Source organism: Durio zibethinus, chromosome 9 (genome assembly GCF_047325235.1).
Source record: "Durio zibethinus cultivar Kanyao isolate XHJ-2024 chromosome 9, ASM4732523v1, whole genome shotgun sequence".
NCBI classification, from domain to species: domain Eukaryota; kingdom Viridiplantae; phylum Streptophyta; class Magnoliopsida; order Malvales; family Malvaceae; genus Durio; species Durio zibethinus.
In genome coordinates, this window is record NC_143170.1 from 11,766,098 (window position 1) to 11,838,186 (window position 72,089).

The 72,089-nt window shown below is 27.9% G+C and overlaps 1 protein-coding gene, 1 non-coding gene and 2 pseudogenes across 6 annotated transcripts in view; 2 read left to right on the forward strand and 2 right to left on the reverse strand.

The window, feature by feature from the left end:
- LOC111311303 (tRNA synthetase beta subunit family protein) overlaps positions 1-6,752 on the reverse strand; it is a 15,727-nt gene extending 8,975 nt beyond the window's left edge. For 4 of the 5 annotated variants that reach the window (XM_022910693.2, XM_022910680.2, XM_089765838.1 and 1 more), the window contains exons 1-8: positions 6,551-6,752; positions 4,298-4,369; positions 4,139-4,194; positions 3,957-4,057; positions 3,520-3,649; positions 3,316-3,431; positions 2,343-2,409; positions 1,702-1,743 (exon numbers count right to left, since the gene is read on the reverse strand). In XM_022910693.2, the coding sequence (XP_022766428.1) occupies positions 1,702-1,743; positions 2,343-2,409; positions 3,316-3,431; positions 3,520-3,649; positions 3,957-4,057; positions 4,139-4,194; positions 4,298-4,355 (570 nt within the window). In that variant the 5' untranslated portion in view covers positions 4,356-4,369; positions 6,551-6,752. Of the gene's footprint in view, positions 1-1,701; positions 1,744-2,342; positions 2,410-3,315; positions 3,432-3,519; positions 3,650-3,956; positions 4,058-4,138; positions 4,195-4,297; positions 4,376-6,550 lie in introns of all 5 variants that reach the window. The other variant, XM_022910688.2, reaches the window with a different exon arrangement.
- A 6,832-nt stretch (positions 6,753-13,584) lies between these two features.
- LOC149516800 (uncharacterized) lies at positions 13,585-16,204 on the forward strand (annotated as a pseudogene).
- Positions 16,205-22,576: 6,372 nt separating this feature from the next.
- On the reverse strand, positions 22,577-23,621 carry LOC149516801 (uncharacterized; annotated as a pseudogene).
- A 32,128-nt stretch (positions 23,622-55,749) lies between these two features.
- Positions 55,750-55,856, forward strand: LOC149516802 (small nucleolar RNA R71). The gene has a single exon (XR_016345411.1). It is a non-coding gene; the product is annotated as a small nucleolar RNA R71 (small nucleolar RNA).
- Positions 55,857-72,089: the final 16,233 nt, after the last annotated feature.

The following is a 72,089-nucleotide window of genomic DNA, read 5'->3' on the forward strand; positions in this document are numbered from 1 at the left end:
GTCGTAAGAGCATAACTTGGCAATGATCCTTCTACTAAGAAATTAAGAAAAAGAATAAAGTATGTTTTAACATAGTTTAAGATTCAACAATAAGTTTTCATAGAAGAAAAAGAATGACTCAATAATTGAAATAATTACTATTCAACTTGTAATATTTTATTAGGACTGCCCTAAAAGAGTAACATGCAATTAAAAACAAGCAATCAGAAAATGCTATTAGCATTTAAAACAGAAAATGTATCATTATGTTTTCTTCTAAATTCCATTAATTCCATTGGTTAAAATAAAATTAAATGATTATAGAGATTATCATCAACTTATATAAAGCTAGAGCTGACAAAGCTGACGTGAACCCTAAGACCTGCCCCACACCTAACAAACCCAATTTAACCAAACAAAAACCCGACTTGCTCAATCCAAACTTGAATTGACTAAAAACCAAGTCAACCCAACGCATTTCAAACCAACCCATACTAAACCCAAAAGGACAACTTAAATTGACTATAATTTTATTTTTCTATTTTAAATATTAATTTAATTAAAATCATAAATAAAACAGAAAACTGTTAATCTATCAATAACTTCAAAAGACAATAAAATTATAAAATCTCTTTTATTTAGAGTTGTCTTTCTATCTTCTATATAACTTTTGTTTATTACATGATCCGCTTGATTTCGGGAGTTATGATTGGCATTGTAAGCTGTCATTATTATTCATGGTAAATATAGTTATATGAATGGTAAACTAGATGCTATTGATCAGTGCAATGAAGATGAATATTAACTATCAATCAATCAAAAAGCACTAAAGACTTCTTTTGGCGGGGAAAATATGTTAATATCTGATATAAACTAATTCTAAATTAACAAATGACTTTTAATTTGCTTTTATTTGTCTTTTTATTATCAAATCTAACGTTTTCTTTTATATATATATATATATATATATATATATATGCACACACACACATATATACATATCTTTATCATATCAATATTGGAGGTGTGATACAACCACAAGTTAGCAAAATGAGACTTAAAGGCATTTAGGTTCATAAAATTTGACACAATCCAAATGACCCACCTGAACCCAACCCAATTTTGACTTTAAAAGTCATCAACTTTAACCCCAAATGATCCAAATCTAAAATAAATCCAAAGTGACTCGAAACTGAGATGATCTGAACCTAATGTAACTTGAATTTTCATTGACCTGAAGTGACTCAAATAGTCAGAACCAACATGCCCAAATCCACTTTAAAAATGCACCAATAAAAACAAAAGATACAAACAAGTAAATTAGAGGGGACAGAGAAAGAATATGGCTCCTATTCAATTCAAATAACATTTACATAGGAAAACCAGGCGTTGGTTGCAAACAAGGCAAGTTGTCAATAGTGAATTCTATTGTCTCAAACAAAAGATGGAATACAAATTTTCTGCATAAGCAAGAAACCAAATGAAAAAATATAACCTTTTTCAAGTATATAAATAGAAGCAAGATCAACTTGTGCATTCACGACTAAATTTCCAATTGAAGAAAGTAGAAGGTTTAAAAAAGATAATAATTATTTTCTCTCTCTAATATAAGCTGTGTTCCTCATGACTAGTCGAAATGGAACACACACTTGCAAGGTAGCAATAGGTTTTTCAGTTAATATGTCTATTCTAATAATATCATTCCCAATAATGATAAATTACCTGTTTCAGCGGCACAAAATTTATCTCTGGAGGTGGCAACGCCTGAAATAAACAGACATTTAAGTTATTGCTTACAAGTTATGAATGTGATTATGAGAAATTGACAATGCAATAGGATTATGTCATAAGTAAATTACTGGATCTTAAAAGAAAAAAAAAAAGTTTTCTATGGGCTCAACAATACATAATCAGACAATATCTTATTTATTGGTACTTTAAAGGAGCAGGGAAAAGAACGGTAAAAAAGAACTAAAGAAGTTTGTGCAAGCTGTACGAATTGTAACAATTACCCTGTCAATTGACAAAAAAAATTTATTACTCACATTCAAAGCCAACTTGACAATCCACAACTTGTTTGATGCAAAATAAATAAATAATAAATAAATCACGGCCAATTCAGGAAAATAACTAAAATAAAAAGATCTCGTCTATTGCACAGGCTGCTAGTTGACCAAATCAACAATAGGCATAAGATCTCAGCCTTGGGCTGAAGCGTCCCTTTTCCCCTCAAGGATTGACCTTCAACAGAGGATCTAAAGCATCTTAGGGTATTTCATTACCAACCATTTTAACAATGCATAAAATATTTATCACAAAAGATTCTATCAATAAAATATGTATTAGACTATTAGGATGCCCACCTCATATGTAAAAGGCCCTTGTAGCGTATCCAAGTCATGAGTCCCAATAGCAACTAGGGTTCTTTTCCTAGAACAACAAAGTGAAATGTAAGCTGTACAACTTCAAAAAAATGCATGAAATCTTTGTGCAATAATAATTTGATGCTTTAGAAATTCTTCGAGCATTAACACTCAAGAAGTTAAAAAAGGAAAAACATCTGAACTCATAAATTAATGTTGTGGAAAAATAGAGATTTAGCAGTCATTTCCTCATTGTTGACATTTTAATTTTCAGCAATACAATTTGTTTTCAGAACTTATCAATTTGAATAATTGCGATAAAACAGAGATGTCATTTTCATCTTCACTGAATGCATTTAGTGTAAAGTGGTCATCAAATTTACTTTAAATTCCAGCAAACATAAGAAGCAATAATCCTACCCTCCAATAGGAAGGGGAGATCAATATTTGTGCTGAAACCATTCATAATGGATGACACTTCCAAAGACAACTGTTTTAAAAGCTGAATGCAGCCATAGCTGGACCTATAATAACTGGCCATGTAAGTTCTCATAGATTATTGCAAGAAGAAATGTTCTACATAGAGGCTTACTTAAATTTCTATAACATGAAGAAAAAACTAGATGCATCTTGCATTATTCCAAAATATGTGCACAATTATTCCACCTGTTTTCCTTTTTCTCCCCACTGTATCATCCAAACAATGTAAAATTAAAGTGTTATATCTTATAAGCCACATCACCCCCCCCCCATTAAACACCTAAACAAAACCATAGCTATTCTAGGACTCAGATGAACACATGTAAATATTACCCTTTAATATCAGAGATCAAACGAAATCATTGATTTTTTTTTTTTTAACAGTTCATGCTAATTTATTTTGCAGGTTCAAAGGCAATCACAAGTAGGAAAACCAGGAAAACAAAGGCTATACGGAAAATAGTAAGCAGAGCTACTAGTTGGATAATGTTACCTGCAGATATTTTGGTGCAACTTATCCTGGAGATCAATGAAGCTGTTATATCTTGCTTCATCAAAAGCTATGCCTCTCAAAACCGCACAAACAACAAAGGGACGAATTAATGATGTCTGTGAGCCAAGCAAAATGTGTGACGCTATCCGTAACATCCAAAAAAATTGCAATACCCAAAATTGATTTTTCAACCTGCAAAGTTACCTCTTTTTTCACTTGCATTTTAAGCATTGATTCCTTACTAATGTTGGCAACCGTGTATCTAGGTATCTTCTCATGCCCATTGAAAATGCAAAGGGCTTGTGCAAGCCCTTCCAAGCAAAGCAAATCGTACCTATCCAGGAATCAAATAAAACCTTCATTGATGTTTCTTTTTTTCATTTACATGAATTATCAAGTTTCAAGACAAAAAAAAAAAAAAAGAAAAAAAAAGCAATTGAAACATGTTTTCAGGTCAGCCCAATCAGATTAAAGTAAACATAGGCAGCATTCAAGAAGGCTACCAAATTACCATAGGTGTAACCTATTTTGTTCTGCCGAAAAGGGATAATTTTTTTTTCCTAACAATACTAAATTGTTGAAGTCTACCAAAAGAAAATTTTGAAGTAACATCAAATTTTATTAAGATAAGCAGAGGAAACCTGTTTGCAGGGACTTCAATCTTGTAAATGACTTCATCATCAAGACTAGAATTATCGTCCTCCAAGTGCCTCTCTTTCAAAATTATTGCTTTCTCCGTTGTCTAGTTCACAATGCCAATATCCCATCAAATTTCACACATATCAATGGTTTTCCCAAAGAAAAAGTGTAAGAAAAAACTCACCACATCATCAAGTTCAATCCCAAAATTGAAACACAGTTCTTCAAATTCTTCTTGAGCTGAAAAATGTATTATTTTGGTTATATAGTTAAACATTCCAAAAGAGATTTAGTAAGTAAATAGGGGGAAAAAAAAAGAAGAGGTTTTTTAATTAAAACTCACTGTAAGATCTGCCAAGGGCAGCGAAAAGACGATCCCTCGCAACGCTGACAGTAGGCATGGTGACAATGGCGCCTATGTCTCAAGCAAACACAGCCACACAGGGTTTTAAGTATTCAATTTTAAAACATGTTGTCTCTCAAATTTGGAAAATGAGTAAAAGACAAACTGAATCCAGCCACTACCATGACTACTGTTCCAAAAGCCTGACTTTGGTAAATGCCCCTACTAAAAAAATTTTGGCTTAAATATAGTGAAAAAGAAAAAGCTACTCCCTCCCTTTCAAATTTTTAATCCCCATTGAATATTAATTTTAATATTTTTCATAAAATTAATGTTTTATGATTTTTAATGTCAAAATAAGAAATTCTACAAAATAATTTTAGAACATAGAAAAAATAAGTTTTAAGTGTTCAAAAAATATGACATTATCTAGAGCAGTGTTTTAATAACTGGATTGAGAGTCAAACCAATTGGATGCCCAGTTCTCAGTTTAACCAGTTCAATCGACAGGTCTAACTTGTTGAGAATATTGATTTTTTTTAATATTTTTATAAAATTAAAAAATCAGAAAGAAGTAGAAAAATAAAAATATATATATAATTTAAACAACTTTAAAGAAATTTAAAACACAAATTAAATATAATAAAAATTCAAGTACTTAACATAACATGGGCAGAACACAATGAGTAGGCAATAGGGTATAGGGATTTAAATGCCACTTGCGGTCACTTTCGATCATGTCACATTTATTGTGGTTGCAAACATAAAGAAATAGATAGCAACCATCATGCTCATCACGGTCGTATATTTTTTTATGTTTGAACAACTCACTAAAATTGAAGTAAATAACAATTTATCCATGAAAACTCATTTTAATGATATTTAAAATAGTTCATGACATTTTAATTCCCTTATTTATAAGATAAAATAAATTATTATCAATTTTTATATTATAGTTCATCAACCAATATGCATATTTAAAAGTTGTTCACTAACATATCTGTGAATTTGATGAACATGACTACTATAACTACATAAGATTAACAAAAGAGTATCATATGTGAAATTAAGTTTTTTTTTTTTTTTCCAAGTACACCAAATTATGAACATGACTACTATAACTACATAATATTAGCAAAAGAATATTATATGTGAAATTAAGTTTTTTGTTTTTTTTCAAGCATAACAAATTAAGCTCATAAATTTAACTTGATTAGAAAAATAATAGATGAAAGTTTTAACATCTAATATATTTATTAACAAAATACTTGATAACGTAACTTAAATCAGACACCAAAAATGTAAAAACAATTAACAATAACATTTAAAATTAATTCTTTTTTAAATGATACTAATACAAAAAATAAAAATGCATGAAAATAAATCCACTCTTTATCATCTTTAATACCCTCTCAAATCATCCAAAAAGTTTCTCAAAGTTTCCATTTCTCACTAATCATTTGTCTTTCCCTCTCAAGTTTTTCATCTTAAAAAGAAAAAATGGAAAACTAATTTTAACTTTTAAAAGAACACGTGACAGCTTCCCAAATTTCCCCCCTTCTCCTCTGTTTTCTCTCTTCTACTCTCCCAATGCCTCTCGTTGCATTTTTTCCCTCACCATCACACGACAGGGCAGACCCCACCCAATCAACCACCCTTATGCATCACCCATACTAAGATGTTTCTACTCTCAAATCTCATCTCATCTATCACAAAGAATGGAACACAACAGGTAGCAGAGAATGGTCTCATCTCTCTCAAAGAATGGAACAGAACAAGAATGCTGCACCACTGTAACCACCCACAGCTCAGAATTACCAAAACGATAAGAAAAAAATTAATTCTTTCTTTTACCTTGATTGAAGTATAAATATTTCGAGTTTAACTGTTGTGTTTAGGTGGTTTTGTCTCTGTTTTGCTAAGAATTTGCCTAATTTTATTAAAAAAAAAAGAAAAAAACCTATAAGACAGGAAAAATATAACTCAATGGCGTATCTATTTTCCATTATGCCGCTATTTGCGGCCTGGAAACACTGCTACAAGTGTGAATCAACACTCACACCTCTATAGCAGTTGATAACGGTTTCGGAAGTGGCAGCCACTGCGAAATAGCGGCTGCTATTTGAATCCCCATGGCACAAAAACCCACGCCCCCAATTAGCCCTAACACCAAAATTCACAATTTTCAACTTCCAAGTTTGCAAATCTCAAGCTCAACTAAAGTCTAAACTCTAAAGAAAACATGAAGCTCACCTACAGCACTAGTCACGGGCAGATGAATTGATGAAGACTAGAGAAGGAAAGCAAGAAAAGGCAGCACTCAGCAGGCAGAAGCAGGGATAGAAGGCAGCAATCCAGCCAGAAGCAAGGAGCGATGACAGCAACTTAACGATGAGCGGCGGCAGGGCAGCAGTTGATTTCAGTTTCGGTATTTTCTTTATTTAGCTTTGGGTTTAGTCGGCAGGCAGAAGAGGAGAAAGAATAAAAAATAAAAAATGAGTCGCCCTAAATGAAGATAATAATAGAAATTAGGCCCTTTGTTCCTTGGGTTTGGGCCGGGTAGTTAATTGTTTTGCTTTGAGCTTGATGAATTGGGTTGAAAATTTATCCCAAATCTATAATTTTTTGTTTTTCAATCAATCAAAAATTTTGGTTTTATCAAATTTTTTATTAAACCTTTCGCAATTATTTTTTGTTTTTTTAATGGTTTTTTATCCAATTCAAAATCAATCTTCACCCAGCTTAACATATATTTTTGGAAAATGATAAAAAGGTTTCGAATTAAAAATTTAATTATCATTCAAGTTTTTATTATTTATTGTAGTCAATTAAATTATTAAATAACTATTTTCATCAATTAAATCTTTCTTAGGCTAAAATTGATTAACCATCAATGCTCAATCACTCATTTCTTTTAAATCAAGGGTTCAGTTGGGGTAAAAATAAATATTTATGAGTTCAATTACCTAAAGATAGATACTTAAGACTTCAACTAATTCAAAATAAAAAATTTAAAACTTGATTGATTATAATAAAATATTAAAAGTTTAAATAATTATTGAATTTTTTAAATGAATTTTTTGACCTTGTTATCTATATTTTTAAACAAAATAACTTATGATTCTTGATTGAATCAATTCGATTTTCACACACAAAAAATAAAATAAAATAAAAAATAAAACAACAGAAGTATTATTTAACTAGAATAATGTCTTTGCTTTATAGGTTAATTTTTAAAAAGTATAATTGAATAATATTATAAAAAATAAAAATAATAAAAATAAAAATAATATTTTAAAGAATAAGTTTATTTAAGAAATTCTAATTGTTGTATTTTTTTTCTTTTGTTCTAAACATTTTCATAAATAATACTTATATTTCATGTGATTATGTAATTTATAATTTTTTAAAAGATATATAATGCCTACATCTATTATTAGAAGCAAATACGAAGCAAAATTCTTTTTCTTAATGAGAAACTTTTTTAAAAAACTTCGAAAATATTTATTTTACTTGAAATAATTAAATATAAAAATATAATAAAATTAGATTTTATCAAAATTTGATAGTTCTAATAACAAAATTACAAAACAAAATTATACATATTAAATGTAATTATTCATAAATGGCATAATTTATATATCAACTTTGTTCATATAAATATTTATAATTAATACACTATATTATTTTTTTCAAATATTTATATTTTAGTGTAAAACTTAACATTCATTGATGTTCATATAACAAAAACACATAAATTATTGTTATTCTTTAAATCCATAAAATGAAGGTTGTAAAGAATATAGAACTTTGGAGATGTCCGCGTCATCCCTTTTTTTTTGCTTTTAATATTTTTTTTTATTTGTTTATCACATTACACCATTCAATTTTTTTAAATAAGGCGTTTGGTTAAGGAAAATTATAAAAATTTTCCTCAAAATCTTAATTGTAGGTATTTGATCTTCATATTTAGTTCACAATTATCTAATTTATGGGGAAATTTTCAGATTTTTTATAGTATCTAAAATCCTAAAATTAGAAACACACATCTCCCTATGATATTTTAGAATTTTTTATGGAAAGTTGCTTGAGTTTCACATTTAACTTAAATAAAAAACTTATTCTATTTATGTTACCCTTTTGAAAAGAAAGTTTGGAATTGAAATTAAATTTTTTTAAATCAATTATGGCATTTCTTTAAATTAAACGTCGTACTTGCCTTTTTATAAATTTTTTTTATCTTACTATTATGCCATTTGCTAGGAAGAAACCTCGTAAAAAGAAAAACATTGTACTTTGTCTGAGAATATTGTTGTTTCATGTGGTTGAAAGTGCGTATAGAGGTGGTAATAGAGTTTTTCAGAAAACAAAATTTTCATATAAATGAAAGAAATGGTAGGGCCAACTACTTTTAGAAACTATTAGAGAGTTGTTGTTTGAATAAACCTAGGTGTTTAAATTTTTCTTAAATATATATATATGTACCCAAAAAGCATGGAAAGTGGGAGAGAATCTAGAAATTGAGAAAACAAAAATTTATTAAAAAAAAGTAATTATGGCATTTAATTCAAAGAAACACTATAATTAAATTAAGTAAAATTTTAAAATAATCAATTACAGCATTTAATTAAAAGAAACATTGTAATTAAGTATTTTAAATTTTTAAATGAATTCCATTACAATGTTTTTTTTAATTAAGCGCTGTAATTGCCTATATTATCTTTTAAAATTTTACCTTAATTACTGCATTTTTGTATATAAACATTGTAATTGGTACAATTTCAAATTTATAAAATTATATAAAATCTTTTGTTCACTTCAGTACAAAAGCATCATTTGTAGTGTTTATTTTTTTAACGAAATGAAAGGTTTTTCCAAGGTTGTCAAGGATATTATGATAAAAATACATGATTTAATAAATGAAAATTCTCTCCAACCAAACATAAAAATTTCAAAATAAGATGCCCTGAAAATCAAACTTTCCCTCAAATAAATCTAGCAATCTAAAATACGATACAGTGACACGACACAAATATAATACGAAAATAAGACACGAAGGTGACACGACTTAAAATTGTAACAATAATTATATATGGGTTTAACAAAACAAAAAAAATTGTATTTTATAATTTCGTGTTGACATAAATTAGGACACGTAATTTTCACATAAAACAAGATACGAATATATGAATTTTAGTATTTTACACGACACGAATATACAAATCGCTAGGTCTATCCTTGAGTATCACACTTTTTCCTAGATTCTAAAATTCCATGAACCAAACACCCATTACATCTTTAATCAATTTTTCCCTCTCTTATCCCACATTAAGTATTTTTTTCTCATGCAACAAATTCTTCAAATTGATAGAAATATAGAATAACATAGGGCAAGTGAGAACAGTTCATAAGAGACAAACTTTCAATTTCAGCATTTTCACCTAGTTGAACTTTTCTCTTTTCTCATATTTCTTTATCTTTTTCTTCTTTAATGCAATTATTAAATCCTTAAAAAAATTTTGGGTTCATTTTGCCTTTCTTTACCACTATCTAAACTCTTCACTCTCTCACTTTCTATCCAAAAGAAACTAACAATCTCCTCTCCTTCGATTTTCCATTGTCGATCACTTTTTTTCTATCATTATTTGTTGATTTTCTTAATAGCAACTACAAGGCTATTTTTCTCTCTCATTTTATCACCCTTATTGTTGGAAATACTTAGTTAAATAAATGATGGTAAAAACCTTTTCCCTACATGAATTTGCCATTTTTCTTTTAATTTTTTTCTTTTTTTTTTTTTGCAGTAAGTTAAAGTTTATAATATCAAGTTCAATTACCAAAAAATGCAATAATTCTTTTCTATTTCTTAGTTCACATGGTTAGAGGAAAATCACAGTATGTTATCATCTTCAATTAATCTTTGTTTTTTTTTTACAATGGAATGCTAGATAATCTTGGTTCTTGTTTGTTATATAAGTAAAAATTTGCAAGTAAAAGAATTTCTATTCAAAATTATTTGAATTTTATAAATCCTATGTTAATGATTACAAAAATATGAAATCTAGATCTTTGGATTTGTAATTTTGAATTAAAAAAAACATTCTTAGTTCTTATTGTAATTGTTGTAGATAAACGACAACTATTTTTTTCTACATGGAATATTTTATAGCAATTTATTTTTTTAATATTTTTTTTGTTAACATGGTTAAGCTTGGAATTAATCCTAATTTGTGTTCTTGAATAACTTTTTTTAAATTCTTATTGAAATGGCATTATCTATGTGATGCAACAGAGTTACAGGTTTTTTCTTTTTATTATTTTCTTTGAATAACTTATTTGTTTTTTGTATCATGTGCTTTTAAATCTGAAAATATTTTAGATTGAAAATATCATGTTACTTAAAAATCCATTAACTTTGCGTGAAGTTTTGAGTATAATCAAAATACTTTCTAGTGATGTACATATTCATTACTAGTTATGATTTTTTAGGTAAGTTCTGCCTCTAATAATTTTTTTTACTTTACACTTGGTTAGGTTGTTAAAGTGCCTAATGTTAGTTAAAAAGATATTAAAGGCTTCGAGAATTTTAAAATGGAGCTTCAAGAGGTAGTACTATTTATTGCTTTGATTACTTCTTAATTTTTTTTATCTTTTTAAATTTCATTAAAAAATAGGATTAATTTGTTACTTGATATGCATACTGTTCAATATTAGTGAAAAATCTTGAAAAGTTTAAGATGTCACCTTTAAAAGGAGTATTATTTTATGGCCTTCCAAGATGTAGGATAGCTCTTTTGGCCAAAGCTATTACCAATGAATGCTAGGCAGACTTCATTAATTTAAAAGTGTCCAGAATTACTTATAATGTGGTTTAGTTAGAGTGAGGCCAATGTACATGAAATTTTTAACAAGGCTCACCAATTAATTAAATGGTAAAAATATGATTGAATTTTTAGAATATGGGTTCTCATTTGTTTGTTAATTTTTTCTTTCTTACAAATTTACTTTCATAACTATTTATAAAAATAATTAGTAATCAAATATTTTTCTTTTTTCTTGGTAAATCAAAGTTAGCTTTTTTTACTTTTAAAGTTATTTTTAGATTTACGTAGGTAATAGTATTTTATTTTATAGAATTATTTCATGATAGATAATTATTAGTTTTACACGTTCGTTAATTATAAAATCAATCATAATTATATGAATGTGCTCTGTCTTTTTTAATATTAGTTTTATATGGACTGATTTTATCATATTAACTAAAATTTATGAAGTACCTATGAGTTTTAAACCACATGTTCCTTGACTTATAAAATCAATCACAATTATTAGAGTGTACTTTGTTTTTTTGAATATGAATTTTATATGGACTGATTTTATCATATTAACTAAAATTTATGAAATAGCTATAAATTTCGAACCACTTAATGGCAGAATTACCAGGCAATAGTAATGGTGTTGATGTTGCAAGTCTTTCAAGAAAACATGTGATTTAAATGCTGAAAATGGTGTAGCTATGGTTTGGTTGTTTACTGCCTTTGAGTTTACTTCTGATGATAATTTCTTATTTAAGATATTATTCGTGAATGACTTTTCTTATTTGATTGACAACTTTTACTTGGATTTTAGTCATTTTTTACTAATAAAGGGTATGTGAGTGAGACAAATCTTTTATTGAAACTTAATTAACATATATATATATATTACTTCATTGTTTCTCAAGGAATTCAACTTGTTTACAAGTCTTTGAAATTACAAAGACATCGTTATTGTAATTGCTTATATGGTGTATTTTCACTATTTATATAAAAGATATTGGTAGACAAATCATTATAGAAATAGATCTTTGTGTTATTGAATAATAAATCTACACCTATGGTGATTCATAAAATAAATTTGGGCTTAACTTATTTTGTTAAAAATGTTACTAACTTTTTCATTGAATGGTTAAGAGAGGATTTCTAGAAAGATTTGAATAATGATAGATTAAAATTGTAAAAATAAACTGTGTAAGGAGGTTTGTAAGGCATATTAAGGTTTTCTTAAGTGGTTTTAGCTTTGGAGGCAATGTGTTATTTAAGTTGTTTGCATTTCCCTAGGATATCCACATTAAGTCAAAAATAAATAAATGAGGTTAGTTTATGAGTCTTGCTTCACTTCAAGTTTTCAACTATATTTTATTGGTTTTATTTGTATTATATTTAATGAAAACTTTTTTTAAACTTATTTAGTGGCCATGGAAACGACTTCAATTCTTTACTCCTCTCTATTCCATTAAAGATAAAAATAATAGCCTTAGGTTTGATTTGTAGATGATAATTTTCTTAAGAATGTGCTTGTAAGATAATTATCTTATTTTGGTTTCCTTTTCTATTTATTTGTTAACTATATTAAAGTTATGTCTTATTGAAATATTGTGCTTTGATATTTAATTACTTTGTTTGTATTCTGACTATTTTAATCTTACATGAATTGGATAATATATATATTGTATTTCTTTATTTCATGAGAATCTATAAGATTATATTAAAGTTATCCCTTAATTCCCAATTTCATGGCCAGCTTAGCTTTTTGATAAAAAATTATTATAGGGACAATTTTGGAAAAAATGGTAATATATCAAATGATATTTTAGCAAGATGAGTTTAAAGAAAATTATAAAAAAAAAAAGAAAAACAAGAAAAGGAAGGAGAGGCACCGATGAGAGAAAGAGGGGAAAAAAAGTTAGGAAAGAAGGAATTTGAATGATTAAGAGGTTGTTTTCAGTATAACATTACAACATGGTATAGTGAATGGTGGGGTCAGTTAACATTTGGTAAACGAGGCACTCGATATCAGGTGTGGTAGAGAGATTCTATTCAATTTAGTGATAACTGAATTAAAGAAAACTAGGAGTTTGGGTTGGGATGTTAGGTTGGATCATTCTAAACAAACTACTTTTTTTATGCTGCGAACTACCAACGTGGAAAGTTTGTGACTATTCTTTTTTTTTAATACATTTTTTTAATTTTATTTCCAAATGATGGAATTTATGTTGTTGTTGTTGTTAGTGAACTACTTTTTTCGGTGGCAAGAAAAACTCTTTGTGTATGTGGATTTTTGCATGCATTCATTTCATTTGTTTATACTTATTTAAATCAGAATATGATAAAACTTAGTCTAATTTGTCATTCCCTTAGCAATTGTATTGAAAGCTAAAATTGATAAGGAAATAAATGTGCAAAAATTACCATAAACTTCAATTCATAATAACTTATTCATCTTATGATAGTGAGCCTACAAATTTTATGCACTCTGTTGATGTTGGGACTGCTGTTGAGTTGTTTGATATTATTGAAAAGGTAAGTTGGGATGAGTTTGATCATTGGTTGATTTTGGTTTGTCAAGAAAGCTAGGAATTTTTCTAGGGACATTAATGAAAATTTGGTTTTCTATTTTAGTTTTTCTAGGGACATTGATGAAAATTTGGTTTTCTATTTTAGGTTGATTTATTGTCTTCGTAAAGTTAGAATTTTTCTAGGAAGAGTGACGGGAAATGAGTTTTCTTTTTGTGATTTTTTTCCTAGGAAAATGAAAAATTTCTAGGGAAAATGATGGAGAATAGATTTTCTTTTCATTGGATATCATATGATACATGTTTAGTATGATTTTTTACTATTTTCTTTTTTCCTTGGAAAGTAATGGTGATAGAATTTTCATTGATCTTAGGGAATTACATATATAGCTATATATATATTTGTTTAGATATATAGTAACAATCGGGACATAGCATTATAGTATAGGACATAATTTAAAGCAGTTAAAAAGTAGTTGACAAAGGCTTCAATATGGGTGAAAATTTGTGTTAGATCTTTTTTTTAGAGTATTATTGTCTTAGGATACTTTGATGTCATCAAGGATAAATATGATTGTACTTATGCTTGGAAACTTAGGTATAGTTACAACATTTGAAAATCATGTATGTTCTGATTCTTAATATCATAGGACTAGAAACCATGTTAGATTTTATGTTAATGTTTAAATTTAAACCTAAATTTTGAAAGCATATTGGTTAAGAGGAAAGGTTGTTTTGGTTCTTTCTCTTTTATTGAATGTTTGTAATATGATAAAATTCTCTGGGTGGTTGATTTTTGTTTTTGTTGCTCAATATATTTGAACTTTTATGTAGGTTAGACTTGAAATCTATCTATTGAAGACTTATGTTGACATATTTCTTGATTTCACTCCAAATTTTGGTTCTAAACTTCATGCAATATATCTTAAATGCTTATGTTAAATGCCTAATGCCTACATTCCCAAGCTATGGTCATTTTTTATAAATGTTTTTTATTTTCAATTGTGAGATATAACTATGTTACATTTTTTTTAAGATGGTACCCTTGCTTACTATTTTCAACATTAGTAGTTAACCTTGGTAGTGTATATATTTGTACAATTGAAAATGGTTTTGCTATTGTAAAAGAAGTTATTAACCTCTATTCAATTATGTGGGATCTTATAAACTAGTAGTTAATAGAGAAGTTATTTCTAAGTTGAACTAATATTACCTTATTCTAGGGATTTTCAGAAAACTACATAAAATTTTACAACTATTTTAAAGGAAAGATCATTTGGTCCAATTTATAAAGCCATAAGGCCTACTGGTAGAGTAGTAGCTATAAAGGTGCTTACTCCCACTTCTCATCAAGGCGAGAAAGAGTTCCTCATAGAGGTAAGCTACAATAACCATGTAAGAAAGAGGTCTTTTAACAATTTTAGAATAAGTAATGTCTAACATGATTTTTATCTTAATGGTATTTGCCTTTGTTGATCTGACTATATATAGGAAGGTATGTATCAATTAAAAAGTTAATGCTATATAAACGTGTATGAGTATACACTACAATGCTTTATAAAATAAAAAGGTAATTAGATCTTTAAATTTAATGTTTTGTGGATAATATATAAAATTAAAATTTTATTAAATTCCTTGATTTAATTTAATTATTTGTTAATTTGTTTTTTAATTATTATCTCACTTTCATAAATTTACTTTTAAAAGAACTTTAAGAGAATGTTAGGTTCAATAAGAGTGACCAGTTTAAACCTTTTTTAATGCTATTTTAAAATTTTTTCAATTACTATTCCAAAGTGCATGCTATTATTATACTTTGTTTATTGCTTTAAACTTTCTCTATTACTATTCCAAAGTTCATGCTATTATTATATTTTGATTATTGCTTTAAACATGTTTGAACAAATGTCAATATGGATGGACTGTATAAAAACTGACTTTCCTTGTCAATTTTTATACAAAAACAATGAAGAAAATGTTTTAAACTTTCCTTGCCAATTTTTATACAAAAACAATGAAGAAAATGTTTTAATTATAGAAAAGTTGTAATGAAGGTGAATCTAGTGTAAGTGAAGTTGACCAAAAATATAAGACAAAAAGTTTTTATTATTGAAAGTTGTATTAAAGGTGAATCTAATGTAATTGAAGCCGACAAAGACAAAGAATAAAATGTTTTAATGATAGAAAGGTGCACAGAAGATGAATCTAGGTTATATAAACTTGACTTAAACCAAGAACCACATGAGGGTATGCTATTTAAATTTGTACAAGCTACAAAAGCTTTTTAAGATGAATATGCTAGATAGGTAGGAATTTTTGCACAAATTATTTTGTTTTGTATGTCTAAGCTTGATGGATCAATAATCAATCTTTGACTTGCATGTAATAAAGAAAGTTTTAATTAGAATAGACAAAAAAGTACATGTGTTTGGATTCTAAAACGATAGAGCAAATGAGAACGATGCATGGTAAGGATGAACGTGAAAAGAAAGAAACCAAGGAGTTATATTATCTTAAAATTTATGAAAAAAGATAATCATCCTCTATTAATTACCTCAGGAAAGGATCAATAATATTATATAAGTTTTTTTTCACGTTGGTTTGAAAGAAATAGGCTAATTTTTCTTACTTTTCTACTTTTACTACTAAAAATAATATTTATGATAAATGTTTCATAATCTGTGATTGTTATTTGTTACCCTTGTAATATACAAAGCTCTGGTTAGTATTAGTTTACTTTTTAGGTGGATTTATATGTTTATTAAACATGCAATTTTCTTAATGTTTAACTTAAATTGTCTATTTACTTAGAGATGCATAAATTTTTTTATTATATTTTTATAATTTTATGATACATGAGATGCATAAAATTTTACTATATCTTTTATAATAAGTGCATTAACCTGTTAAAAGGTTAAAATCAATACTTTTTTGTTCTTTAAATTTTTATAAAAATTTTAAAAATTTTATTTATTTCAGAGTGTATACATGAATCTTATAGAAATTCTTTGATAATTTATAGATGTTGGAGTAGAGGAAGAAGATCGGTTTAGCACAATAATGGCTTTTTTGAAATATTTTACCAATTGAAAGTAAAAAATATTGATTTCATTATTTAGATAATATTTGTTGGTTTTATTTATTTATTTAGAAAAATTTGTATAGGCTTACTTTTAATAATTAATTTTGTTGGGCTTTTTTTTTTTTTTTTAATTTATAAATAAAGACAAATGACTAAAATTAAGTACTAATTCTTTCATAATTGTATTACATAAAAGTAAATTCATGTTTATTTATTTGAATTAATTTTTTATAATTTAATTCTTTTATAATATTAGTTTTTTAGAAGTGAAACTTAGGTAATAAAAGAAAAAGCAATTTTTTTTACCTTTTAAATTGATTATAAAAACTTGTGAATGAGAATTGACACCTTTTCATTAAAACCATTTTATAACAAAATTTTAAAATAATTATTTAAAATTTAAAACCATTTCATTTTAGTTTTTACACAATTTTGCATTAAATGTAAAGTTTAAAACAAGCATAAAAATTAATTTGACAAATCTTATAAATGTTGAAAATCAAGATATTATTAAAATTCATGCAAAAATGTACATGTAAATAAGCTATCATGCATATTATTTAAACATTTAAAATCGTTATTTTTTCTAAATAAATAAAATTTATTTTAAATTATATAAACTTGCAAATGTGTAGAAAAAAATTGCACAAGATAGAAATGACGCAAATTAAATAAAGTAAATTTGAAATGATGAAACTTTTAGTTTTTGATTTAATATTTTGTTAATGAACTAGATAATACTATTTATATATAATTTTATTGGATATTTTACTTTCATTGAATATTATTATATGTTTTGAATTTTTTAAAATTTTAATTAAAAATTTAATTTTATTATGCTATAATATCTTAATTATGTTATTGTAATTTACATATATATATATATTGAATATCTAAGTGATTAAATAATATTAATGTATATATTTAAACACATTTAAATAAATAAAAATAATCTGTGCATTGAATGGGTAACAAGCTAATATATATTATATTACATGATACATGCATATCCGTAAGGTTTATAATATAGATGCTTACATGGATAACCTATATTTTTTATAAATATATTATATATGATTATTAAATTTACATTATTTTTCAAATAATCTTATCTAATCAATTTTTAATGTTTAAAATTACAAAGATTAACTTTATCTAAGTCTTTTAACCCATGTATGCTTTATCCTATTTAAATTTAACAAAATTTATTTCTCAACTCACCATTTTCAGATATGTACAATATTTAAAATTAAAAAAAAATCTTTAAAATTATCTATTAATCACAATTATCATCCAAAAATTATTCTATGCATTTAAGTTTCGTATATGCTACATTAGTATTTTCTTTTCAATTTGCAAAATTTGGTTCAAAGGTATATTACTTTTCATGTTTCTATAACTATTTTTTTTCAATTGATTTTTTCCCTTTAACACATATCTCCTAATCTTTTTTATATTTTGTTCAGTAATTTTTCAAAATCATGTAACTGAATGTATACTAATACTTTTAATGATTTAATTATCATTTAACAACATATTAGGAACTATGAAAAGTATTATATGTCCATTTCAAATAAAACTATCAAATTTATATTTAAAAAATATGCGATGATCGATTTTTTCTTTTTAAATTCAATATATGATGCTACGGCCATTTTGCATGTAGAGAGATATATCCATGTTGTCAAACACAATTTCATGATGTGTAATTTTATCTCAATTTTTTGCTTTATTCTTCAATAAGTTGTAATTGTTAATTAAATTTGAGAATAAATATATTATTTTCAATTTTGTTCACTTTTCTCTCTTTTTTATTTTTCTTTTAAAATTGTTTCTTCAAAGCTCAGTTTTTTTTTTTTTTTGAATTGGTGCGAGCTATGTTTATCTATGTCCACCATTATAATTGCAACATTCTTATTTTAATTTTAGTTGATGCTTGCCTATTGAAGAATTCAATTTTATCTAATTACAAATAAATAAATAAATTGTATGTTTGACTCTCATTTGAAGTATTCATGTATCTTCAAAGTTTTTTACTTTTTTTTAGTTTTTTCCTTTTCTTCATTTGAATTAAAAAAAATGCAAGACAACCTTGCTTTATCTTACCTAATCCATTTAATTCAATCCCTTCACTTTACCCAATTTATAGGAAATATTTGCCCATAATGGAATGATAACTTCCTTTATTAATAACCAAGTAACGAAGGCAATTAATGAATGTTGGTTTTTTAATTAAAACCATAAATGCTAATCATTTTCTTTACTTTCCCACTTTCTTATAAATATGGCAACCAAGCATAGGAAAACATATATGAAGAAAAAATAACATTCGACCATTTTTTATGTGAGATGAAAAATGAAATTGTCTCTTCCTCTTTTAATATTTAGCTTGAAATTCAACCATGCTAAAAATGATAAATATGTTCATCCAAACCAAGAATGGAATACATCTCATTCATATGTGGGACTATGTGATAAGTCACATAGAGAACAAGAAAGGAAAATAAAGAGATTGGCAAAAGAAAAGAATAAGACATTCTGTGCAAACTTTTTGAGAAATCTTATGCTTCAGTGTTTAAGGCCTTATGTTGTGGATAATGGATAATTTTCAAATGCGTAATCTTGTCCTCGACCAGTGAATCAAGTGAATGTCTTTGCTTATGCAAATTAAGTAAGTCTTTGGCATTATTTTCAATGTATGATATTGTTCATTATATTATAATTTTATCCTTCACAATCCATTCAATCTTACACATTATGTCTGCACTTTACCCATTTAATCTTTCAGTTTTAACTATTTACTCTCAACAAATCAATTTTCACATAAGGAAAATGGAAGAGAAGGATGAAGAAGAAGAAGAAAAATAACTAGAATAAGGGAAAGAAGAAAAATGATGAAAGAAAAGAAAAAGAAAAGACTAAGCTTAATAAGGGTTTTATGAGATTAAAGCTATTTGAAAGGTTGGACTTTTTATGGTGTTTTGTTTTTTTTTTGGTTAATTTTCTAAAATTGGATTTTTTTAAATATTTTTGAGTTTTTTTTGTTAATTTGTTCTTGAAATAAACAAACAAGAAAAAAGGAAATTTTGGTTCTTTTGTATCCAAAATTACCATTTTTTATTAGTGTATAAAGATTTACTATGTTCCTAAGATTATGTATAAATTGTGATGTAGGAACTAGGAACAAATAATATATTCATGGTTTGGGTTTTATTTTCTTTGATAGGATCCATGAATATAGATAAAATGAAATCCGATTATTCAAATGGATTTTATTTGATTACAAATTTTATTGATTATGATATGGATTGTTGTGGGTATATATATATGTACAATGGGTGGATTTATTTAATGAGATAATATTATGTATGGTTATTGAGAAGATAAAGAAAACTTTGAGAGAAATAGATTAATTTTAGAGGTTTTAACATTTAATTGCTTTTTTTATTGTATCCTTCATTTTATAGGTGATTTTTTTTAAAAAGAATTGGATTTGGGTTTGTAGATACAAAAGTTGTTTGCTAAGTTCATAGATAATGTTGTTCAGTTTAAGTAAGATTCTATAACAATTCGAGAGAAGTACAAATTATGAACTTCATACAATTTTGAAAGTAATGGATGTACGTTGTTGTTGACTTTTCGATTTACTTATAGGATGGATTGACTAAATCTTATATACGGTAACAAAATTTTTTATTTTATTGATTTTTGAAGGTTTTTATATATGGTGAAAGTTTTCATTCACCATTGCCATCTCCCAAGATTAATATTAGTACCCTACCAAACATAGAGTTAGAGAACAAATGTGTTGTATTTTATGAAAAATGGGTGTCTTATCCATACGGTGCTTACTACACCAACGAAACTTGTCGCCTTATCATTGATCATCATAACTACATGAAGTTTGGAAGACTTGACTCAAAATTCATGAAATGAAAAGGAAAGCCAAATGACTGCGACCTATCTCTTAATGCAACTCAATTTTTAGACGATTTTGCATATGTTGAAGGTATTGACTTTATCTGTGTCTTTCAGGTAGCATATTTGGAGGATATTACTATAAGAAAATATATAATTGGTGGCATTTTTTAGTGGCATTTCACTAAAAAATGCCATGAAGTTTCGTGTTTTTTCAAGTGTAATGGCATTTATATTACAAACACCATTGAATCTATATTTAGAGGTGTTTATAAAATAAAATACCACTAATGATAAAAATTTTATGGCGTTTATAAAAAAATACCACTAAATAATTTTTAAAATTTTAATAATGGTAAATGTAAATTTTTAAAACTCTTTCCAACTTAAAACATTAAAATTTAGTGGCGTTTGTTTGTTGAAAACACCTCTATTTGTCTAAATTAAAGGTGTTTCTCTATACAAACACCACTAATATTGTCTTCAAATTTAGCGAATTTTGAATCCCTAACTTTAAGCTTCAACTTTATTCTACTATTTCTCTTTTCAGACCAACTACAATTTATTTTTCCTTTCATTCAGCTTTTACTATTCCTTTAGCTTCATTCTACTATTTCTTTTTCTAGCTTTTACTTTTCCTTTCCTTTTATTTTTTTTTTTGATTTTTGGCTTAAAATTTTTCTCCAAAACCCATATTCCTCAAATACCCATTTGGAACCCATTATCCCCTTCCTTTTCTCTTTTCTTTTCTTTTCTTTTTTTTTTTGCTCGGTTACCTCTGTCTGGGTTAGCAACAAAGTTATCGTCATTAGGGTTTTGAAAACTATAGAGAAGATACTGGAGAAGACATCCTTGAAAGCCCTCACGCCAACTACTGTAACTCATGTAAGTGTTAATTGTGAGTCTTATGCTTCTTAAGCTAAAGGATAAGCAATACTTTAAGCTTCAATAACTTAGCAAATAAAATAATTAGTTAGAAAAGTTCAATTGAAAATAACAGTTATAATTTACGATGTATTGTTATAATTGTTATAATTAGTTAATTCAATTTTGTAATTATTTAGAGAATTGAATTTTTTTGGCAGTTTTTTTTAGTTGTTAAAATTTATAATTAAAATGTATTGAAAATTTTCTTATCCATTCAATTTTGATATGAACTAAAATGCCAAAACATATACATGAGAAATTATTAGATATACATGTAAAAACACAAAGATAGATAACTTATGCCCTTAAGGATCCTAAGTAGCTGATATTTCTAAGAATGAAGGCTTAAGCAGGTGCTTGTGCAGAGTATGGGGGTCATTTTTTTGCTAATTGTATAAATACAATTTATGTCAGATAAACTGTTCATTAATCACAATCATGTCAAAAAGAGATTTTTATTATATTAAAGAGAGTAGAACATCATCATTTATTTGGTCTTAGCATAATAATTTTAGCATAGCTTGAAAGCATACAAGATTTCTACATAAAGTATAGGAACTTAATGATTCTGTAGTCAGCAATGAATAGCATTATGGTTTATTATTCATGCCAAAGTAGGTTGCATAAGTTGTATAACTAAAAATTAGATGCCAAAAATTATAAGTTGAAAAGCTAGTTCTAACTTCCACCTTGGGATTTGTTTAAAGTCCACTAGAATCATTTTTGAATGGTTATACCATTTATGTTATTTTATGAAAAAAAAAGGAAACATATATACATTGATCTCAAATTGCATCAATCCCAAGTTAGGAACCATTCATATATATATATACACATATATTAGATGGGGGAAGGGACTTTCTAGAATGTACCTAACCAATTTTAAAGGTACTATTTATGTTATTCTATGCAGATAACATAGGTTATTTATCTTATTTTCTAACAAGAAGTCCATGTACAAATACGATAGTTATGCATATATTAGAGTAATATGCCAAAACATATACATGAAAAATTATTAGATAGGCATTCCTTGCAAGTCATTCTTGGCTTTTACCTCCTCCACATCAGTATTCTTATAAGAATTTTGCTTTTTACAATCATAGAAGTAAACCATGATGGCTACCCATTTTAATAAGTTTGCCAAGCAAATAAGGTTAATATGGATTGCTATTACCATAAGGTTATTTCCTCAATTGTTCCATTTTTCATAAATGAAAGAAAATCGTAGGCTAAACCTCTAAGCAAATAACCCAAGTCTTAAGAAAAATCCACATGCCCTGTTAAATTTGCTAAGGTATGATGAGACCAACAATGCTACATCCCCAGGTTTCTTTTCTAAGATTGAAATCACAATCCTCAGGTTCCAAGTGGCACTCCACTATATGTACTTTGCTAATAGAGCCATAAAAAGCACCATAAATAGCAACATGAAAAAAATATTTGTTAAGGATATATATATATATATTGTGAAGGAAAATAGCCCAAGTAAAATAAGAAAAGCTAAAGATAGAGAGCATATAAATGTGATTAAAGGCCCTTTGAATCCTGTTTCCTTGACAGGTTTGCACAACATGTCTTTAAGACTAATGGACTTTTCTCCTGCATAGATTATTGATGCCACATCCATAGTTGCAATTGTGTTGAAGAGGTCTAAGAAATGAAGGGTTCCCAGATATAGAAAACCTAATAGAAAGATCATAGGAAAAATTTCGCTAACAATTTTCCAATGTCCATTACCTTTCGTAATCAACACCAAATATTCCAAAAGGATCAGTTGTTCCTTGTAGAACTTTTCTCGCTTCAATCAAGATATGCTGAAGGATACTTTCATAGAAAACCAAAAAGTAAAAGAAAGGGAGAGAAGTGAGGAAGGTGAACAAAATGAAGTTAGGATTTTTAAAGGGGATTTTCAATGATTTTTTGATTATCTCAAAGATTCCTATTCTCCTTTCCATCACTGTTGATGAGTTTTTCATCTTCCTCACCTAGATTCTTTAGCCTCAGGATTTTAGATAAAGAGGGAAAGTTTTCATTGCAAATCTTTATAGGTGCTTGACTTTGTCATATGGTTTGTCACATCATGATGGAAAGAGCATGGAAATTTTATTGAGCTAAATTTTGTTGATTATGGATTTAAGCTATTGGTCTTGAACAATTATATGGTTATAACTTTTGAATTTTGATGTATCTATAATCTCTTGGTTGAACTTAAAGAGGAAACTTGTCTTAAACCTAACCTCCTTGAAAGGCCATAAGTGAAAAAGTAATAAAGTGGTCAATGGTCTTCAAGGATGAATTGGATTCTTTTGTTTGTATGTGTTATTATTGACATTAACACTATCCACCACCACTGTCCGCAAAGTTTAGGCTATTTTTTTTATCCATTATTTCTTTTTTTTTTAAATGATAAATGTTAAATAGTATGAGCAAGTTCCATTGGCAACATGAAATCTTTGTCTTTAAAATAGGTATAATGAAAGGATTGATTGTACTAACAAAATTACCATTATAAAAATCATAATACAAGTAGTTTTTCTAATTTTCAAACCATAAATATTTACTTTATCTTTTTCTAATTTTCAAACATCGATAATTTCAAAATTTTATAAATAATTCTAATTAAATGAATCACATTAGATACATTAACATACACTATATAACAATGAACTATATAGAATCATGATATGGAGGACTTATTATACTTTTGGTTTTGGGATTAAAATTCAATCTCTATGATTATAAGTATTAAAAATATAAAAATATATTATACTAAAATTGAGGTTACTATTTAATATATTATCAATATGGCTTTTGAAATGCACAATAAAATTAAAAGTTTAATATTTTTTATTTTTTGAAAAATAGGTGTTATAAATATGATCTTGCTAATACTGTGACTTTGTCCATCTTTTTATTAATAATTAATTTTGGATAAAATGCAAATTATTAGAATGATTTTTCAATTGCTTATTCTAATAATTATTAGAATTATTAGAATGATCTATAAAATGTGTAATGTTTGTATTACGTATGTTTGATGTTTTAGTAGAGCTCTTTAAATTTTTATTAGTTTTTGTTATTATAATAACTAGGCCTAATATAAATAAGTTTATTTGAACTAATTTTTTTATGAATATATTTTGCCTAGACTTTATTGTTACCTAAAATTTTCTCATATCATTTTGGCATTTGTTTTGTTTGTTTTTCCAAATTATAATGTTTGATGAAATGACTTAATCTTGCTTGAAAGGATTTGTTGTGCATGAAAACCATCAACAACATAAGATAAAGAACCAAAAAAAGATAGCTATAGTTATTTATGAATATTGCAAGGTAAAGTATTTGCCACATACTTAATCTTTTTTTATTACACTGTACATTTCCAGATGCATGAATATTCGATTAAAATTTGTATAAATTTTTTGTTGATATTATCTCTGTTCTATTTTTGCATTGTTTAAAAAACATGACATCAATGCACGATATGTAATAGGTTCCTTTTTTTTTTAATTTTTGCATTGTAATAAGTTATCTTTGATATCATCTTGTTATTATTTTTGGTTTAATACTTAGTATAATTAAGTATGTTATAGTTCATTTTCATATAATTTAATTATATAATTTTGGTCTAATAATGTAGCAAGTATTAAATGGATAAGAGTTGGATGCAACAATCAAGATTAAGTCAAAAGTACCAAAATAGAGTGAAAAATCTTTTTAATTTTGCATTTGAGAATACAAGTGAAGATAATATGATATTATGCCCATGTTTGAGGTGTGCTAATATCGATTGACAAATGCGTGAAGTTGTTTTGGAACATTTAATTTGTATTGGATTTGTCTCAAGATATGTTAATTAGTATTTTCATTGAAAGTCTATACCGTCAAGGTCATCGACTAGAGTTTCTGTAACTTTAAGGGTTCTCCAACACCAATATGATCCTATTAGACAAGATTACATTAAAAACATATTGCGAGATGTTTTTAATATTCATAACCAACATTTCCATAATTTGTATCACCAAAATGATGGATTTAAAGAGTCAAATGTTGAAATAAATGAATTTGGTGAACATAGGATATGAGTAGGTGACCAACAACCTAGTGAAGAAGCATCAAAGTTTTATAGGTTGCTTGAGCATATGAATGAAGAACTTTATGAGGGATCTAAGCATTCAAGGTTATCTTTCTATGTGCATCTTTTTCACTTGAAATGCTTATATGAATAGATAAAAAACTCTTTGACTTTATTATTGGAGCTTATGAAAGAAATGTTTACTTTTGCAAAAATCCCTAAAATTTTTTAAAGATTTAAAGAAGATGATCAATAATTTGGGTCTTGGATATAAGAAAATTCATAGTTATCCTAATGATTGCATGTTGCATTAGGGTGATAGAAAAAATCAAGAATTTTGTCATATGTGTGGTAATTTTTATTGGTTGGACACAAATCCCGATAAAGGTTAATGATGATGATGATAAAGTCTATGTTAAAAAGAAGCTTGTAAAGGTTTTACAGTATTTTTTGTTAATATCAAGACTTGAATGACTCTTCATGTCTTTCAAAACTATAGATTCTATAAGGTGACATTATGACAAGTGGATGGATGATAGATTATTAAGGCATATTATGAATCCTTAGCATGGAAATCATTTTATTCTAGGTTTCTAAACTTTGTTTCTAATCTTTGAAATATTATGCTTGGACTAGCATCTAATGGATTCAACCCGTTTAAAATGATGAGTATTTGTTATAGTACTTGGCCAATTGTATTACTTTCATACAATTTGCCATCATGGATTGCCATGAAGTAATAGTCATTTATCTTGTCTATGATAATTTTTAGAAAAAAAAAGTCTGAATAATGATATAGATATATACTTACAACCTCTTATTGAAGAGTTAAAATAATTATAAGAAGGAGCTAAGACCTATGATGCTTAAAAAAAAGATAATTTCAATATGCTTGCTGCTTTATTATAACTATCAATGATTTTTTTGCTTATGTGAATTTATTTGGTTAGAGCACAAAAGGTTGTTATACTTGTCCATATTGTGCTATGTAGACATGTTCGAAGTGGTTACATAATGATAAGAAGTTTAGTTATATGGCACATCATCGATGGTTAGATGATAATCATTGCTTTAGATTTGAAAAACATATCTTTGATGGAACAGAAGAGTTGAGGAGAGCGTCCTTACCAATTAGTGGGTCTAATATCTTGTTGAAGTTAAAAGATATCATTTCACTTATGAAAAAATGACTTAATCAAGAAAAAGAGTGATGAAGATCTTTGAAGGTGTTTGACCTCCTATTATTCAAGTTAGTGATCTTGATATTCAAAGTGATGAGAAGAAAGATGAAAAAGATGACCCAAATGAGTTTTAGTTGTGGAGAAAAAGAAGTATCTTTTTTTGAGTTACCTTATTGAAAATATAATTTATTACGTCATAACCTTGATGTGATGCATATAGAGAAGAATGTTTGCGAAAAATTTTATTTGGACAATTCTTAATGTGAATAAAATATAAAAAAATGACCTCAAGAGTCAGCTTGACCTAGTTGATATGGGGATTCACCTTGACCTTCATCCGAAGTTACTTCCTAATGGCAAATCTCGATTGCTCTAGCATGTTTTAAAATGTCTAAATATAAGAAATATATGTTTTGCAAGGTTTTGAAAAATGTGAAAGTTTCGAATGGTTATGTGTCAAATATATCAAGATGTGTGAATTTGAAGGAGCAAAAACTTTCTTTATTGAAGTCACATGATTATCCCATTTTATTGCAGGACTTACTTCCCCTTGCTTTACATTCATCAATGTCAAAGCAAGTCACTTCAGTGGTAATTGAATTGAGTAACATATTTAAAGCTCTCTGTAGGAAAGTTCTAAATGTGAAAAAGCTTGACAAACTTTAAGATCGAGTCACGATTACTTTATGCCATTTAGAGAAGATTTTCCTTTCAAACTTCTTCACTATTATGATACATTTGATTATCCACCTTTCATATGAAACAAAAGTCAGTGGACCGATTTATTATCGATGGATGTATCTTATCGAAAAGTATTATTTGTTAATAGCTAAATTAGGTTGTTAGTGTTGATCATATTACTCTAGTTAAAAAGGTATATCACAAATGTTTTATTCCTTAGGTTTTTAGGGAGGTTAAAGTCTTATTGTCACAACAAATGCTATCCGAACAATTCTATTGCTGAAAGATATTTAGCAGAAAAGTGTATGACATTTTGTTCTCGTTGCATGAGAAATGTTAGTATACAGCATACTAACTTTGCCTACACTTATCTTTTTGAAAGTTTTGGACAACCAATCGGCAAAGCTGAGTGGTGGAGTTATATGATAAATCTTGGGCACAAACACATTGATATGTTTTTTCCCATCATGACTTAATTGAATCATTCTGCACGTAAGTTTTCTTGTGAGGAAATAATTTATTCCATTAACCATAATTTATTATATTTTTTATTGTTAATACTTTATCTTAATGCATATAATGAGTATAGAAATAATTTGAGAGCTCGTGCATATTATTGATGATCAAACCTTAAAGAGTTTGATAAGTTGTTCACTGAAAACTTTCATGAAAGGTTAGGAGCAACTGTAAGTAATGCCATACTTCACATTATGAGAATTCTACATAGAATGTTTAAGGCATAAATAAAATTGATAACATATATATGTTTATTCCACCTTTATAAGTTTGAAGTGGAAGGCTTGTTAGTAAAGAGGTGAAATGCCTTTCACAAGGTTCGAACAGGATTATGAAACGATATAAAGGTTTCATCATCAATAGATTTAGATTTCACAATAAATCTCGTAAGAGATTTAGAAGAACACAAAATTCAGGAGTTGTTGTTGTTTCATCAACTACTAGATATGCTAACGCTAGGGACACAAACCCTTTAAAAGAAAATGTTGACTATTATGGCATGATTAATGACATCATTAAGTTGGATTATTATGGCAAGTGGCAAGTTATCTTATTTTGGTGTGATTGGACTGATATAAATAGTGTGAGGGGTATTAAGAAAGATCAGTTTGGATTTACAATTGTGAATTTTTCTCGATTAATTCACATCGGACAACAACTCATCTATGAACCTTTTATTTTTTCCTTTTAAGTAAAACAAGTTTTTTTTTAAGACCCTAAAGAATTAGTTTATTTGTTGTTCTTCGTAATACAACTAGAGACTTATTTGATATGGGGTCAGATACCAGAGATGATGTTGAACATGGAACTGAATGTTTTCCTTTTGCTAAACAAAACTTGGATGAAAATATCTCTAGCACCTCTGCTCAATGGGTCTGTGAAGATATTAATGAAGACATTTATGAACCATGATGGATCATTCATTTTTGTAATTAGATTGTTTAAAACATAATGTAATAAATGTTTGTATTATGTCACATTCACTTTTTTATATTTATTGTATTGTAAATCATATATTATCTTTTAATTTAATTTAATTAATATGTTTTTTTTATATATCGTTAGTTATGATTTCTTAATTTCTCAATGTCTTTATATATGTTCTTTACATATTTTTTTTTATATAATGGCTTTTATGATGTAGCTAATCTACAATGCGGATAAATAGATTGAAAGGAATACATAGCAGAAATATTAGTTTAGAATCATCTATGGCACTTGTTGATCTTGGCCATGGACTGAATTCTTTAGAGGGGAATTTACCTACTATTTGTTCTAAGTCAATCACTTTTAACCTTTCAACTAATACTAGATCTGGCAACACGAAAGGTCCAAGTTTAGATAGTATCTTGCCAATTGATTCTGCTTTCAATTTGAATGTAGGTATCATAAACCCCATATTTAGATTTTATTATAATCATTAAAGTATTGGTAATTTACTAATTGATTTTTTATTTTTTATAGTTGATAACAATGGTCAATGAAGGACTAAAAACTAGACAACTTTGAAGGAATTGTTTGCACTACCTCCAAACAAGGTGTTTGCAAACTTTGATAAGCAATCAATTGGTGAAGAGTCTCAACTGTTGGCTAGATTTCTAGGCATGATTGCCTGTAATGGAAGGAAATTACCTATTCATTATAAAACATGGCATAAAGTTTCAGCAGAAGTTAAGGTCGATACTTTAAACTTTATTAAGGTATTAGTATAATTAATTACATATAAAAAATTAATTATTTTAAATTTGGTTTATTGATTATAACTTTTCTTTTTGTATTACTACAATCAAGATTTGTACTTGAAATACCTATTTCATTTATGCTTAAGTCATTGGGAAAGAAATGGAAAGACTACAAGCATAATTTAAAGAAAAAGTATTTTGATCAAAATAGTATTGTATAGGCCATAATGGAAAATCTACCTCGTAATGTGATTAGATGGCAATATGAATAATTAGTTAGATTTTAGTTCTTAAGAAAATGAGTGGTACTAATTTATAACTTTTAATATTAGTTTTAATAATAAAGGTATTTTTATGGTTTTAGTTGGTAATAATTATATTTTTTTCCATATACGCAATTATTTTTTTTGACAGGAAAGAAAAAAAATTGGGATTGCTAGTAGAAAGCAAAAGAAATATAGCCATACAAGTGGATCAAAAAGTTTTGCAAGAAAGCAAAAAGAAATAGTAAGTTTATGATATTAAACTTATCCGAATAAATGAACTTGGTTTCCATTGTTAATATATGTGAAAAAGTTGCAATTTATGTTTGTTTAGGACTCTCTGTGTTGTTAAAAGGTAAAAATGTAAATTTATAGTTATTGTTCTATTTTAACAAATTTGATAGTTTCAATACATGATATTAAACTTGTCTGAATAATTAAACTTAGTTTTTATAGTTGATATGTGTGAAAAAAATGTTGTTTATGTCTATTTAGGACTTTTTTGCCGTTAAAAGGTAAAAATGGAAATTTGTTGTAATTATTCTATTTTAACAATTTGGATAGCTTCAATACATGATATTAAATTTGTCCGAATAATTGAACTTGGTTTTCACAGTCGATATGTATGAAAAAGCTAATGTTTATGTTTGTTTAGGACTTTTTATGCTATTAAAAGGCAAAAATGCAAAATTGCTATTATTATTCTGTTTTAACAATTTTGATAGCTTCAATGCATGATAATAAACTTATCTGAATGATTGAACTTGGTTTCTATGTTGATATGTGTGAAAAAGTTATTGTTTACATCTATTTAGGACTTTTTTTTGTCGTTAAAAAGTAAAAATGCAAATTTGCTATTATTATTCTATTTTAACAATTTGGATAGCTTCAGTACATAATATATAACTTATTCGAATGATCAAACTTGGTTTCCACAATTGATATGTGTGAAAAGTTGTTGATTATCTCTGTTTAGGACTTTTTATGTCGTGAAAAGGCAAATTGCAAATTTGCTATTATTGTTCTGTTTTAACAGTTTAGATAGCTTCAATACATGATATTAAACTTGTTTGAATAATTGAACCTAGTTTTCACAGTTGATATGTGTAAAAAAACTTACGTTTATGTCTGTTTAGGACTTTTTATGCCATTAAAAGGCAAAAATGCAAAATTGTTATTATTATTCTATTTTAACAGTTTAGATAGTTTCAATACATGATAATAAACTTGTATGAATGATTGAACTTGGTTTCTATGATTGATATGTGAAAAAAAGTTGTTATTTATGTCTATTTTTTTTGCTGTTAAAAGGTAAAAATGAAAAATTTGCTGATATTAAACTTTTTCGAATGATTGAACTTGGTTTCAATAGTTGATATGTGTGAAAAAGTTGTTGTTTACCTTTATTTAGGATTTTTTATGCCGTTAAAAGGCAAAATGCAAAATTGCTATTATTGTTCTATTTTAATAGTTTAGATAGCTTTAATACATGATATTAAACTTATCCAAATAATTAAATTTGATTTCCACAGTTGATATGTGTGAAAAAGCTAACGTTTACGTCTGTTTAGGACTTTTCATGTCGTTAAAAGGAAAAAATGCAAAAATGCTATTATTGTTCTATTTTAACAGCTTGGATAGCTTTAAGACGTGATAATAAACTTGTCCAAATGATTGAACTTGGTTTCTATGGTTGATATATGTGAAAAAGTTGTTATTTACATCTATTTATGGCTTTTTTGCCATTAAAAGGTAAAAATGTAAATTTACTGTTATTATTCTATTTTAACATTTTAGATAGCTTCAATTCATGATAATAAACTTTTTTGAATGATTGAACTTGGTTTCCATAATTGATATGTGTGAAAAAGTTACTGTTTATCTCTATTTAAGACTTTTTGTGTCGTTAAAAGGCAAAAATACAAATTTGCCATTATTATTTTGTTTAATAGTTTGAATAGTTTCAATACATGATATTAAACTTGTCCAAATGATTGAATTTGGTTTCTGTGATTGATACATGTGAAAGGGCAAAATGCTATTGTCGTTTATGTTTGTTTAAGACTTGTGTGTTGTTAAAGGACAAAAATATAATTTTATAGTTGTATTTTTATTTTAACAATTTAGATAGATTAAATATATGATATTAAACTTATTCGAATGCTTGAACTTGATTAATAGGCTTGATATGCATGAATAAATTGCGATTAATATGTATTTAACAATAACATATGTTTTTATGTAGGAGATTGAGATGGGTAAAAAAATTGGACGTGTGGAACTTTTTCGATTAACCCATACAAAAAAAGACGAATCTTACCTGAATGGCGAAACATAAGAAATTGTAGTAATTTGTTAGATTTGTTTTATACAGAAAGTAAATATTTACTATTCTAAATATATTATGAATTAATTATTAAATTTGATAGTTTTATCTGATTAATTTACATGAGAAAGTGAAAAAGAAAATGGCCACTGAGATTGAAGTAGTATATTATGATTCTGTCAACATACAAGAATTGGAAAATTAGATTTTCACAGAAGTTCCTAGAAAAGAAAAATATGGATAGGTCCGAGGCCTTGGATTGCATCCAACACCATCTAGCTATTATGGACATAGCTCTTAACAATTTACATTCTCAGCAAGTCAATATTCTCAAGACATCTCCACATTGAGAGAAAGGTTACAAATTATACAAATGTTTTGAGCAAATGGAAGCAAAAGGAGAACGTGAGCATGCTAAAATTGAAGAAGAACATGCTAAGATAGACCAAGAGCATTCAAAATTTTAGCAATTGCATGAATTGATTTGATGCTCTTATGAATTTTGTGCAACAACAATTTTCAGGAACTAATCTAGGTAGTCACCAACTTAGGTATTATATTTAGTAATGAGTTATATTTTTTAGTATAAAAATAGTTTATTATTAAGTGTTAAAACCTGTATTACTTTATTTAGTAGGTTTTTGAGCACGCTAGTGATCAAGGTAGAAAAAATTTTTCATCAAATGACAGTATTCCAAATCTATGCAGTTATCAATTTCATACATTTTAAATTTTGGTTAATGTATTAAAATAATTTGAATGTTAGAGCATGTATTATTAAACTTTGTGTTACATGCATATTTGAACAAATTATGCATTTATAATATTTAGTTTATGAATTTAAGTTTGTTTTTATTTCTTTTAACATTTTTTATATAATGATAATAATCAATATTAAAAGAAAATAAGAAAAAGTAAATTTCATAAAACGTCGCTAAATGTTGAATTTTAGCGACGTTATTTAGTGGCATTTTTTACTACAAATGCCACTAAAATTCAGCATTTAGCAATGTTTTTAAATACAAATGCCACGAAACAGAACAACATTTTCTGATACAAACACCACTGATTTAGCAACGTTTGTGCTTAAAAAAATCGCTAAATTAGAAGCATTTTTAGAAAAATGTCATTATTTTCCTCGACATAAGTATAGCCGACACTCTTAGTGTTGTTTTTTGGCAAATACTGCTAATCTTTTAGTGGCCTTTATAAATGCTACTAAACATTAAAAAAAAGTCACTAAAGACCTAATCCCCTATAGTGTATTTCTTTTAAATTTTCATGCGACATAAATTATTTCAAGCATTGGTTTTATTCTGATTACAGGTTTGCTCTATCAGCATTTTGGTCACCATTCTTGGTTAAATCTAAAGCCTTGGATGAAGCTAATGAAGCATGGACAAATGAGATTGAAAAGTTGATCACAATTCATTTGAATTCCAATATATTTAATTTAAAGGTTGATCACAATTCACAAGGAAACTATGCGACCTAGCATAAGCTCATTACAACTAAGTGCTTACTCATTAAAGGTTGATATATTTTAATTACTTAATTGTTTGTTTTTTTCAATTACTGAATACAATATAGCCTTAATGGATAAGACATTAAATGTTTTTGTTTCTTTTATCACAAAGCACAATCATGCTAAAATAGTATTCAATGTTGATTCTTCTACAATCGTTTCCTTATTAATTTTGTTTTCTTTCATAAAATCTCTTCTTTTACCACAATATTAGGTATTGATATTATTTTATTTCCATTTTAATTTTTGGATCTTTTATCAAATTATTGATTATTGTCTATTCTAGGTTTATCGAATGAAACCTCATTTTTTATTTTATTTATTTTGTTTATCAATATTAAAGTCAACAATTAAATATAATATTAATTAAAAAAAAGATGGGATAGGGATAGACATGGTGCCATGTATGGCACTAGCCTATCCATCTACTCCTGTCAGCACCATGCCTCATGGAACCCATACCCAGAGCCCTTACCCCTTGTACCTACTCCAAACTACTTAGAGTCATTGGCTTTACCCTATACTAGCAACCATACCTTGCCAGACAGTCACTCCACCTACCATCATAGGCAGCCAGCCCTAAATGCACCTAGTTTCTACCTAGCCCAGCTCCCTTACGCATACATCGGCTCCTACCAGTCACTTTGCCCAAGCCTTAGGCTCTCTCTCATGCCCAGACCCAAAACACTCGTACACCTCTAACCCTCGAAGACCCAACTTTGAAAACCCATAGCCTGGCTTCCCTACAGCGTCATCCTCAATTCGCTAGCACCCATTGTACCCTTGCAACGCCCAAACTAAACTAAGCCCTATCTTTTCCCATAAATCACACCTCTTAGCCCAATCCCCTTTTAAACCATCAACTACCAAAAAAAAGAAAAAACAAAGTCCTCCTCGTAAGGAAGAACCCAATGTCAAACAGCCATTTACAAAAAGCAAAAAAGAAAAAATCAATTTTAGTTTATAAAAATAAAAAAAAAGTGTTTTAGACCAAAACTTGAAAGTCAGATTTAAGGAGATTAAAAGGGTTTTTTGTCAAAAAAAAAGCTTGAATCGAAAGAGAAGACAGCATAAGGAGTTTTTTAGAGCATTCTGGGAATTTTCTATCAGTGGAGACCATCGGCATGGTGGCCAGCAAAGCCAGTGATGACTAGTTTTCTAGCTTTTGTTTTTTTCTTAAGAGAGAAAGATGGGTTTTTTTTTTTTTTTTTTTTTACAAAGAGAAGAAATGAAATGAAAAAAAATTGATTTTTATATAAGATCAAAACTCCAAAACGATGTTATTTTAAGAAGAAAGGATCTGCGCTTGAACTTAGATCCAACCCAAGATTCGCTTGACCCAACCCGATGACCCAACTCCTTTAGCCAGCCTAAATTAGTCAAGTGAACTACTTGTCGAGCTACTTTCAGTCAGTCCAGTTGACTAATGTTGATCGGATTATTGACTGGTCTAGTTCAGGTAAATTTTTTCATTTTTGATTTATTTATTTGTTTTTTATATATTATTTTTAGTTATGCATGCTTAATTTTTTTAGAATAAATGTTTATTTTTTAATATTAATAATAATAGTAAATAACAATAATAATAAATAAAATCTAAATTTTGATATTTTTAAATTTCATTAAAAAAAACTAAAATAAACCTATTAAAATAACTAAAAATAACAATAATAAGAATAAAAAATGATTTCAATTTTCTTTTTTTAATAATAATAAAGTAAATTACAATAATAAAATAAATTAAAAAATAAATAAAAGAGAATACTAACAAAAAAATGCTAAAAAAATTAAAAAAAAAACGATAATAAGAATAAAGTGATAAAATTTTTTTCTTTACTTAAATGATGGAGGAAATAAAAATTGTCTTTTAAAAAAATAATTTTGGCTAAGTATAGGGGAATTATTAAATAATAATAATAAAATTAAAAGTTAATAAATTAATAATAATTAAAAAGAAAATACATGAAAAATTAATTTTCAAAAGTCATAAAAATCAAACTTGCTTCGAAAGTTTGCTTAGATATTAGAGATTTTTAGAAATGTTTGCATTTTTAAAATTAAAAAATCTAAACCCTGCATCCAAATTGCAAAATCAAAGCTCTAAAATCAAAACCTTAAACTTCCGAACCTTTAAAACCTTGAAATCCAAAACTTTAAAAACTTCTAAACCCTTAAAACTCTAAAATTTGAAACCTTAAATCCTTCAAACACTGAAATTTGAAACCTTAAACCTTAAATTTCAAAGCCCTAAAATATCAAAACCCTAAACATCGAAATCCTAAACCTTGAAACCCTAACCTTAAAACCATAGACCTTTAAAGCCCTAAAATGCAAAACCTTAAAATCCAAAATCTCAAACCTTAAAATTCGAAACCCAAAAATCATTCATACACTAAAATTTTGAAACTTTAAAAAAACCTGGACCTTAAAACCCCAAAACCTTAAAACCTCAAAACCCTAAAAATCCATCAAGGCCTTAAATCTAACTTAAACCTTAAAATTAATACACAACCCCAAATCATCACCAAACCTTAAATCCTCGACTAAACCATACTCAAAACCATTCTGAAACTCTAAGGATACGTGTGAAAATCTTAAGTGGAGTTATTTGTTCCTGAATACTGCTGAGATGATAGGGTATTTAAGAAACTTTATTTCATTAAAATTTTCCTACGAGTCCTTAATTCACATTAATAAAGGGATTAAACAAACAAAGTAATATATATATAATAGGATCTTAAATATAAATAATCGTACCTAAGCTCTATCTAGATGTTAGGGAGTGAAGGTGATCTCATTATATTTAAGAATCCAATCTCAAATTTGCATTTCATCATCATACACTATACCTATTGGCTTACATGCATTTACTTGTTATTGTTTGTATTCATTTCACTTATTTGTGCCTTTATTTTTTGTTTGCTACTTGATAGTTCCCATCATTTACTTTTTCACACAAAACGTTAAAAAACGTAATTTAGAAATGTGGAATAAAACAAAAATAACATCGCGAGATGAATAATTCTTGGTATTTTGCCCAGATGTTGGAGAGTTATCGACAATTATCTTTCTCATAGAATGTTGTTTTCATTTTCAAAGGATGTCATGGTAAATATAAGTTAAAAGTGTTATATTTAAAGTTTTGCCTAGATGTTGGAGAATTTTAAGATAATTCTTTAACTTAAAGCTTTCCTTGATATTTTTAAATAAAAAATTTTGATAAAATTAATTTTTTTAAATAATTAAAGGGAATATTATTAAATGTCAAATCGAAACCATTTCATCCAACATCGAAAATAATGCATGATTAATTGATACCAATTTATGAACACTTTAGATATGCTAATCCTTCCCCAACTGACTTTTGGAGCCAAACTTTTTTATAAACTTTAAACCCACTTTTATAGTTTTATTAAAATGATAAACTTTTGAATAGCAATCACACCCTAAAAAAGATTGGTGGCGACTTCTCTCATTTTTCTTAATTTTAAAATTATTTTTGTCTAGCGGTCCCAAAACCATTATGACACTACTATATTGTATATTAATTGTATTTGTGAATTATAATATTATAGTTGTTTGATTTTGCTATTTAATTTTAATAGATTTTGCTATTTTGGTTAAATATATTATCGTTTTAGTTTAACTACATATAAAAAGTATTTCTTCTTATTTTAGATAGTATAAGTTCTTTTATTGCAAAATAGATTATACGCCTTAAATGGTGTTTAGGATACATTCTTGCTTTAAGTTTATTCACAATGCTTAATTGATTGCTTTACATGGTTGCTTTTATAAATTTATTTGTATAAAAGAAAAAAAAATCCAAAGCAATGTGTATGATTAGAACTCCTAGAAATGTTTGTTATTAATTATTAGAAATAATTAATTTTTTATTATTAGAAATAATAAAATTGAATGTTATTTATATTTCTTTTATGGATGTTATTTTGTGTCCACTTCACCTACTATCTAATTGTTTCTAATGGTTTTGTATAATCTTCTAATTGATAATATAAGGTTTTGAGGTTTGCTATCTTTAAAAGTTTTAAGTTTGTTGTGTGGCTGCTAAATAAGAAGTAAGTCCAATGGCATTTTATTTTTTTATCTTTGTTTTTTATATGCTTTTGTAAATTTTATTATTTATATTTGAATTTATTAAAATTGCTATAGTAATTATTATTACAAAACTTTAATAAATTTTAAATTCATAAATTATATTATTTATATTTTTACAGTAATCTTTCTAGAAGGTCAAATGTTTTTCTATGGTTAACAAGAATGCAACGAATTTCCATCGGGTATAATATTTCATCATTGTTATTAAAAATGAAATCAAATTTAAATTTTACAATTGAAAATGGTTTGGATCACATTCTTTTTTTAAGAGGTGATATAACTAATTTAATTATTATATTGTTTTAATGTGGCTGTATCCAATGTTTAAATATCTTTGTTATAGAATTTAGATTTGAATTGTGTTAAAGAATGAGTTGGTGTTAATAATTTTTATATACATATAGGTTAGTATTTACATATGAGTTGGTATTAATTTTACTTTTTTTATTTTAAGTCGAATTCAAAATTTTTATAGTTGTTTTTGGATTACTCAAGTGATTTAAGTTGAAATTTTATGGTTTTTGTTGAACTTTTCGTATAAAATTATAAGTTTGATATAGATTATATGCTTGGAGCAATGATTGATTAAAAGTGACAATCAATAGGTGTTGTTCTTTATATATATTTTCAAATATGCTATTATATGTATTTTTTAAATTTAATCATTTTAATTTCTTATGACTTTTTTATATTATAAGCTAGGTTTTATCATAATATTTGCCTTTGAATTTTATTGAAGATCAATATCTGATATATGTAAATTCTTATTTCTCTCACATTTTAAAGGTTAAACTAACATTAAAGCATAGAAGATAATGGTATAAATTTAAAAATCATTTGCAATATTTATTTATCAACAATTAAAATTAATTAAATATTTTTATCTTTTAGACTTGTTGAATATATTATAATTAATATTTCTTAATTTATTCATTAGTTTATTATCTATTATGTTTTATTCATGTACAAACCATTTTTTATTAACCTTTGGTCAAAACCTTTTTACATAAATTACCAATTACTAAAATGTTTTATCTTATTTTATTCTATTTTTCTTATTTCATATTCTTGTTTTATTTTTACAAACAATTTGATTATCTTAAAGACACATGTAAATGAACAAAATACTAAATAAAGCAAAAGGAGTATTATAGTATATTTTATAATATATAAGTTTGAAAACTCGATCATTAGATTAAAAACTAGAGTCGTTATCAATTTTTTTTAATTAAATGTGATTGGTAACCTAATGAATCTATCATTTTAGAGAATTTTTAAGTTTGGCTAAGGGTTTTTGAAAAAATAAATTCTAGTATATATTTCAAAACTAGATTTGAAAGTACAGTTATGTTTACGGAAGGTTTTAGCACCTTTATTATGCTTATCCTAAAGATAATGCCAATTAATCTTATAATATTCTAGTATTGGTATTAATTTAACGATCTTATTTATTTATTTATCACTGCTATATATTAGTAATTAATCTAAAATTTATTTCATAAAAATTTCTTTTATTGGAAAATTTTTAAAAAACCTTTCAATAGGTTTGGTAAAATTATTTCAAAAAATTTTTCACCTAGGAATTCTTAAGGTGATCACCTTCCTTCTTAATTCCATCGTAGGAATTCAACTTGCAATTAAAATTTATTATTTATTTAAATTTATTTAGGAAAAGAAAATAAAATTCCATATATTGGAAAATCTCAAAAAAAAAAAAATCCTCCCAATATGCTTGGTAAAATTAATTAGAAAGCTTCCTCACTTAGAAATTCTAAAGGTGATTACCTTCGTGTTTCACTTTTAATCTCATCATCAATAGAACTTTATTTATGATTTAGTTAATTGAAGTCATTTAAATTACATGATAAAAATTAAAAAAAAAATCAATTCATTAATTATTATCTAAACTATATCTAATTTTTATTGACTTATAAAATAATTAGAAACATTCCCAAATTTAAGAATTTAAATCTATACAAAAATAAACAAACAAGCAAGTAAAAAATATATAATAAGAACAAAGAAAATATATAAATCAAAAAATCAAAACTTAAAAAAGTAAAATAGAAACAACAAATATATAAAAAATGAAAAAAAATATATGAGTCGACTTATACCTGTGGGTCTACATGTGGGTTATTGATTTAGGTATGCGAATCTTTTGCTTTAAATAACACCATTTTTTTAAAGATATAAAAGCAAAAATTTTAGAATCTTCACTTTCTTCTTTTACTTTTCTTACTGGAACGTCAAAACTTTGCCTACTCTCTAAACATTCAACTAGAAAAACAAAAGAATCTAAAAACCACCACTATCCTCAAATTCCAATAATCGTCATTGTCATACATCGTTGCTCAGTGGAAACCTAACACGAAAAAGAAGCTTTTTTTCGAAAGATCTTGACCTCTTTTTCCTCTTTCGTAAATCCAAATTCGTTAAAGCTTTATAGTTGTGCCTGAATTTAAAACCAAACCCAAGAATTCCTCCATAAAAGCAACTATAGAAAAATACATTTAGCCATCATTTAAAACTCTAAAACCACCAACAAAGTTATGCTCCTCTTATGCTTTAATTAGAAATCTCAAAAGACCTTAATCATAAACAAATGCAAAACTAATACCCACTGTCAAAACAAATTTTTTCTTGGTAAACTTTTGTGATTTGCTTGTATCTTCTTGTTGTCTATGTATTGTGGTTATTGTTGGATTGTTGATTCTTGCTGTATATGAACTAAAATTATGATTTTTCTAGGATTTTTGCTTTTGCAATTTTGGTTGATGGTTATGATTTGAATTGTGGATTAATTTTGGTTTTTATTTTTATTTTCAATGTGTTTTTGCTAATCGAATTTTATAGGAAATTAATTCCAATTCAAAGATGACTAAATCAGTAGGAATTTTAATCATAATGTGTAAGTCCATAAACTTATCGCTAGACATAACCTTAGGAGTTGTCACTAATCTTTTTTGTTTAGGTGCAATTGGGCACCTAACTGAATTTGTCCCATTTTAAAGAGAAATTCCAACCTTGCTTGGGTATTTTTAAAAGGTAAATTTTAGTCTACAAAACCAAAACTAGGCTTAAAAATATAGTTACGTGTAGAGAAAGTTATAACTGCTCTATAATACCCATCCAATGGATGATACCAGTTGATTTCATATTATCTAAAAGCTAAAAAAACTTTCCCAAATAATTTAATATTAGAAATTATCCTTGAATTAATTCAATATGTTGGTAATAACTTTAGAACATTTTCTCACCTAAAAAATATTTAAAGAGACTATTTGTCATGCTTGAAGAGGCTCCATCATTTAATTCATTTAATTTTTATAGAAAAACTTTTATTCATAACAAGTGAAAATTTAGCGAGAAATTTGACGCCGAAAATCTTTTTTAAATTCTTCATATGTTGGTAAAATTTAGAAAGAATTTTTCACGTAGGAATTTATAAAGAAATTGCTATTTGCAACATTCTTAGTAATTCCCACAATGGAGATTCAAAATTAGTTTTCATTTTTGAAAAATATCTTCTACTATGTTGTTAAGATTTTTTGTCCAAAAACATCCTCTAATATGTTGGTAGGATTTCATAATTTTTTTCAAAATGTATTTTTTTTAAATTAATAAAATTTTCCACTATGTTGGTAAAACCTTACTTTTAGATTTAAAAAAAAAATCACAAACCCACCAATATGTTGGTAAGGTTTTTTTTTTTTTTTTTCAAAATTATTAATTTTTAAATTTAGAAACTCTCTAATATGTTGGTAAGATTTTATTTCCAAAATTAATATTTTTTTCAAATTTTATTTTTATAAAATCTTCAAATAATTTGATAAATTTTTATGAATTTTAATTTTAATTTTAAAAAAAACTTCAATCTAAATAAATAAATTAATAGAATAAAGAATAAATGTAAAAATATACCAAAGTTTGAATTTTGTCAATGGTTCGAAATATAGCCTGGATCGGCTCAGCTTTTATCTTTTTAAGAACCAACTTGGCTCTATGGCTTGGCTTGGCATTTGGCAAAATTACGTCCTTCTAATACGGCTACATAAGGGTAAAATCAAAATTTTTTTCTTTCTTTTCTTCTTTCTCTTTACCCATTTTCTCCCTTTAGAACTTCTCTCTCTAAGGTTTTTTTTGCCATTGTTGTCGATTATTGCACCACTATTGGCTATTATCCTACCACCATTAAAGCCTAAAATTGACCACAAACCTTTTTTAGGCCTCTTCATATCAGATTTGGGGTCAAATTCTTGAAAATCATTCTTCAATGGCCTAAATCTAAAGCTAACACTATGGCCTTTCTGCTGCCTTTTCATCCTCTTCACGCCATTTGATCTTTTAAGTTTTCAGTATATTGTTTTCCTCATCATGCTCTTCATGCTCATGGGTTTCAATCTCTAAGAATCCTATCGGCCACTATTGATCACCACATATGCCGCTGTTATTGTCATTACTATTGTCACTAGCATTCTTTTTTCTAGTTTGCGATTTTCTCTTCTCCACTAACTATTAGATGTTTCTTGAAAATCCAAAACCTAAGACCCCTGCATTTTTGGTTTTTTGTTGCTTTGTGTTTTAAAAGTTGTTGATTTGCAAATGGTGTTTGCTTTCTAGGTAATTGTGCTTTCGATAAATATTTGTTATTAGGGATTTTTAGCTACTGATTATTGGTTGTGATATGTTATTGGTTTTATGGATAATGATGAAGTCTCGGTGGATGCTAGATTATGTTGTTTAAGGTGGCCATAGAATTGATTAGGTGTAGCTCAATTGGCCTCGACAATAATGGTAGATGGTAATGGAATGATAGGGTGATGGTTAAGGTATTTAGATTTCTGATCGATGGTGGTAAGGATGATAATGGGTTTTATGTTGCTGTGAATGTCATTATGTTTGTGTATTGCTTGAATTTGGGACTATGATTGTTGAATCCTACTAGATATTACTATGTGGATTATTATGGATTAATGGTTAATTGGTAGATGTTGGCAGTTTTAGAGGTGAAATGGCTAGAGGTTGTGGCAGATTTGGTAGTGATGAACTTTTTGGAGGTTGGTTCACTAAAGAGGTGGATTCTAAAAAGGCTAATGGCAACAAGAAAAGGTGGTTTGTTTTTGCCAGTCACTTTTCTCCTTGTTTTGTAGTTCCCTGTTGATGATTTACAAGCTTAATTATAGGCACTGAATCTTAATTATGATAAAGTCCCAAATCAAAAGAAGTTTATTACCTTACCATCATCTTGAATAAGCTCAATCTTAACTTTTAATTATCTTGATTTTAGTCTCAAATTAAATTCAATCAAAGGATAATAACAAAGCTAAATAAATAATTAAGTAAAACAAAAACAAAAAAAAAATGTAGATATACATATATATAAGAATGGGAAAAATGAACAAAAAATTAGACATTTGAGCTTAAGATTGAACTGAGCTTGATCAGTTTGGACCCCGGACTAAATGTGGTGTTTACAGTTGCCCCTCTTTGCACATTATTTATGAAATAGGAGTTATGTAAATACATAAACATCTATTACATTCGAGTCTAAAGCAAAATAGAAACTTAAAGATTCTCAATTGAAATAAAAATTTGTAATTTGAAATTCAAGGATTCCCAACTTGAAATACAAAAATTCACATTTTGAAATTCAAGAATTTGCAATTAAATTCAAAGGTTCACACTTTTAAATTCAAAGGTTCACAAGATTTTTAGATTTGCAAGAATTTAAGAACCATAAAATTCACAAAAATTCAAAGATTCACAATAATTCAAAGGTTTACAAGAATTCAAAGATTTGCAAGAATTCAAAGATTCATAAGAGTTAATGATTAGTAAGAGTTTAAAGATTTGCAAAAATTTAAAGATTTGCAAGAATTCAAAGATTTGCAAGAATTCAAAGATTCGCAAGAATTTAAAGATTTGCAAGATTGAAGTTTCATAAGATTTATAGATTCGCAAGAATTAAAGATTCGTAAAATTTTAAAATTCGTAAGAATTGAAGGCTCATAAATGAAATTTCAAAACTTCGCAATTGTAAAGATTCAGAATTGTGAATTTTAGAAATCCACATTCAACATTTCTAAATTCATATACAAAATTTAAAGATGCATTTGAAAATTTTTTGTTAGTGATTCACAACCAAAATCCAAAGATTCACATTCAAAAAATTTTAGAGATTCACGCCCAAAATTTCAAAGATTTTTATTCCAAAAATTTTAAAAATTTACATTCAAGATTTCAAAGATTTTCGGAGAAAAACTTTAGAGATTCACATTCAAATTTCAAAAGATTCACAACTAAAAGTCTGAAATTCACATTCAAGATTCAAAAATTTTCATTTGAAAAACTTTAGAGATTTACATTTAAGATTTTGATGTCTCATGAATTTGTATTTAAGAGTTTAGAGATTCTCATAAGAAAAATCTTATAACAAAATAAAAGTTCCTCTAAACAAAAGCTTAAGAACTTTAAAATATTTTCAAAATATCTTCTTCATCCACTATTTAATAACTCAACCAAAATTTTTTTTAAGGGTTAAAATTTTATCTCGAAAATTTTTCCTTATCTGCAGATCAATAATCTTCTTCAAAAAATTCTTAGCCTTTTACTAAGTTCAATTTCAAATTCCAAAATGAAAATTTCTTTTCAATCTAATGAATGTAATGCAAATGTTGATCGATGTCATGAAATTCTAATTGTGGTAATAAGGTTTTCAAGACTTCACCATCCGTATTTTCTTTTTTAGCTTTTTAACACTAATAGTTTTAGAATTAATTCATGAATTCCATCAATTGATCCACATTATTTCCATCATCTGGCTACAACTTATAGGTTATATTGACTAATCCATCACCATATTCATCACTTGGTCTCCGTATTTACATTCCCAAATTATCCTTTTAAACTTTTTTCCTTTTTTTTTTCATTTTCTTTTTGCCCCATCATCCTAAATTTTTTTTTCAAAGGAATGTAGGAATCTTTTATGAATATTGTTATTCATTTATTTATCATCATTTCTATTCATGACAAATATAATGAAATCATAAGTTTCCTCTATTCATCATGAAGATGTAAATCCGACATAGAACAAAGGAAATTGAAAAAAAAAGAGATAACTAATACAAGTTTGGTAAAAAAAAAAAAACAAATAGGCAAAGGCACAAATTCAAAGCATACTACTAGGATAAATGTTTAGATGGTATAACAATATCCAAATAATGCATATTCAGACAAATTTTTTTACATTAATCTAGAATTTTGAAAAAACTCATTCATTGAATATCCAAATCATTTTGAGCTTTTCAAATCTTGCCCTAGTTTAGCAAGATCTTATACCTAACTGTCTTTTCTGCTTTCAACTTAGATATTTTCTATCCAAATCATATATTTAGGTTTTGAATTTGAGTCTTCCTTCTTTTTCATTTTTCTTTTCCTTTTTCACTTTTTTCTCATTTCTTTTTTTTTTCTTTTCATTTCTTTTCACTTCATCCATTATTGATATCTCCCACACTTTTCGAATCAATCTCTAGAATACGAGAATAAATCAAGATCTCATTATCCTATCACAAGCACATTTTAATTCAATATATGATCATTCATTTCAAGCATTCACATTTAATCAAAATAGACTTTTAAGGCATGTAACTTAGGTTATAGTGAGGGGTTATAAAAATGGATAGAATAGGCTCAAAACATGTGTTTAAAATGTTTAAACCAAAGGATCATTTCTCATAATGCAAAACAACATGGCACTTTGCCCCATCATTCATCTTTTTCCTACAAAAGAATTCTCATTATTTTGCTCCCAGGTCATTTATGGCATTCGCTTTCGTTTTTATAAAAGGGTTTTTTTTTTATCCTTAAGACTTTTCATGACCTTTTGCTTTTTTCATTTTTTTTCCAAATAGGTCTCTTTCTAAAATTTGCCCCTCAGTGTGGAGGATGATCCTTGGTTAGGGTTTTTTAGAATAAGAAATCATAATAGGCTTAAAAGGTATAATAATGGATAATTTCATGAAAGGCAAACAAAAAATGGCCATTTTTCATCTCAAATGTGAATTTTTTTTTGAAGATCATTTATTAAACACAGATAGACTAACAGATGCTTCCAACACATGTCCATTTCATTTTTCCATGCATAATATATGTTTGCCAACTTTAACTTGCTTTTTTTCTCAAATAATCTCCATAGATCAATTTTTCCAATGTGAATGAGTTTTCAAAATTAAATCCCAAGTTATTAGTATCATTATTTAAACATTTATCATTTGAAATTTGAGAATGAAAATAAAATAAAAAATGGAAAATAATAAAACATACTATAATAGTGACTTGGATAAAAGAGAAAATGTAATGAAATGCATCATACTTGCCATTTTTGTTGAAATGATAAAAAAATAAAATCTTATTACATAAAAGAAATCCTATCATTACTTTAAAAGAAATATTAGAATGACAAGTTACTTTTAGCCAACCTTAACTATCTTATCCTTCCCAAAATTATGTCAATGTGTATTGGACAAATGGTTTTTATTAATATTCGACCCTCTGATTTGTCAAAACTCACCAAGCTTGTTGGAATCAAACTTTGTAAATTGTGCTTGAAAGTTGGGCAATTTTCTATGAAATGACCCACATTCCCATTATGATAATCACATGTGACATTAGTATTGTACCATATAAGATAGGATGACTTTAATAGTTTTAGATGAACTGGTGATATCAGGTGGTTCTTAACAAGCTAAAAGAATAACTCAGTGTAAGTGATAGAGATAGGATCAATGTGAGCTCTTTCTTAGTTGTTTTAAGGTATTCGCAAACCACTTGATTGGTTTTTATGCCTCAAAACTAGTCTTGTAATTAGTGTAGTGGTTGGACTAAACACATATGTAGCTGTTTTAAATGGATGCTTAGTTAACGGGTGGATAAGCTAGTTATGGAATAGGTTGATAAAAGGCTGGTGCGACATTATTAATGGTTGGATAACTAGTAGGATAAATTGGTTGTGGGTATGAGGCATAAATTCTGAATTACTGTCCTTCAAAACCCATAGCTTGAATTTCATTTTCTTTCTTTTTGGGTATCCCACTCAATTTTATACTGGTGGTCTCTCATTCCTCAAACTTATCACTCTTGATGAGATTTTAAATAATCTCTTCTAAGATCACCTTGTTAGTGAAGTTTTTCATTTCATTCCCTATAATCCTTTTATAATATGGTGCCTTTAGGGTACTAACAAAAAGTACCAAAGTCTCATTTTTAGTCAGAAGTGGTTAAATTTTAGTAGCCACATCCCTCGACCTTTAGGCATATTATTTAAATGACTCTGTTGCCTTTTTCTCTATGCTCTATAAAGAAAGGTAATCAGGAGCCAAGTCTATGATGTGGCGGTAATGTGTAATGAATGCTCAAGCAAGCTCTTTCTAGGAATTAATACGGGTTCTATCTAATTGGATATACCTCTTTATAGTTGAGCTAGTATGACTATTTTGGAACGTATGTATCAACAACTTCTCATCACTAGTATAGGTAGCCATTTTTTGATAGTACATAGTGATATGAGTTATCAGACACTTTGATTGTTACTTTTTGTAATGCCTATAAGAGCATAAATTATAATCAAGTAATAGTAGTGAATGAGTAAAGTATTGTCCTACTAAGACTATAAAATTGAATTATAGGGTGGAATTAATTACCAAAGGTGATCAACTATTACAAGCCTTATATCTAAACTAATGAAAAGATTGATTGCTTGCAAAGAAAATATAGAGAATGATTATGTAGGCCAAGATCTATCTTTCCAATTGTCACTTGGAAATCTTAGATGTGGCCGAATATAACTAGAAAGCTTTAAAAGAAGAAAGACTGGATGATTATGGTTGACAATTGTAATAGCATAAAAGAAAGATTATAACAAAGATTAAATATAAACTAAATGCTTGTAAGAAAAGATTTAAAAAAGGAAACTTGAATTGTTAAAAATAAAAGCAAGATTGTAAATGATATTGTAGATTGAAATTATGTAAAAAAGTTTTAACGAAAAAAATCTTAAAAATAAAAGAATGCTTTGATTTTAGAAAAATTACAAAAAAACTTTGTTATGGCTAATCTATCACCGTAGCCAAACTACAAAAAACTATAGAAAAACTAGAGAAATCAAAACTAAGAAATAAAGAGAAGAGATAGTAAGGTGAATTGTGTCTTTGGACACAAGAAAGAGCCTTCTATTTATAATGGTAGGTTCTCCTATAATGGGGATAGGATTACAAGTCTTTATTCTATCCAAACTATTCATGATAAGCTTTATCTTGATCTTCAAGGAAGTTGGCCAAATTGCCTTGCTTATTGGAATGCCCTGGCCGAATGAGATTTTTTTGGTGTGATCTTGTTCATCCATGTGTCGTGTAATCTTGATCTTACAATCTTGAAGGGTGGTTCAGCTAAGCTTGAATATCTATGACCATGTAGTGCATCACATTTAAACTGTTGAGATAAAATTGCAAGAATCCATCTTCAATCTTAACTCTTTAACCTTCAACCTTATGTAGTGTTCTTCTAGCATAAAAACTCTTTCAAGATTAATCAAAGAGCCCTTGTCTTGCAAAATCTCTCATTGGCCAAATATCATTAGGAGTCCTTGTCTAGGTATTAGTCTTTAATTACCAAGTGCGTGTACGATTCTTCTTCTAATTAGGATAGCCAAATGTAATTAAGAATCATAATGCAAGTAGGATTCCTTTATCCAACTAAAATTAGGAGTCCTAATAACAATATGATTTGACTAATCTTGGTTTTTGCATGGTCAAAAATTACAAGAATTAGGATAAACCTAATCTTGCATAAACTTAATGGGCTTGTATGGTTTTCATGTCTCATACACTTGAATTTTAAAGATCAAGAAAATACGTATTAAAGCACTTAATTCACTCAAATTTCAAAATTTTTGAGCTAAAAAAACTTGTAATCTATATTTTACTGCTATCACATTCTCACACTTGCTTTTTGCTTGTCTTCAAGCAAAATTCTCAAATCAGCTATACTAATAAATAATATAAATGCATAAAAAGTCAAAGTCACACAAATCATCACTCATTCATTATAGCATAATACAAAGATAGTTATAAACATAGCTAAACAAAAAACTTATTCCAAAGTAAGCTTTCAATCTCATATAACTCTTGTGCATGTGAAGTTAATCCATCTTTAATCTATACATACAATCTAAATAAAAAGTAGGCAACATATGCCATCACATATCAATTTAAAGATAGAATACACTTCATATGTTTACTTTTCTCATTCCCTCTCTACTAATGTTAGACTTACATACTTAACTCAAGATCAAAAGATCTTGTAGGCTTGTAATATAAAGCTTGGGTCAAGGTAGGAAAAAGGAAATTTTTAGGCTTAAAAAACCCTTTGGTTGTTTTTCTTGAAATTTTTTGGGAATTTTGACTCGATTTGAAAACTTGAACTTTTCAAAACTTAAGGCATCTTTTTATTTCGGCATTTTTTTCACTACCATTTTTCGCTTTAGACATTTTGGCTTTTATTTTCTCTTTTGCTGAGCTTTTTTTTTTATTTCCTTAATTTCCTTATGCTTCCCTTCCTGCCAAATGTATAGATTTGTTCTCATGAGTTATCCGTATGCGTAAGCATTATTGGGTTAGGTAATAACAAAAAGGGGAATAATTTGATGAAAAGGCTTGGGTTTATTAATGTTGCTAAATAATAACAAAGAAAATGATATATATATATATAAAGGCAATGAATAAAAAACTAGGGATGCATTGTTAAAGGTGGGCTTGAAAAGGCTCAAATGATCCAAAGAATGCATAGATCACTTTTTAAGCTAAGTATAGTCTAGAACTTCACCTCGAAGGTTGAGTAGGTAAATTTTAAAGTCATACTTATACCTTCAAATTTTTATGCAACTTGATATCTTACTTGTTTTCCACAAAAATGGATGTGTATCAAAGATCAAGACTAAAATGCACAAAGTATAAGATTCATACTCAATTGAAAAACATACTAAAGAAATCATCTCATGCTTTACTACATTCATACTTTTCTTAATTTCATACTAAAGTCATTCTTGATTAATTCATGAAAAGTCAACTATGTTAGCATCATAATGATTATAACAAGTCAACTTGGTTTGAAAACAAAGCATATAGGAAAATTTTTGCAAAACAATTTTTAGTTGGAAAAGCATTCTTTTTCTTCCACACTTAATTTAAACAATATTTCAAATAGAACATTTAAGAATTAGAGAAAAAGAAATATTCCCCAATCTTTGTTTTTCTTTAAGGTTGAAACATGAGTTCTTCTTTAGGCATCTCTTTACATCTCTTCATCACTAAGAAAACAATTTAAAAACAACTTAAAAACAACAAAAAGATAAAAGCATACCTGTCCTAATAAAATAAAGAAAACAAATAAATACAAACTTAACAATTAATTTAGAACTTGCATTGCCTCCCAAGTAGCATTAGTTTTGGTCAAGCTTGACCATACCTAGATGTCTAAAAGTACCTCTTTCCTTCAGGAAAGAGCTTCCCTTATTGCTCCTACCTTAGAGGTATCACATATACAGATTTAGCTTTAGGAAGGGTACTAACTCTTCTTACAGGTATCACATAAATTGAAATTAAGGTTACCATTAGGACATTCAGTTTAGGACTTCGAAGATTGACCATAGATTTGCAAGAATTAGGGCATTGTGACTTGAATAAGTGGGTTTTTGATTTTTGACTCATGGGTTGGCGGATTCGATTAGGTTTCCTAACATTAGGTTTTTCCTTAACCCACAAACATAGCTTGTACATCTTCATCATCCCTAAGGATACTTTGTTTAGTTTTAAAAGTTATCCTCTTATCCTTAAATCTTAAAGTGACCTCATAACTGTATACATCTATCAAGGCTCTAAAGGTCATGAGGAATGGTTTACCTAACAACATAGGTGTTTCACTATTTTCCATGCGTAATCTAGTGAAATACACAAGAAAAGCATACATACCCACTTTTACTAGAACATTTTCCAACACTCTTTGGGTTTCTTTACGAACCTATCATAACGTATAGATTCATGGACCTATCCTAGACATAAATTTAAAAAGTTGCTATCACTCTTTTTTATTTAGGTGTAGTTAGCCACCTAACTGAATTTGTCACATTTTAAAGAGAAGTTCCAGGCTTAACTTAGATATCTTTAAATGATAGATTCTAGTCTACGAAACTAGATTTAAGTTTGAGAGTGTGATTACACGTGAGAAAGGTTATAGCACCATCATAGTGCCTATCCAAAGGATGGTACCAATTTGATTTCAAGTTATTCAAGCCTTAAAACATCTTTATAGTTTACCAAATAATTTAATCATTGGGAAATGATCTAAAAATTACTCTAATAGTTCAATAGCAATGTAAGATAATTTGCTCACCATAAGAGTATCCATGGAGACTAATATCTCACTCTAAAGAGGCTCTATCGTCGGCTTCATTAATATATTTTATTTAGAAAATAATTAGTAAAATCTTCTAATAATTTAGTAAGATTTTACTTTGATGCGCATCCCCTAATAGTTTGGTGGGATTTTATTTGAAAACTCATTTATAAAATTTACTTTAAGAAAACACACTAAATCTTCCAATAGTTTAGTAAGATTTAATTCAAATTTTAAATCTTTAAATAGTTTGGTAAGACTGAAAATTTATTATTATTAATTTTTTTATTAAAAAATTCATTAAATTCTTCAATAGTTTAATAAGACTTAATTTAAGATTTAAATTTTTCAATAGTTTGGTATGATTGAAAATTTTTATTTTATAAAAAAAATTATATTATGAAATTCTCCAATAATTTGGTAAAATTAAAAAACAATTTTTAACCCATTAAAATCCTATCAAAGTTTTTTTCTTTTTCTTTTTCTCATTTTTTAAAATTTAATTAACATTTAAAATAATAAAAAGACAAATAAAAAATAGAAAATAAAAATAATCAAAACCAAAGAAAAAGAAAATCAAAATTGAAAAATAAAAGAAACTAGAAAATAGGAAACCTGTGCTTCGAGCCAAGTTAGGACATGGGTCGTGAGCGAATCTCCTTAGGTTTAACTACGGGTTAGCACTCCCAATACAATGTCATATGGGATTACTATAAAAGCAAAAAAAAAAAACTTTTTTCCTCATGCTGCCTTGGCTGTTTCTCTTACTAGTTTAATTTCTCTCCTCTTTCTCTTTAGAAATCCTATCGAAAGACTCAAGAATTTATAGAAACCAATAGTTGATTCCAAAATCTGGCTAAGAAATCTAGATTTGGGCATCGAAAAATTTAACCAGTAGCTCAAAAATTCAAACTTTTCCCAAAAATTTCACAAACCCAAAACCAAGCATAATTCTACCTCTAACCCCTATCCACATTGTCAGAAAACTTAAATACTCACTAAAAAATTCAAAGAAATCCAAAAATTATCTAGAAATTCAAACAAATTCAACACAATCCCAACAAACACCATAAATTCAAAAATTACAAAAATCTTAAACAAATTTCACCCAAACCCAAGAATCAAATCCAACAATCGCAACAACTTATTGAATTCAAACAAAACACCAAACCCATAAATTAAATGAAAACCTAGAAAATTTTCAACATTTCTAGAAATCAAATTAAAATTCCCCAAGACCTAAAACTACTTCTAAAACACCAAGAATTGAACCCCAAAACCAATTTTAAGAACTCCAGAATTGAATAACTAGAAACCCAAAACCCAAAAATCCCAAAAACTTAAGTATGACTCCAAAAAATCTAGAAAAACTAGAAACTTAGAACAAAAAAAATTCCAACTCTAATTGCTTAATTTTCTTATGTTTATTGCTTAATTTTAACGATTGCCAATTGCCTTCGCCTCTTCCCTCTTAATCACAAATTTGAGTCCTTTATATAAGGATTCATGCTTTTTCAATTTGGGAAAAAAAATAAACTCCACCAGACTCGTGATTTCATCATGATTTGATTTGATTTGATTTTTTTTTTGTGAATTAATTTTATTTATGAATTTGCTTTACATGAATTAAGCTACAAACTTTCCATAAATGCCTTGATCATTAAGCCTCAAAGATTGAATCTAGGATACAAATCTTGGTGGAAAATCTCATGTTTTTGTTTTGGGATTTTCTAACTTTTTCTTTTTCTTTTTTAACCTTTGACTAAAAAGTAAAAGTAAACCAAAAACAAAATCAAATCAAATTAAAATTTTTGGGCTTTTATCCCATTGGGCCCAAAGTTTTCTAATTGGGCATAATTTATAGTCAAAGACCCATTTTAAATCCAAAAAAGTCTTTTGGACAAAATGTGGTGTTTATAGTTGCCCTTCTTTGTGTACTTTTTTTTTGTGAAATAGGAATTGTACAAAGATTAAAAGATGTTCATTTTGTTTGGGTCAAGAGAAATTGGAAATTCACAAAAAAACTCTCAAGTTGAAATCCAAAGGTTCACAATTTGAAAATTGAAGGGTTTATCATTAAATTCAAAGATTCATAATACTTCAAAGATTTGCAGGGTTCCATAATAAGAATTTAAAGATTCAAAGACTCTAAGATTCATAAAAGATTCAATAATTTGTAAAATGCTAAATAAATTTCACAAAATACTCAAGATTAGCAAAGATCAGAGATTTAAAAATTTGCCAGATGATTCAAGTTTTACAAAGATTCAAAAATTTGTAAAAGGTTTAAGTTTCACAAAGATTCAAAATTTGCAAAAGATTTAAGTTTCACAGATGATCAAAATTCACAGAAGATTAAAGTTTCACAATGGTTTCAAATTCGCAAAAGGTTAAAGTTTTGGAAAGGATTAAAATTTACAAAAAATTCAAGATTTATAAAGATTTGTAAAGATTCCAGGATTTGCAAAGAGTCCCAGATTTGCAAAGATTTTAAGATTTGTAAAGGTTTCAAGATTCATAAAGACTCTAAGATTTGCTAAGGTTCCAAGATTTATTAAGACTCAAAGATTCACAAAGATTTGAAGATTCGCAAAGAATTCAGGTTAGCAAGAATTTCAAATTCACAAGAATTTAGATGCACAAGAATTTCATATTCACAAGAATTGTAGTTTTGCAAGAATTTTAAGTTCGCAAGAATTTCAACTTTGTCATTGTAAAGATCCAAAATTTGTAAATCCACATACAAGATTCAAATATTTGCTTTTAAAGATTTTTGTTAGTGATTCACATCCAAAATTTAAAGTTTCATATTTGAAAAAGTCATGGATTCGCATCAAAGATTTTGAGGCTTACATCTAAAATTCAAAGATTTTCATTCAAAAGTTTTAGAGATTCAAGCCCATAAGTTAAAAATTTTCATTCGAAAAACTTAGGGATTCATATCCAAATTTTCAAAGATTCATATTTGATAAATTTTAGAGATTTACAATCAAAATTTCAAAGATTCTCATTTGAAAAACTTAATGATTATGCTTCAAGTCTTATAAATCATGGTTATTTATGAAAAAAAAAACTCCTTTAATAAAAGGATCTATAACTTTAAAAGTGTGAAATGTTTTCCTTGTAAAAAAAATCTCATCACAAAAGATTTTCCTCATTCAAGGATCCAAAGGTCAAACATTTTCTCCAACCAAAGTCAAAATTTTGTATGTGATAAATGTCATGATATCAATGCAATTGCCTTTTAAATGATGCAAATGTAGCAATCCAAATTCTCACTGAATGATGTAAATGTATGTCCTAAACAATAATGCAGTTGCCATACCATGATTCAAATATTCACCAAATTATGTACATTTACTTGTTCAAACAACAATGCGAACACCATACATGTAATGTAGATGTCACTAAATCAATGCCATGAAATTTTAATTATGGTAATAAAGTTATTAAGACTCCACCATCTCGTATATTTTTTCTTAGCTTCTAAGCACTAACATTCTCAGGACAAATCCTATCAATTGATGCATGTTATTTTTTTTATCTGGTCATAACTTACATGTTATATTGGCAAATCATCATCATCAAAATAATATATCTCTTCCCCTTCATAAGAATACACGACATTGCATGCTCCATTGTCTTATTTTTTTGGGTTGGATTCGTATTACTAGGCAAAGCTTTACCTAGTTGGTGATTAGCTATGGCATGAGTTAGTTGGCTTATTTGGTTTTCAAGGTTCTTTATAGATGCAACTTGGCTTTATATGGTGAAGTTTTAGGTTTACATCAATTGGGTCAATTTCTCTTCAAAGATTGTTTTCTTTTCTTAGGGTGGATTGTATGGTGGTGGATTTGGGCAAAAGTTTGAATTTTGGTTAGTGGTTTGATGGTTAGGTTAGTTTTGATTTCAAGAAAAGTTTGGGTGGTTTCTCCAACCTAGGTTATAAGTGTTACTATATGGGTTATAGGCAGGCTTGGATTATTGTGCATATTAAATTGTTTTTATCCTAAATTGGCATTTATCAATAGCATATGGTCCTTCACAAATTTCACATGTAACAAAAGGGCTTTAGATGACGTGAACAGGGAAAATTAGGGATTAGGTTCCTAAAGTATAATTTTCTTACCCAAGCTAGCTAACTATGAGGTAATTGATGTGAAAGTGTCAAGCTTATAAACACCAACAGATTTTTTATGTACTTTTTATTCTATACCCCATTGGTAATTATTTACCGCCATCTCTTATATCAATTCATATGCCTGTAACATTATCTTACTCATTATGACTCCTCTAGTAGCTCAATCAAGAGTGGTTCTCATAGATGGTATCAATCCATTATAGAAGATCTAAATTTGTAATCATTGTGGGAGACCATGGTGTAGACACTTGTGCAATAATTCTTTGAATCTCTCTTAAGCATCATATAAATTTTCGTGATCTACTAGCATAAATATAGTTATTCCATTCCTCATCTTGGTTGCCTTGGTAGATGGAAAAATTTTTGTGAAGAACTTTTGTACCAAATCATTCCATGTGGTGATAAACTGGATGGTAAAAAAGATAACAAACTTTTCGCCTTGTCCTTGAAAGAAAAAGAAAAAAGCTTTAGTCTAATTAGTCTAATTACATCATTGAAAACACCATTACATTTAAACATATCACATAATTCTAAAAAATTAGAAATATGAAGATTTGGATCATCATTATGTAACCCTCCAAATTGTATAGAAGTTTGGGCCATCTAAATAATCAAAGGCTTTATCTTAAAGTTATTTGCTTGAATCGTCAACCTTCTCATGGATGGTTGGAATCCATCTATAATAGGAATAGTATAGTCCTTCAACATTCTTTATCTCTTATTGTTAGCATTTGCCATTGAAGTTAAAGTAAAAAGTGTTGTTTGCTCTCTTCATAAACACCTAAGAGTTCTTTCAATTTCCTTGTCAAGTGGAGCTAAATCAACATTATGAGATTTACTCATCCAAACAAACAAAATACCAAAATAGTTTAAACAAATAAAAGTAAAATATTTAGATTACAAGAGAGTAGAAATCCTTATTGATATTGATCTTGAACACTGATATAATCCCCGACAATGGCACTAAAAACTTGATTGCTACTTTTTGTAATGTATGCAAGTGCACAAATTGTAATCAAGTAATAGTAGTGAGTGAGTAGAGAATCATCCCATGAGGATTATATAATTGAATTATTAGGTGGAATCAATTACCAAAGGTGATTAACTACTACAAGCCTTATATCTAAACTAATGAAAAGATTGATTGTTTACAAAGAAAACAATTGAAAGAAAATATAAAGAATTATTGTATAGGCCAAGATTTATCTTTCCAACAGTCACTTGGAAATCTTAAATGTGGTCAAATATAACTAAAAAGCTTTGAAAGAAGAAAGATTGGATGATTATGGCTTAAAATTGTAAATAGCATAAAAGAAAAATTATAGCAAAGATTGAATATAAATCGAATGCTTGGAAGAAAAGATTTAAAGAAAGAAACTTGAATAACCAAAAATAAAAGCAAGATTGCAAATTATATTATAAACCAAAATTGTATAAGAAAGCTTTAAAGGAAGAGATCTTGAAAATAAAAGAATACTTTGATTTTAGAAAAGAATTACAAAAGAACTTTGTTATGGCAAATCTATCACTTTAGCCAAACTATAAAAAACTATAGAAAAAGTAGAGAAATTGAAACTAAGAAATAAAAAGAAGAAATAAAAAGGTGAATTATGTCTTTGGATACAAGAGAGAGCCTCCTATTTATAATGACAGGTTTGGCTATAATGGGGATTAGGATTATAAGTCTTTGTTCTATCCAAACTTTACGTGATAAGCTTTATCTTGATCTTCAAATGAGTTAGCTGAATGTGGAGCCTTGCTTCTTGGATTGCCTTGGCCAAATAAGACTTCCTCGATATGATCTTGTTAATCCATGTGTCGTGCAATCTTGAAGGATGGTTTAGCTAAGCTTGAATATCTAAGACCATGTAATTACCTCACATTTAAGCTTTGGAGATAAAATTACATGAGTCCATCTTTAATCTAAACTCTTTAGCCTTTACTATTATGTATTATTTTTCTAGCATAAAAACTTTTCCAAAATTAATCAAAGAGTCCTTGTCTTGTAATCTCTTCTTGGCCAAATATTATTAGGAGTCATTATCAAAGTATATGTCTTCAATTAACAAGTGCATGTAGGATTCCTTTTCTAAATGGGATAGCCAAATGTAATTAAGAATCATAGTGCAAGTAGGATTACTTTATTCAAGTGAAATTATGAGTCTTAATATCAATAGGATTCGGTTAATCTTGGTTCTTGCATGGTTGAAAATTATAAGAATTAGGATAAACCTAATCTTGCATGAACTTGCATGGACTTGCAAGGTTTTCACAACCCATATACTTAAAACCTAAAGATCAAGAAAACATAAATTAAATGCATCAAATTCACTCAAATTTCAACATTTTTTAGCAAAATATACTTGTAAAGCATGATATATTTTACTGTTATCACATTTTGTACTATTGTACTTTTCAAACTCAAAGACCTTGAATTTTGGCAGGATTACAACATATGGAACAAGTAGAGGCTGACTTCATCCATGAGCTATAAAAGTCTATCCCCTTGACTATTCATAACCTCTCCTCCAACAAGTTTATCTTCTGTTTGACTTTTGAGTCCTCTAAAGTCTCAACTTCTTTCAGCTTCTACTTTTTTTCCTCCTCTGGGTTATTTAGGTTAGGGACTTGAACTGGTTCAATTGCTTTTTCTATGAAAGTAGGATTAATGAAGCTTTGAAACTACTTTTGAGTTGATGTGATGGCAGCTCCGGATAGGTATATGCTATAGGGAATGTGAATTGTTGCAAAAAAATTCCTTGAATGGACTGGGCCTGAGATGGTCCATACTTGAAAGGGCATAAAAGGTTAACAACATCTTGTGATAGATGGTTTTAGGGGCTGGCATCTATCATGACATTTTGGGATAAAGAAAGTGCCTGAGTGTCAAATAAAGGGGGAATTTGAAAAGTATGGGGCTTAAAAAAAGATTTTTTATAAAAATCAAAACAAAGAGTTGTCAGCAATCCTTTTTAAAGTGTGATTGGCCACCAAAAAAATTTTGCCATCATTTATAAAACATTTAAAAGATTTAAAGGTTTTATGAAAAGAACAAATTGAGGTCTGCAAAATCAAATTTAGGGTTTAAGAGTTGGTTATGCACGAGGAAGGATTAACATCTTCATAGTGCCCATTAAAGACAGTACTAATTAATTGTATGTTATCCTTAGATTTTAGTTAAAATGGTCTCATTTTAGTGTTTAGAAATTAATTCTTGTTTGCAGTAATTCATAAAAAGCTTGAATTTTTTCTTTTTGAAAACAAATTGATTTTTTAAAACAAAACATTTTATTTTAAGATTAAAGTGAAAATACCTTAAATATGAAGAGACTTTTTTCACTTTCCTATATTTAGGTAAAGCTTCAAAAATATCTTTAACTTGAAGGTTTTCAAATTGCCTCTACAAAACTAAGATAACACCTCACATAAATAATAACCATCGAAGTCTTCTATATTTAGGCCAGATCTCAATGACTATATTCACTTGAGATATTATCTTATTTAAAAACATTTTTCTTTAGAAACCTATTTTGAAAAACATATTCTTGATGTGTATGAACATGACAATAACATGATGACCGCTTGATTGAATGACAACGTATGAATGCATGACAATCTGAGAATATAAGTGACAAAATAAAAATGAAATGAAAATGGATAGATGGGATGAAGGGTTGGTTTTAGGGTTTGAAGGTTGGTTTAGGGTTTAGGGTTTAGGGTTTAGAGATAAGGTTTGGGTTTAGGGATTGGGGTTTCATGGGAAGTTTGGGGTTTTATGGATGGTTTGGTGTTTAGGATTAGTGTGAGGATTTAGGGTTTAGAGTTAGGGTTTGGGATTTGGGGTTTGGAATTTGAGGTTTCATGGAAAAGGCATGTGACAAAAATGAATTATAAGAATGCCATTAGTAAAAATGTAAATATGGATATATGTGACAAATAATGAAAATGCCATTGGTAAAAGTGTAAATATTGATTCATGAAAAATGCATGACTAAGGAATATACTAACTACAAATTTAGGCATTATAAAAACTATATTACAAACTAAATGTGCAGCCAAAAAAATTGATGAAAATGGATCAAACACTCAAATTTAAAAAAAATTCGAGACATGTTCCACCTTTTTTTTTCTTTTGAAATTCATGTGAATAAACACTAAAATAACCAAACAACATGCTAATCTAACATTTTATTATGGAAAATTTAATCAAATACATTGAAAATTTGAAGAATCATGCAAGAACAAAAGCAAGCAAGGATGAATGAACCAACATTTAGCCATGAACAAGCTTCAAGGTTTTGACCAAGCATGGGAATGGCTTATTGAACCTCCCTAAAGCCTTCCACAACCCTGCTTTCATTCCATTCAACTCAAACATGCATCAACATCAAGGTGTTTATCATATAGAAGCATTTTAATCACAAGATGAATTTCATCAAATATGTAACAAACTAAAATAGGAAGGAAACTATAAAACAAAAACATTAGCCAAACACCAAACATACATAATTAGTCAATCAAAATTCATGCAAAATACAAGTAAATTAATCATCTAGTCATCATAAATATTATTTAGAAGCAAGGAATCATCAAAGAGAACTAAAAAGAGGTTCAGCTATAGTGAATCCACGCTTGGTCGGACCTCTAAATAGTTTTTAATGGTGGGTTGGCTTTTATTTTATTTGAACTTTTATCTCAAATCAATCTATGGATTAGTTGATTGAGTTTTTAGATCAAATTTGAAACTAAGAATGAAAGCAACTATGAAATTTTTCAAGAAAAAAAATGGGAAAACATTATGAAAATGATATGAAAATGCTATGAAATGCACGAAAGGAAACTAGGAATTATACCTCCAAGAAAGCTTTCTACATTTTTTTTTATATTTCCAGCTCTTCTCTTTTTTTACCAAATCATCCCTTCCAGCTTTTCCATGATGAGAAAAAATATCTCTCAAATATACATGTAAGTCTTTCGAATAAAAATTCATCCAATAAAAAAATTTATCCCTTGTTTCCTTTGCAAGGAGCCATCTTTACCTTTAGATCTAGCCTTTCAAGGTCATCCCATGATTAAGAATGCTTACTACCAAAGATTGAATTTTTAATGTTGCTGGAATCGAATGGAAATACTTTTTTACCCTAATTAAAATTTTTTTTATTTTTAGGCTATTTTCTTTGAAATCAATGTTCCCTTCTTCATTTTTGTGATTTTAAAGCACCAAAAACCTTGAAATAATGTGAAACTAAGATCTAAAATTTTTTGTGAAAATCTAACCATAGGGATGTCAAATTATGAAATTCACACCTCCCAAGGTGCTGCCAAAGTTTTTAATAAACAAAAAATCATCAAATAATTTAAAGTATGATCTGAAAAGTTTCGTGATAGACATATGCAAGTGACATTAAAAAAATCTATTTTTAAAATGATGCTCCTTTAGACATAGGCAAGTGACTTTAAAAAAAAAAAATCTTAATTTGAAAATTACTATTATAAACATAGGTAAATGACTTTAAAAAACCTTTTTTTAAATGAATGCTCCTTTAGGTATAGGCAACTGACTTTAAAAATCTCTTTTTGAAAAGGTTTGAAAGTCGTATCTTTGAAAAGTTGGGTTATATTTAAGGCATTGTAAAGGATTTTTTTTTGTTTCTTCTTTTATTTATTCTTGAAAAGTATTCATTCTTCAAGCGTATTTTTCTCTCAAAAATCATGTTCATTCTGCATGCAATGTATGTGACGAATGCAAGGAACATAATGCATAGGAAAACAATTTTGTTCACATTATGTGCTTGTACTTATGGAAACAAAGTATTCATGATCACAACTATGCTTGAATTTGTAATTTTGGATAAGTCGTCAATAATCACACCAAAACTCATCTAATCGATGTCTTTTGTCGACCAAAACATTTTTTTTTCTTTCCCCATTTATCAAATCTTTTTGCCATGATCTCTAGTGGTTAACTTGTGAAATTCTACCAAAGGTAAGTATCTTTTTCTTTTTTTCCCCTATCATCATCATTCATCATTTTTCCATTTCCAACTTTCCATCATTATTCATTCATCATTTTCATTCTTATTTTTCATTTCATTTCATTCATTTTATTTTTTTTCCTTTCTTACTTTTTCTTTCACCTCTTTTTTCTTAATTGGTGCAAATTTCATTAGGTTTAATGATGTCATCTTTATGCCAACCAATCCAAACTTAAACCTTGTCCTAGTGCCAGTTAAATTAGGTTTAAATCTTTTCTTAAACTGGCTTAAATTTTCATAGGTACTAAATAGACTTTGCTTAAATCTTCTTGGTACTAGCTAAACTAGGCTTAATTCTCCTTGGTGCCAACTAGATGGGCTTAATTTCCCTTGGTGCTAGTTGGACTGGGCTTAAATCTTAATAGGTACTAATTAGACCGAGCTTAAATCTTCTTGGTACCAACTAAACTAGGTTTAAATTCTCTTTGGTGCTAGCTTAGATTGGGCTTAAATCTTTATAGGTACTAGCTATACTGGGCTTAATTATCTTTGTGCCAACTAAACTAGACTTAATTTTTTTTGGTGCTAGCTAAATTGGGCTTAATTCATATCTTTTTTTTTTCAAACTCTTTTCCTCCATTTTTTTCTTGGTAGACTTTACTTTTTTTGTCTCTTAAACTAGAGATTCTTTTTTTTTTTTAGGTTTTTCCCATTGACGAGCTTTTTATCTTTTTCTTTTTTTCTCATCTTTTTAATATTTACAAAGTTGATAAATGCAATCATGACACAAATGTCTATTTCCAACAAATGATGCAAATGCAAAAATTCATGTTAAGACAAAAACTTTTTATGATGCAAATGCAAATGATTTTTCATGATGTAAATGGCAATGTTCCTATCATGTAGATGACCCTACGATGATGTGAATTTTCCTTTTTTATGAAACAAATATACTTAAGAAGATGCATGGCAAATTTTCGTACTAACAAATTTCTTTTCTATGATGCCAATGCCTTTTATGAATGCAAATGCCTGTGTTCATGATATAGATGCCCTAAAGATATAAATGCAAATTTGCAAAATCAATTTTTTCGAGAACTCCTGTAACCATAGAACAATATGTCACAAATGCCAATGCCTATACAAATCCAAGAACTTCATGATTTCTATGCCCTAAAATGAATGAAAACGTTAATAATATTTCTTTTAAAAAAAAAAAAATTCTTTCTTAATTCTGCTTACCTTTTATCTCCCATCCAATTAGATCTTCAATTTCTTTCCAAAATAACCTCAATTCATCATTTTCCTATTCTTTCACCTATTCCATCTTGTCTATTTATCAGTTTTCATCAAGCTCTTTCATTTTTACACGCTTTCCTTTCTATATTTAGTTTCAAACATACAATGCAACATGCATTTTGGACTTGATTGCAAAAATAAAAAGATAAATCATACATTTTTCTATCTTAAATCCAAACTAGTCTAAAGTTCTCACAATTCATTCATTTTTTGCCAAACATGATTTTTTTATTTTACATAAATATTTGTAACTAGTCAAAATTTTTCAAAATGTCAACAAAATTTACCTTATATAATTAAATTCCTTAGTCAAAGAAAAATAAAATATCTGAACAAATGTGACTTTAGGAGTCTCTTGAGAATTGGTTTCTTATTAGAAATGAAAGAGGTAAGCATGTGAAGGTTTCAATTCATTCAAAAACATCTCCACCATTTGAAGAGAATAAAAGAGGTGTATAATTTTCAATGTAAGCTCACAAATGAAACAAGAATTTTTCTAAAAACATAAATCCCTTAAAAACTAAATATGTTCAACATTTTCTTTAGTATTTAAAATGTGGTATTTTGATTAATGTCAAAGTCAATTGTGATGGGCTCTCAATTTTTGGAATGTCATTTAGGGATGAAGAAAGAAGGCTAAATTTTTTTTTTAAATCAATCCTTTTTATACATTTCAAACTTTTGGGGCCTTAGTATCTTTAAGTCTTTCAAAGGGTTTAAGTTACCTTTGGTCAGTATAAAAAGTGACTTTGAGGGCTTCAAGATTTTCTATAGACTACCATTTTTCAAGGTATTCACCCTTAAGCCACATTCATCATCTTTCTTTCTTTCTTTTTTTCTTTATTATTACATCCAAATTGAGATAACAATCTAAATGGGTAATTAAGGAATAGAGGAAGACAAAAAGGGTTCACAGGTTTTTTGGTCATTCCTTAAAGAAAAGCTCTTCAATTTTAAGCATTCGTGCTTGATTTAATATGGACTTTTCTTGCGATGTAACGCAAGGAGTTTTCAAAGAAAGGGATAGATAAGGCCTAAAAGAAATATTTAAATGTGATTAAACCAATGATCATTTTTTCATTTGAAGAATTCATTTTGGGGCATATGTCCTTTTATTTTCCTATATTTTCCATTCAATCATTCATTTTTTCTTTTCTTTTCTTTATTTTTTGTTCTTTTTATTGTTTTTTTTTTCATTTTCTTCCCTTTTCCCTATTTTTTCCTTCTTTCACCTTTCTTTTGTTTTTCTTTTCCTTGAGTGGATTTAAAACTTAGGGACCTTTTATTAGACATTTTACCCTTTAACATATAGGGTCCCTTTTTAACCATTACCATATTTAACCCCTTAAATGCATTGCTTTTGCCCCCTAATGTAAAGAGTGATCCTTAGCCAAGGTTTACTTTGAAAGAATTTTATCAGGCTCAAATGGGTAGTTTGGGATAAATTTCTTATATTTGTGAAAAGATGATGAAAGATGGCCAGTTATCATCTCAAGCATAGCTCAAATTTGAAGAGCAATTCTTTTTTTAAAAAATAAGACTTGCAAAAAGGTTTTCTTTTTTAATTTTTTTAGAATTTCCTTGGACCTTAACTCTCTTTGAACTTTATGGTTTTCTCTCATTAGTTTTTTTTTTTTTCATAAATTTATTAAGATCTTTTCATTTTTGGATTCATTCAAAGCCTCGAGTGTATGATGTTAAAATCAAAATTTTCTTTTTATTTATTTCTACTATTTTTTTTCTCTTATTTTCTTTTTTCCTTTTTTTTTCTTTGCATGCCACTCACCACTATTCGAGAAAGAAACCTTGCTATGGCAAACCACCCTTATTGAAGGTTAATGTGAGAAAACAAGTCATGTTGAACAAACTTGTTTAGGGTTTCAAATGGTTTATGTCATTCCATAAAAAAAATGGATTTATCATAATTATGTTGCCTTACGGGCACTGAGGTCTTTCTTTCTTTGGTCAATATGCCCTAAGACATTGGACAAGAGCAAACTTAGGGATAGAGAATTGGGGGGCTGGTATGTTTGTGGTAATTTAAAAGGATTTAGGTGGCTTTGATCTTGGCAATTTTTGGAGCATAACCTTGACACATCAAATTACCACATCTAAATTGTAAAAAAAAAAAATGTCTCATTTGTTTCATTTCTAGACATTTAAATTTTTTTTTTTGAAATTGGTTGTCTCATTGTTCATTACCTAGGAAAAGATCATCACCCTTTTTATATCATAGTATTATCAAAGGAAGGCAAAGTTCATGAATGCAAGTTAATACTGAGTGAAATCAATTGAGTGATTTGAAAATTATGTGAAGGTATTTGTTAAGTTTATTTCTAATAATGATCACCAACACTTTCGAGACTTCTTTCATTTTTTATTACAAAAGAAAACTTTTCACCTTTTTGTTTCTTCTCTCTCTTTTTTCAAGGCATTTTCTTTTTTTTTTTTGTTATTTTGGAAATTAATTATGCGGGGCTTTATTCAAAATTCAACAAATTTCTTTTTTTTTTTTGGAAAATTTCTAAAATCCAAAACTTTTAAAGAAATTAAAAATCTTAAATGAGAATATTCACAAATTCATGAGAAAATGCAGTGCATCATAACTAAAATTTAAAGTCTATTCATTTAGTGCAAACATTCAAATCCCTTCCAACATTTCTAAGGATATACAATCTTAAAAGACTACCTTATCTTTAGAATTTTGATCTTTGACTCTTTCATTATTCAACTATCACAACCATTAACCCTAACTGAATTGAATTGACCTCTATTACTACAGAGTTCCAAAGTCAAAATACCATCCTTGATGAGATCATCAAAATTTTCATTTAACTATTTGTATTTTTCTATTAAATGGCCAATTACCCTTATGTGATAGACATATTTACTATTAGGATCATAATTCCTTGCTAATGGTTTGGAACCATTTTTATCAATTTTAGAATAAGGTACTAGTTTTTAATAAGGAAAGGCAATAGATCAGGAATGGGAATTGGTAGCTTTCCATGATGATTTTTCGACCCACCTTGGTTTATCACTAGTTAAGTAGCAACTTTCGGTGCCAATCTAAAAGTAAAGATAGTACTACCTATAGTTGTTTGAAGATTGTCTTGCAAGCTAGTTTGATAAAGATAGGAACTTTGGGAAGCACTATTTATGACTAGGTGAAAATGATAAAGGTTGCATTGGGTGAGGCCCTCAAATGATTGTCTTTCCTATGTGACCATTTGCATCTTTGTTTTCTTCTTCTTATATGCACTACCTACTTCACCATAATCAACATCACTTTCATTAATCTTGCTACTCTTTATTTCCATGTTTTGAAAGATTAGCTTATTCGAGACTAAATTAGCCTTAACCAAACATTTGGATGCATGTTCTGTCAAAATCACCTTGTCCATATTTCTCTTGTCTTGAACAATTTTATTATCCCCTATAGCACTATTTGTTATCCCAACATAGGTCAATAAAGGACTTCCATAAACATTTGGCTTTGTCTTGGTGTCAAAATTTAGTCGTTTGACCTTTACCAATGCTTACATCTTGTACTTCAAAGCTATATAATCTTTCAAGAAATGGCCTATAGCACCATAATGGTATTCACATCGGGCATTGGGGTTGTATCATGTAGGATATGATAGTTTATGGATAAAGATCAGTATATGTCATAAGAATAGGGTCAAGTTGAGTCTTGTTTTTTTTTTTTTTTTGTCTTTTGTTTGAGGGATTGACCTAGAGATGCAGAAGTATGAACTTAGGACATTGGTTGAATAGATGGTTGGAGAGTATCATGCTAAACAGTGATTGTGGAATGTAAGGTAAAGGATAGGGGTTCAAGTATAAAATTCTTAGAGGTTGTATGGAGTTTAGGGGCCTAGTCCTAGGTGCTTGAAAAAAAGACTAAAGTTAGACATGGGGGAATTTAAGACTAAAGGTAGACATGAGGGAATTTGAGTGTAGGTTTGGATTTGACATAGTTGGAGAGGATTGTATGAATCTTGGTGACTTTATCTTGGAAATCAAACTTTTAAGCTTAGTCATTTGTGTGACCAATTCATCCATTCTTTTCTTAATCTTATTCAGACTCTAATCTTCATTTGAGACACCATGTGTATCAAGGTGTTTCTAAGGGATGTTGGGCCTGGTAAGAATTAGTTGATCTTGATTTGATTGATTAGAAGTAACAACAACCCTTGAAGAGAAACAAATTTAACCCCACCATAGCCTTTAACCATTTCTTCCAACTGAGTAATCTATTGTTTCATCTCTCGAAGCTCATGCCCAAATTCCTTTTGATTTAACTCCAATGCACTGATCCTTGTATTCAATTGATCTAATACCTACCAAGATAAACATTTTATTTCAAAGTTTAGACCAAAAAGTCTATGTTATAACCTTTATTGAATGAATGCCACATAACAATTTCTAACTTTATGACATACAGAGCATGTTTATTAATGCATGAGTATAAAATGTCATCAAATACAAAGATACCTAAACAATGAATCTTCATATGTACAAGGCCCCAAATAATAAAAAATTCATCACCCATGATTGTGTATACAAGAAATATAATGTCTTATTGTAAGGGTGGTGAGATATGTTCTCATGAAATGCAATTTATACAATTCGTGTTGTATAACATCCTACCATTCATGGATTCTTATGCATGAAATGCAATGACATACTTCATGAGTAATGAGATGTGTACCTATGACTGATGCAACATACTTATATGAGAGGCACTGACATATTATATGCATGAGATATGTCTACTTGAAATGCAATGCTTGTGTTATGCAAACCTAATAAGGTTGACGCTATCATTAAAATGTGCATGAGATAGAATGCATGTATTTTCTATTTAGATGCGCATAAAATGCGAGTGCACATACTATCTTATTAAGATGTGCATAGGATAGAATGCTTGTTCCATTTATTAGAATTTGCATGAAATGGAATGCATGTACTATTTATTAAAATGTGCATGAGATAAGGTGTATGTACTATCTATTACAATGTGTATAAGATAGAGTGCATGTATTAAATGTACTTGAAATGGAGTGTATGCACTATCTTATTAAAATGTGGATTAGATAGAGTGCATGTACCACCTTATTATTTCCAGCTTTGGAAACATGATAGTATAAACCAAAGTTATTGTTTAATAGCTATTTTGCTTCAATCTATCTTATAAAAAAAAATTAAAAATTTAATTACGATTAGAAATACACTTTTCTATCTTTATCCATGGATTTTTTCCTCATACTTATTCAACTAGAAGTATTAATCCAATTAAAAAAAAAATTATGTTTCATAATTTCATAATCCAAATTTTCAATTTAGTCAAAATTCATTGGTTGATTGTATCATTAACCATTTCTTTATTTTGGTGCGAGGAACTTATCATGAATCCATTGGTTTTTACCGCTTCCGTTATTACTACTGGATTAGCTGTTAGGCTGGGAAATTGAGCGACCCATCCACATAAGCACAAGAATTTTTTCCCATGCAAATCATTCTTCCTCGCATAAGATAAATGATTGGCAAGTAATAAGATAAATGATTGGTTACAATATAGCTATGGTCTATATTCTCTATAAAGGACCAAAAAATGCCTTGCTTACATATCATTAAGAAATGTATTAACATAAATACAGTAGTAAGAAGGGGTAATACAAAAGTGTGTAAACTATAAAAATGGGTCAAAGTGGATTGTCCCACACTAGCACTTCCATGCAATAACTTTACCAAAGGTGATTAAAAAAAAGAAATACAAAACATGAAACAACATTCAAACTTAAAACTTTTTTTCTTTTTTTTCTTTTTTTAGAAAGAGAAAAAGTTCAAACACACATTTTTTTTATTAAATCACACAGGATGATTAGGACTCAAAGATTTTTTTTGTTTTAATTTTTGTTGTTTTTTTTATTTAGCCAATAAACAAAAAATTTAAGAAAAAAGGTTTTTTTTTGTTTTTTGTTTTATTTTATTTGAAAATTTGGTTTTTTTTTCTTTTTTTATTATTACTAGAAGATGCAAATTTGGGACACACACCAAATGAAACGAACTACATACTAAAAGAAAATTTTCTCCTTAAAAATGTTTTTCTTTTATTATCCATTGTTTCCTTTTTCTAAATTTTAGTTTATTTGCACCATTATTACCCCTAAATATAGATCACAGAGTTCCTCTTGTGTCCTAAATTAAACAATTTCTATAAAAAAGGTATGGCATGTCTCTACCTAAGGCTGACTCCCTAAAGCTCACTATATGTTGGGCTAGGAATTAACGCTTCTAAAAGATCTCAAATTGTTCCTTACATAATCGTATATCATAGACTAATGAGGCACTCCGATTCTCACTTATTACAAGCTACAAGCGAAAAAGGTTCAATCTGAGTGGGAGTGTTTCACTAGCCATTACGGAGGTTTACACCTCATAAGAGCATAGTTACTTTACTTTCTTCTACAAAGGCTTAGAGCCTGGGTATAGAGCTTATGCATGTAATGTAGTGTAAATCAGTGTAAAGGAACATACAAACCTTTCACACATTCTTAAAATACCCTTATCCTATGTGCCCTATAATTATTAAGACAAAGTAAATAAAAGCAATTTAAATTTAATGGCATAATTAAAATATACAAGAAATGCAAAACACACACAAATTTTTTTTGAATTTTGCTTTCTGAAAATAAGAAAATTGAAGTCAAAACATTTTTTGATTTTTTTTCAATTTTTTTCAATTTGTTCATTTTTATTGAAAAAATAAGAAAATTAAAATCAACAAATTAAGATTAAACACCAATTAGGACCATTAAACCATAATTCAGGATAACATGCAATCAATATTTGGCTTCACTCACTAAAAATGTGTTTCCAATGAAATCGCCATGCTACTGAAATGTTTCAGGACTAGGGAAGTGCCCTAGCACTAGACAAATAGGGAATTTGAAAAGTAGAGGTCTTAAAATAGCATTTTCGATAAAAATTAAAATAAGGAGTGACCAACAATCTTTTTTGAGGTATGATTAGCCACCCAAAAATTTTTGTCTTTTTTTTATAAAACATTTAAAATATTTACAAGTTTTATTGAAAAAAAAAACAAATTGAGGTATGTGAAATTAGATTTAGGGTTCAAGAGTTAGTTATGCGTAGGGAATGATTAACACTCCTATATGCCCATCGAAGACGATACCAATTGATTGCAAGTTATCCTTAGACTTCGGTTAAAATGGTCCCATTTTAGTGTTTAGAAATTAATTCCTTTTTCATTAATTCATAAAAAGCTTGAATTTTTCCTTTTTGAAAACAAAACATTTTATTTTAGGATCAAAATGAAAACACCTTAAATATCAAGACACTTTTTTCACACCTTAAGTGTCTAGGGTTTAGGGTTTAGGGTTTAGGTTTAGTGTTTAGGGTTTCACAGGCGGTTTAAGGTTTCATTGTGGTTTAGGGTTTAGGGTTTAGGTTTGGATTAGAGTTTGGGATTTGGGGTTTCATGAAAAAAGGAATGTGACAAAAATGAATTACAAGAATGCCATTGGTAAAAATGTAAATATTGATGCATATGACAAATAAAAAAAATATCATTGGTAGAAGTGTAAATATTGATACATGAAGAATGCATGACTAAGAAACAAACTAATTAAAAATCAAGGCATTTTAAAAACTATGTTACAAACTAAATATGCATGCAAAAACAAGATGAAAATGGATCAAACACTAAAATTTCAAAGAAAATTCAAAACATATTGCACCATTTCTTTGCTTTTCAAATTCATGCAGATAAATACTAAAATAACCAAAACAACCTATTAATCTAACATTTTATACATGGAAAATTTAATCAAACACATTGAAAATTCGAATAATCATGCAAGAACACAAGCAAGCAAGGATGAATGAACCAACATTTAGCCATGAACAAGCTTGAAGGTTTCGGCCAAGCATGGGAATGGCTTCGCCAAACCTCTCTAAGGCCTCCCACAACCATGCTTTCATTCCATTCAACTCAAACATACAACAAACATCAAGGTATTCATCATACATAAGCATTTTAATCTTAAAAGGAATTTTATCAAACATGTAAGAAACTAAAATAGTAAAGAAACCATAAAAACATGAACATTAGCCAAACACCAAACATACATCATTAGCTAATCAAAATTCATGCAAAATACAAGTAAACTAATCATCTAATCATGATAAACATTATTTAGAAGCAAGAAAATCATCAAAGAGAATGAAAAAGAGGTTAGGACATAATGAATCCATTATTGGCCAAAACTCCAAATGGTTTTTAATGATGGATTGGCTTTTGTTTTCTTTGATCTTTTGTCTGAAATCAAGCTATGGATTAGTAGATTGAGTTTTTAGGTCAAATTTGAAACTAAGAACGCAAGCAAAGATGAACTTTTTTCAAGAAAAAATTGAAAAAATATGGGAAAACAATATCAAAATGATATGAAAATACTATGAAATGCAAGAAAGAAAACTAGAAATTATACCTCCAAGAAAACCCTCTAAATTTTACTATTTTTTTCTTATTTTCTTAATTATTTTTTCACATTTCTCGATCTTTTCCCTTCTTGCCAAATCGTCCCTTCCAACTTTTGCATGAAGAGAAAAAGTATCTCCCTCCAAATGCATGCAAGCCTTTGGATTAAAAGTTCATCTAATGGTTAAAAATTCTCCCTTGTTTTTTTGCAATAAGCCACCTTTCACCCTTAGATCCAATCATTTGAGATCATCCCACAATTGAGAATGCTTACTTCTAAAGATTAAATTTTTAATACTGTTGGAACCAAGTGAAAATATCATTTTACCCCTTAATAGAATGTTTTTGGTTTCTAGGCTATTTTTTTTCAAAACAATGCTCCCTTCTTTATTTTTGTGATTTTAAAGCATCAAAAATCTTGAAATTATGTGAAATTTAAATCTATAAGTTTTTATGAAAATCCGACCTCAAGAAGGTCAAATTACATAATTACCTTTTAAGAGTATTTTACTAATTTCACACCTCTCAATGTGCTACCAAGGTTTTTAAAAGCACTAAAAATTATCAAATAATTTAAAAACACAATCTAGATCATTTTATGAAAAGCTAACCTTGAGAATGTCAAATTACAAAATACCTCTAAAGTGTATTTTAGTGATTTCACACATTCTGATAGACGATCAAAGAGTCAATATTCCAAAACTCATCAAATAATATTAAATCATGATTTTGAGCTTTGTGTAAAATTTCGACCTCAAGAATGTCAACTTATGAAAATACCCATAAGGGT